Source organism: Onychomys torridus, chromosome 19 (assembly GCF_903995425.1).
Source record: "Onychomys torridus chromosome 19, mOncTor1.1, whole genome shotgun sequence".
Classification (NCBI taxonomy): domain Eukaryota; kingdom Metazoa; phylum Chordata; class Mammalia; order Rodentia; family Cricetidae; genus Onychomys; species Onychomys torridus.
The window spans coordinates 11,093,959-11,154,124 of record NC_050461.1 but is presented as its reverse complement, the minus strand read 5'-3'; the positions used below and the strand labels follow the sequence as shown (position 1 = coordinate 11,154,124).

Sequence of the window (60,166 nt, the reverse complement as noted above, 5' to 3'; positions counted from 1 at the left end):
TCCAGTCCTGAGGGATACTTCTATTACAAGTTGACCACAAGTTTAACATCTCCTTCACAAATGGGAAATGCATGCCATATGACACTATAGCTTCCTTGATTCTCCTCAAATCTAACGTTTGCACAAGAGCCCAGGCAGCTCTTACACAGCCTTGAGCATTTGGCAGTTCCTGTAAGGTTACTGGATAGATTAAGATTGGCTGTTTGAAAGCCTTAGGCTGTTCCTCTGTAACCTTATAATACAATGTTGAGATTGGTTCTCCTTTAAATTCTTCTTTCTGGGTCTTAATATCTCTATGATCTGTTTTAACAAGCTTCTCTAAAACTTTTATCTTGGCACTCATATTAACCAACTTTTTTAATGATAAAACAAAAACAATCAAACAAATAATATTTATAATTGACATTACATCTATCCCATCAACATTAATTATCTTTTTGTTTAATTTTCAGACTGTCAATTGTATTATCAAACAAAATTCCCTCAACTGTAAAATTGTAAAAATGTTCCCCCCCCCTTTTTTTTTTTCAAGACAGGGTTTCTCTGTGTAGTTTTGGTGCCTGTCCTGGATCTCATTCTGTAGACCAGGCTGGCCTTGAACTCACAGAAATCCACCTGACTCTGCCTCCGGAGTGTGCCACCACTGCTTGGCTTTTTTTTGGGGGTGGGTGTTATGTTTCTCATTTTATAAAGTGGGAAAAAATTCTTTTTTAACTAATTTCTCCCTTTAAGAAATCCCAATTGTCTCACCAAATCTGCCGACAGTGACGATTCAGACGTGAGGCTGACTGCTGCTGTGTGGAGCAGTAGAAGCCTGAGCAGGTTTCAAGGCAGCTATTTAGTGTGGTAGTAGCCCAAGATGGGGATCCAGGGAGAGCCCACAACCCATCAGGAGAGAAAGCCAAAAGAGCCGGCCATCTGCACGAGGGAATGCAAGAAAGTGGCTAACTCCTATGGATTTTCGAGCCCAAAAAACTAATGGAGTTTGCTGCAGAGAGGCTACAACAAAAACTTAGCCAGCAGGTTAGGGACTCTGGCCCACATGGGGTGGAGACTCCAGCCATGTGCAGCTTGGGCCTGAGCTAGGGACTGCAAGGCCACAGGCAAGTGGCTTCTTCATGAATTTGTGCCCCACAAGTTGGATGCCAGATGTTGTTTGAATGTTAGATGTTTTGTTTGTTTGTTTGTTTGTTTGTTTGTTTTTTGAGACAGGGTTTCTCCATGTAGTTTTGGTGCCTGTCCTAGATCTTGCTTTGTAGACCAGACTGGCCTGGAACTCACAGAGATCTTCCTGGCTCTGCCTCCCAAGTGCTGGGATTAAAGGTATGTGCCACCACTGCCTGCCCTCGGTGTCTAATCTAGTGTCTGGCTCTGTCCTCTGATCCTCAGGCAAGTTTATTACACTATATCACCACACTCTCCCTCTCTAGTTTTTCCCCACAGAACCTTCATCTAGTAACTGATGGAAGCAGATGCAGAGGTCCACAATCAAGCACTGGGCCAAACTAATTACAGGAGAAGGCCAGTTCAGGCACCCTCTCCACTATTGCTAAGAGCCTTAGCTGGGGTCATCCTTGTGGATTCCTAGGAACTTCCCTAGCACCCTGTTTCTCCCTATTCCCATGATGTCTTCATTTATCAGGGTATCTCTCTCTTTGCTCTCCCACTCTGTCCCTGTTCCTGCTCAAACCTTCCATTCCCCTATGTTCTCACCCCCCATTCCTTGCCCTCCGTTACTCCCCCTTAACCCCATTATGCTCATGTAGATCTCATCTATCTCTCCTCCCCTGGGGGATCTACGCATCCTTCCTAGGGTCCTCCCTGCTAGCCTACCTGGAGCTGCAGGTTGCAGTCTGGTCATCTTTTATACTTGATAGAAATTAGAACAAGATACCTCTTTTCATTGCCCTTCTTCTCCATCCCTCCCCCATTTCTCTTGTTCCCATGCCCCATCCCCTACCCTAAATGCTCCCCTCTGCCCCTAATTTACCCAGAAGATCTATTCCCCCTTCCCAGGGTGGTCCATGTGTCCCTCTGAGGGTCCTCCTTGTTACCTAGCTTCTCTGGGGCTGTGGATTGTAGCCTAGTGATTGGCGATTTCCCTAGCACCAGGCTTCTCCCTAACCCCATAATGGCTAACTCTGTCAAGATATCTCTTTCTTTGCTTCCCCTCTCTGTCCCTGCTCCAAAGCAGTCATCTTTAACTCTCATTTCCCAACTCTCACCCCTTCCACTCTACTCCTGCTCCCAGTTTACCCAGGAGATCTTAACCATTTCCCCTTCCTGGGGCAATTCATGCATGGCCCTCTTAGGGTTCTCTTTTTACCTAGCTTCTCTGGGATTGTGGACTGTAGCCTGATTATCCTGTGCTTTGCATCTAATATTCACTTATGACCATGTTTGTCTTTCTGGGTCTGGGTTACCTCACTTACAATGTTTTTTTTTTTTTCTAGCCCCATGCATTTGCCTACAAATTTCTTGATGTCATTATTTTTCACTACTGAGTAATACTCCATGGTATAAATGTACCACATTTTGTTTATCCATTCTTTGGTTGAGGGGCATATAGGTTGTTTCCAAGCCTGTCTATTATGAATACTGATGATATGAGCATAGTTGAGCAAATGCCCTTGTGGCATGATTGAGCACCTTTTGGGTATATGCCCAAGAGTGGTATAGCTAGGTTTTGAGGTAGGTTGATTCCCAATTTTCTAAGATACCACCATTCTGATTTCTAGAGTGGCTGTACAAGATTGCACACCCACCTGCAGTGGAAGAGTGTCCCCCTTTCTCCACATCCTCTCCAACATAAGCTGTCATCTGTGTTTTGATCTTAGCCATTCTGACAGGTGTAAGATGGAATATCAGCGTCATTTTGATTTGCATTTCCCTGATGACTAAGGATGCTGAGCATTCCTTAAATGTCTTCCAGCCATTTGAGATTCTTCTGTTGAGAATTCTCTGTTTAGATCTGCACCCAGTTTTTAAATTAGATTTTTTTTGATGTCTAGTTTCTTGAGTTCTTTATATATTTTGGAGATCAGCCCTCTGTCAGATGTGGGGTTGGTAAAGATCTCTCCTCATTCTGTAGGCTGCTGTTTTGTCTTGTGGACCAGGCCCTTTGCCCTACAGAAGCTTCTCAGTTTCAGGAGGTCTCATTTATTAATTGTTGCTCTCAGTGTCTGTGCTACTAGTGTTATATTTAGGAAGTGATCTCTTATGCCAATGCATTCAAGACTACTTCCTACTTTCTCTTCTATCAGGTTCAGTGTAACTAGATTTATGTTGAGATCTCTGGACTTGAGTTTTGTGCATGGCAATAGATATGGATCTATTTGCAATCTTCTACATGTCAACATCCAGTTATGCCAGCACTGATTGTGAAGATGCTTTCTTTTTTTCCATTGTATAATTTTAATTTCTTTGTCAAAAATCAGCTGTTCATAGGTGTGTGGATTTATGTCAGGGTCTTCAATCAATTAAATCCCATTGATTTACATGTCTGTTTCTATACCAGCACCAAGTTGTTTTTAATTACTATAGCTCTATAGTAGAGCTTGAATACAGGGATGGTGATGCTTCTGGACGTTCTTTATTGTACAGAACTGTTTTAGTTATACGAGGTGTTTCATTTTTCCACAGGAAGTTGAGTATTGTTCTTCTGAGGTCTATGAAGAACTGTGTTGGAATTTTAATGAGGATTGCACTGAATCTGTAGATTTCTCTTGTTAAGATTGCCATTTTTACTCTGTTGATCATACCTATCCAAGAGCGTGGGATTTCAGATTTTCTGATATTATCTTCAATTTCTTTCTTCAAAGACTTAAAGTTCTTGTCATACAGGTCCTTCACTTGTTTGGTTAGAGTTACTCCAAGGTATTTTATATTATTTGTGGCTATTGTAAAGGGTAATGTTTCTCTAATTTCTTTCTTAGTCCAATTATCATTTGTATGTAGGAGGGCTACTGATTTTTTTGAGTTGATCTTGTATCCTGCTACATTACTGAAGGTGTTTATCAGCTGTAGATGTTCCCTGGTAGAATTTTTGGGGTCACTAATGTATACTATCATATCATCGGCAAATAGTGAAAGTTTGACTTCTTCCTTTCTAATTTGTATCCCCTTGATTTCCTTTTGTTGTCTTAATGCTCTAGCTAGAACTTTGAATATACTATATTGCATAGGTATGGAGAGAGTGGACAGCCTTGACTTGTTTCTGATTTTAGTGGAATTGCTTTGAGTTTCTCTCCATTTAGTTTGATGTTGGCCATTGGCTTGCTGTAAATTGCCTTTATTATGTTTAGGTATGTCTTTTGTATCCCTGATCTCTCCAAGACCTTTATTGTGAAAAGGCATTTTCAGCATCTAATAAGATGATCATGTGGTTTTTTTCTTTCAGTTTGTTTATATGGTGGGCTACATTGACATATTTTTTGGTATGTTGAACCATCCTTGCATCTCTGGGATGAAGACTACTTGATCATGATGGATGATTTTTTTTTTTTTTGATGTGTTCCTGAATTTGGTTTGCTAGTACTTTATTGAGAATTTTTGCATCAATGTTCACGAGGGAGATTGGTCTGTAATTCTCTTTCCTAGTTGTGTGGGGCTGGCGAGCTAAAGATAGTCCTACAAGAAAGCCTGTTACAATGGTTTTCCACCAAGTTCATGAAATGCAGCTTAAAAAATGTCTGTATTTTTTCCCTTCAATTATATTATTTATATGACAAGTAAACATTACTCACTTTGAAGGTAATGTTTTACTTCTGAACTGCTTCTTTCTCTAAGTAATGTTTCAACAAATTGAAAGCCCAAATGCTGGGGGATGTCTTTCTGTACTCTGTGAATATATGTTGTTCTATTAGTAAATTAGCTGCTTTGGCCAGGCGGTGGTGGTGCACGCCTGTAATCCCAGCACTTGGGAGGCAGAGGCAGGTGGATCTCTGTGAGTTCGAGGCCAGCCTGGGCTACAAAGTGAGTTCCAGGACAGCCTCTAAAGCTACAAAGAAGCCCTGTCTCAAAAAAACAAAACAAACAAAAAAATTAGCTGCTTTGGCCTATGGCGAGGCAGTGTAGAGGCAGGCGGGAAATCCAAGGAGAGAGACAGGAAAGAGAAAGGCGGAGTGGGGAAGACGCCAGACTGCCATCCCAGTAGCAACATGTAATGGGACACAGGTAAAGACACGGAACACGTGGTGATACATAGATTAAGAGTTATGGGTTGAGTTAAACTATAAGAGCTAGCTAGCAAGAAGCCTGTCATAGGCCATATAGTTTGTAAATAATATTAAGCCTCTGAATATTTATTTTATAAGCAGCTGTGGGGCCACAGGGCCTGTCGGGACCAGAGAAACCTTTGGGCTACACCCAAAGGATGTTTAGATTCAGGAGATCCTCAGGGCAGTGTTTTCTGCAAGTGATGAGACTGGGCTGAGAGCTGAGAACCTCCTCAGTTACCCCAGATGTGAAAGCCATAACCCTGGGTCTGTCTCAGTCCTCTTGGTCCTATGAACAAATCTCAGCTTTAGTATCATAATCTTTTTCTGGAACCCCACTCACAGGTTTTAGCTATATCAACCACATGAGCACTATGTTAAGTATTCTTAGAATATGTAAATCAAATGTGACCCTCAAACATATAACAATACATTTACAAACAGGCAGCAAGTGCTTTTGCCTATCAAGCCACCTCACATACCTGTAGTTAGAGTTTTGCTGCCTGGCCCACAGTCTCTCTTACCTGCCAGGCCCATAGATGCTCAGACTCAACCAAGTAAACACACAGAAACTTACATTGCTTACAAACTGTATGGCTGTGGCAGGCTACTTGTTATCTACTTCTTCTATCTTAAATTAACCCATTTCTATTAATCTATAAATTGCCACGTGGCTCGCAGCTTACCTGTGCCTTACATCTTCCTTGTCATGGCGGCTGGCGGCTGGCGGCCTCTCCACCCAGCCTTCCACTTTCCACAATTCTCCTCCTCCTTGTCCCGCCTACCCTATCCTTCCTGCCTGGCTACTGGCCAATCAGCACTTTGTTTATTTCAATCAATCAGAGCAACACATTTGACATACAGAACATCCCACAGCACAAACCCTATACTAACTCTTTTTTTTCCAATATGGAAATACATTTTCAACTGTTCACAATGCCTGTGATCTCATATGGTTATCACAGTTTTGATCTTTATGTCTTCCAGGGATCTTGATGTCAAAATCTTGGCTCCAGCAGTGGCACTCTAGAGAAGAACCTACCTACAAGTGATCCTACTAGGGACTTTGGCCATCAAGGATGTCCCCTAGAATGTGACTGTGACTGGACCCCCTCCCCACTCTCACTTTTTGGCCATGAGTTGGATGGTTTTACTAACCTCATGGGATACCACTGGAGTATGCTCTCTTTATACAGGCCAAGAACATAAGTGAACCTTTTGCAAAACAGCAAGAGAGAGACCTTGGTGAGTGGGAGCCAAGGTGCTCCATGGTGGGGAAGAGACAGAGATGCCATGCAGATAGCGCTCAGTAGAGAGTTTTATTGGCATTGAGGGAAGGGAGAGGGGAGAAGGAAAGAGAGGGAAAGGGGAGAAAGAGGGAGAAGAGAGAGAGAGAGAGAGAGAGAGAGAGAGAGAGAGAGAGAGAGGAGGTGCAGATTTGATCTCTGCCTCATGGGAAAAGAGGAAGAGAGAGGTGGGCAGGACTCCACCTTTTATGAGAGAATGAGCAAAGAGGTAATGCAGCAGTGGATGCATGCCACTCTCAGGACCTTAAGCAGGTGAAGGTATTGCCTGCATATCAGCCAGGTCCCCAAGAAGTGGGTGTGAATGCTGATGTTCCTCCCTTTTGGTCATTATAAAAAGGGTGAATTATGAATGGCAGGTGGGGCAGGAATGAGGAGTGCTGAATTCTCAAGACTGCTTCCTGTGATTTGGAACAAAGCGGGGGGGGGGAGTTGGGAGTTGGGGGTCATGTACATCAGGAGGTGTGAGTGAAGATGCATTCAGTTATCTTAGATCTCAGGCATCTGTTCCTTGTGGGAGCTGAAAAGTCAGGTTGCTAGGAGAAAAAACAGATTGTTATCATCAGCGCCATGAGTGTGGCTAACCATAGGAAGAGTGATAACTACCAGAAAGAACAGAATGGAGAAGAGCCCTGGTTGTACAGAAGAGGCAAGGGTGAATGAGCAAAACACAAGAGCAAATAGGCCTTTCACTGGGACATCTTGGAGAACCAGGTTCTGGTTGCTGGGTAGGTGTCTGCTTGAGCCTGGAGAGGTGGCACCAGCAGTGAAGCCCCAGGAGCTTAGTAAGATGGCATCCAAATTGAGGGATGATGTGTTCTTCAGGAGTACCTGAGCATCACACATTTTCTGTTTCTATGGAGATGGGAAATGCCTCTATCCGTCCTGTGAAAGCGTCAACAAATTGAGAGATAATGGAGTTTTTATGAGTGGGCATGTGGGTGAAATTAACCTGCCAGTATTCATTGGTTGGTGTCCTAGGTTGGTGCAGTGGCTGGTGGTACATCTTGAGGGTCCCTGAGGATTTGGCCTTGGCACAAGTCTGGCAGGAGGTGTGGACTGTGCAGGAACCCGAAAGTGTCCATGAAACAACTGGAACAGATTTTTATCTTGGTGTCATAGCAAAAGCCTGTGGCTTTGAGCTAAAGGCTGTGAGCATTTTTCCTAGGGCCTGGTTTTAACCTGATGAAACATACCTTTAAGTCTATAACCAGAGGAAATAAAAATCCTGCTGTAGCCTTGTGAAAGGATCTGGTTGTCTGATGCTGCCAAACTGACAAAGTTACAGCTAGCCTAGCTGTCAATTCTATCAGAGATCTGAGAAGAATAAATTATTAATAAAATAATAAATAATAAATAAATCTGTACCTGAGTACAGACCAAGCAGTTTCCAAATCTATTAAAAATTACAGGGACCAGTCCATACCCAGTTAGCCATACACAGGTCTCCATATCACTGGAGGCAAAAGTATCAGAACAGCATCAATTTTCAGCCACCAGGTCCATAAGGTAAGAGTTTTTCCTCTGAAAGAGGAACATGGGGAAGACTGATCTTATTTTGTCTAGGCAAAATGGATACAATTAATTCTCCAATGTCCTGCTACTTGTCCACAGTCTGGGTCATGTCCTGGTGATAGATGTCACATTGGGGCATCTTACCCAGTGGTCAGCATTGCTATAATCCAAGTGGAGACATCATGGTGCCCTGTAATCTTTGGAGACCTTGAATCACTGCTAGGATCTGGAAGTCTTTGTCTTATATAATAAGCTTTTTGATCAACATTTTAAATGCCATATTCTGCAGATCTCTGAAGTATTTCAGATTGCCTAGCTATATCTGGATAGACAACTTTGTTTCTAGTTACTTGTTTTAAGCTCAACCCTGAAAACATATTCAAGGGGACTAAGTAAAGCTTAGCCCTGTAATTAATTACATCAGCAGCACTTGTGTTCCCTAACAGTCTTTAATATGCTAGCAACTTTCACAAGACTAGGACGTTACAATTTATCCTTGTCAGGTCCATCCCCAAAAGTAATGATTTTGAATTCAAGCTCTTCTAGTATCAAAATAAAACTTTTATGTGACACAGTTTGTCCAAATAGCTTAAGGATAACAAAGTTAGCAAAGACAAGGAGGCTAGACATATACTCTTAAGCTTGAATAGACCTTGAGTAAGGAGAGACATTCTCTGAGTCATTGGTTCTAAACTTTCCCAATGCCTTGGCCTTTCAATGCAGTTCCCCATGTTGTGGTGGCCCCCAATCACAAAATTTTCCCATTGATATTTCACAACTGCAGTTTTGTCCTTGTTATGAATCTCAATGTAAACACCTGACATGTAGGTGGTCCTAGGCCACCCCTGTAAAGAGATTTTTTTTTTCAACCCACAAAGGGTCAAGACTCATGGGCTCAGAAGCTGCTCCAAGCCCTTTGTCAGACCACTTAGGTCATCATCTTGCTATATCACAAGAAATAAGCAAAAGAAGCAAGATCATTAAGGGGCTAGACTCCAGGGTGGTTTCCTTGTTGCTGATGCCTCTTTCTGTTGTGGATCTGTTTTTTGAGCAGGGCCATGGAGTTTCTAATGACCCCTGAGCAGTTAACAAAAAAACAGTATTGCTCTCCTAAGGCCTTGCACAGGCCCCTTTGTTGAAGGAATGTTAACCAGGGGAACCACTTGAACAAATTTTACATCAAGGCCCCTTCTAGCCTGGAAAACTATTTTAGCTAGAAAGGAGAGTGATTCCTCTAAATGTGTATCAGATTTTTCTAGAGCAGTGAAATCTACATCTACTGCCTTTTTAAGGCCCTGTAGTTCTGATCTTTGGGTACAGCCAGGTTATAATCCTGAATGATGTATATAGAAATAATAATTTCTCAAGACCATATAATATCTCTTTGGTTCTGCATAAAGAAGGTCAAGTGTCTTATCTTATTGAAGCCATTTTAGTTAATAAATCTATCAACTGACAACTCTAGGCCCAGCTTCCTAGTATGTCAAGGGCTTTGTATGTAGCCATTTTGTCCCTTGTGTCAGGGAGTTTTCTTCGTACTCAATATTTTAACCTATTATGGGCAGGGAGCACAAGACAATGCATTCTCTTCTGTAACTGCTTTTGGCTGACATTGGAGCATTGTTTTCAGGGCCCAAAAAGGCTGAAAGGCTAGTCAGAGGCTGGGCAATGGGGCATCTGTCAGAAGCATGTGGTTATCTGACCCAGCTGTAGAGACAGGGAATAATTATGTTGACTGGGCTGGTCTACATCAGCTTTCAGCAAATCCAGAGCTCATAGTCATTTGGAGCAGGCTGTAGTCAGCAACTGATGCTTGGATGTGTCTGCCAGCCATGTGGAAATCTGTTGAGACAAGTTCAAACTAGGAACAGAAGTTAGAATTTATGAACTTATTTGGAACTTTTGGTCCCATAGTCTTAGTAATTGGGCAGGGGAGGAGTTCCAAGACCAGGAGAGAGAAAAATACCATCTTCAGGAATAGACAGGTCAGGAAAACTCAAGCTGTACTGCTGTACTTATCTGGAGTCCTTTTGACCTCTGTGAAGTGGATCCGAGTTTTATGACTTCTTTTAATCTTCTGAAGCTTATATGGATTCTTCTTTTACAAAAGGACATAGAAGTCTTAGATATATTAGTATTACCAATCAGTATTGAATTCTACATCATAGAAAAGCAGGTAATGAGTATCTGTAAAGCAGAAGGAGTAGACTGATATCTTTGAGTTGTAGCAAAAACTACAGATCTGGGTTGAAAGCATGCATATTTTCCATCATCCAGAGATCCAGGTATAGATTGGACAGAGATGTCTTTGGCTTGATGAGAAGTACCTTTCAGTTTATATTTAAAAGACAACCAAAGAAAATCTAAAATCTTGAACCAAACAGTATCAGAATTCTATTAATGTTAAATTCTGAACTTTTGAAATCTTAATATAGCAATATCATAGAAGGGAAAGTAATATGGAACATTTAAATAATCTATTTATACCTTTGCAACTGGTATTTATATCTTAAATCATATTCCTAGACCCTCAAAGCTTGATTTTTTTACCTATAAAATGAGCTGACAGGTTGTTCATAACCTTATAAATTTATTCATGCATAGATTTTTAATTATCAATTCCCACAGTTACTAGTTTTAACTAATTTTAATTTTAATAGATTTTTAAATCATATGTAACAAAATAAACTTATAAACCTCAAGGTACAGAATGTTCACATAAACTAAATCTAATTTTTTGGCTGGTCTGCTTTGTTCCCTTCTCCCTGTCACTGTGTCAGGGGCTCAGACTGACAGAGCGACAAAGAGGAAACTTTTAAATAAGCATGCCTGGGTCTAGCGAAGGAAGAGCCATAATCCAACTCCAGAGTCAGCTTTCCAATAGAGAAGAACAGCATAAAATAATTTTAACATTATCTATATCAAACGTCATCTAAACTCCTGCTAATCCGAATCCAGTGACCAGAGCTCAGGGATAAATTCTGATCCCTGAACATAAATGCTGCCATGGCAGTGGTGGGTGGTGAATGGCTGCTGTTGGTGGTAGAGACAGCATAAATATCCACACCATTTCTGTTTCAGCTCCATGAATGCAACAAACTTACAAACGTTGCCAGAACATAAACAAAACTTTCCAACAAAACAAGCACACACAATTTTCTCGAGAAATAAACAAAACTTTCCAAAAAGACAAACCAAACTTTCTAACTGGAATCAGATGGGTGGGTGACATCTCGTAACCAGATTGTCACAACGGAGCTGCTGCAGCTCAGTGTGCTGCCCCACCACTCAGCATGCCAAGGGAAAACCCACCCACCACTGCCTGCACTCTGGGCCAGAGAGCAAGGGAGCAATGTGGGGAGGCGGCCCACATTTCCCATCCGTCCTGGTGGCACCGTGCCCTTCAATGAAATGCTCCGGGGTGGGAGGAAGGTAGGTAGGAGGTTAGTAGACAGAAACAGAAACAGCAATGACACGGGCAAGCAAGTACCACACCAACATCAGGACGACAGAGTTCCGCTTTGCAGCAGCAGTAGCGACTTGCTCTGTCCTAATTCAACCAGGGGGCACCCTCTGGGAATGAAAGGGGAAACGCAGCTTAAACCTTGTTTTTAGGACAAAACAGGAATTGTCATACAGAAATCTATCCAGTTCACGTGGTCGCCCTTACTAAAGATGGTGGTGGAGCCATATGACTCTTTTTAACCTTAGTCAAGATGGGGACTGCCCACACAGTCACCCTCATCAAATATGGTGGTGAAGTCACATGACCTGTCTTTCTTTGACCTTAGCCAAGATGGCGCCTGCCCACATGTTCACCCTCATCAAAGATGGTGATGAAGTCATGTGGTCTCTCTATCTTTGACCTTAGCCAAGATGACACCTGCCGATGTGGTCATGTAGTTTTTCTTCTCTTCCCAAGACACATGGAACACATCAAGCATTCAAAAATCAGTCAGAAACAGTCATGTGGCCACATCAGTCACACATTTCCATCTGCACTTGTTAAATAGACTTTTTTCAATAGAAAGACAAAACTTCTTAGGAAAATTGTCAGCTGACCAACTTAAAAATCTGGGAATAAGAATATACAGTATAAAGAACGAGCTGCAGGACTGCAGGCATAGACCAAGAGACAATGTGGGAGAAAGTCAGGAATGGGTCTCCCAGGCTGGAGAGGAGAGTGAAAAGGACAAAGGATTCTGGGTAAGGGGGCTTGGATCTAGTGGATGGCTGGCAGAAGTTGCAAAGGTCCCATGAAATACTGAGATACAGGGTGCCGGTATTTGGACTGATATCTAAGGATTATGGGACCGAGGTGAATACATTTAGGCACATTTTCCATGAGTAAGGTAGAGAAATAAGATCCAAGGGCCGAACTCTAATGTCCCAGAAATTTAGCAAGGATGGATGAGGCAGCACAGGCTGGCCAATGGGTTGTTACCCAAAAGTCCAGGGGCTGTGGGTGCTGAGTAGGCATAAGCTGTCTTCCACATCATCATGCAGAAAAAGGGGCTGTGGGCTCTGAGCCCGAGTGAGACACAGGACCTGGCACCAGGGCATTGAGAAAAGACAAAAGGAGGTGTGTGATGGGGTGGGGTTGCTTACCAATTATGCCGATGTAGGAAGTGATGCTGGTGGGCAGGAGAAACTGCCTGGAGGGCCTGCCGAGTTCTCAAAGCACCAATGTTGTGTTTTAAAAGTGGCGGGAGGGAGACCTTGGTGAGTTGGAGCCAAGGTGCCCTGCAGCAGGTAAGGCAGGTGAGAGACAGAGAGAGATGATACAGAAAGCACTCATGTGGAGAGTTTTCTGGGGTTGGGGAAAGGAAGAGAAGAGAGGGAGAGAGAGAGGGAGAGAGAGCTCACGAGCAAGGTGCAGACATGACTTCCACCTCCTGGGAAGAGAAGAGAAAGAGAGAGAGAAGTGGGCGGGGGGCTCCATATTTTATGAGGAGATGTACAGAGAGATCACCCAGCAATGGGCTTGACGCTGTCAGTACCCTGAGTGAGCCAAGGTATTGCCTGCATATTGGCCAGGTCCCCAAGGGGCGGGTCTTAGTGTTAACAGAACCATTTTGCATAACTTTAAAACCGTTTTTGTGTGACATGGATTATAGTAGTTCTTGCAAGATAGGAATCAACTGCAAGGCAGCCCAGACATGAGCCAAGCCCAAGGTGGCTTTATAGACTAGTGAACCAATCCTAAACTGTGAACCCTAATAGCATAAAACTAGGACCCACAAGAATAATTAAAAAATTGGAACTTTGGGTGGAACTTAGGATCACACTGCTGTGCTCTCAAGCACCTGGAGCATCAGTGTGGCTCCCCATCTGCAAAGGGACTTTGGGATTGGCCTTTGTGTGACTGGCTTTGGTGACCAAGAGTTTCCAGATCTGTTGTTGAGTTCACATGACTAACGCTCTCAAGGACAGACTGGAACTTCCATAATGCCATTCTCCAGGCCTGTCACTGCTGAAGGACTTCACCACCAGATGCCACTTGAGCTCAAAAGCTCCCAAAGCATTCTTATCAGAGAGGATTCCCCAGAGGAGCCTAGCAGCAGCCACAGACCATTCCTATTTACATCAAATTACTGTAACCTTTATAATAGTATGGTACCGTAAAGAATGTTTGTATGAATAAACCAAGCACATTCAAAAGGCAAATCTCATGTGGGAAACCTAATTGCTGAGTGCCTCATAGTCCACCAGACATGCTCTCCACAGTAGTCTTCCAATCATAGACTGAGACCTCCAAAACTGTGAGCCAAAATAAGCCTGTCTTTATAAATTCATTGTTGTTATAACCATTACACTAATGAACACTATTTAGGGCAAACTGTGTGCTGAGAAGTTTCTGCTGTCACTATGCATGATTATTCAGTGAGTCTTTAGAAGTTTTTACACCCTGCAAAACAAAACACCACATACCAAAATGCTGATAGAAATGTCAATGGTAAGGTAATATCTAATAAGATTTCAGATGAAAATGGACAATGCATTTGGAATTAAACTAGACCATTGATTACACTGTGGCAAAAAGAGGCAGCTGGACTAACCCAGACTTTGTAGGAAATTTACCTGATGGGAGAGATTTCAAGTCAGCAAAATGTTTAGAGTCTTACTGGGTGCTTTCTACTAAACTTATGGTGACAACCAGGAGCAAAAAGAAAAGAGTAGAAGGAATTCCAGGCAGATTAAGGATCAACTGTAAACATTCAGAAAGGAATATATTCACATTTGTAAAGAGAAGCTTTGAAAAGGTACAAGAAAGAGGCAATGAGGTTATATCTGCAACCCCCAAGGCCACCCTAATAGCAAAGCCTCTAAAATGTTTCCATTAGGAATTCTTGTAAGGACTATGTCCTTAATTACATCATCAGCCTGCAACAGTGTCCCAGCCTAAAAAGCAGGCGGGCCCTCTGTGTGTTCCTTTTCTCTTTCCACTCTCTTCCCTCCGCACACTCTCTCTGTTTCTCTGGTCCTCTCTCTTACTCTCTCTCTTTTTCTCTCTCCCCTCTCTCTTTCTCTCAGTCTCTGTCTCTCTCTGTCTCTGTCTCTCTGTCTGTCTGTCTGTCTGTCTCTCTCTCTCTCTCTCTCCCAATAAAGCTCTAAAAGGTAACACACAGACTCTTCTGTCCAGCACTCTCTGCCAGCACAGCCAGTCACAAGTGCCGCTGCCCTAACCAACATATGGCTCGTGACTCCAGCACTCTTGCTCCATTGGCATGGCCACCGTGGGAGGCAGCCAGCCACAAGCAGCGCAGATTTAACCAACATTTGCTGCTGTTCATACTCGGATACACCAACCCAGGACCTGCTGCCGCTTGCCGCCTCCTCCCCAGTCAAGTCCAGCAAGACCACAAGACCTCGAACGCATGTGCCCCTTACCTCTGCTGGACCCCTATACAGCTACCCGGCTACCGCCATGATTCTTCCCATTGAGTCTGATGTTCTCACGGCTGTAGTCTGAGCTATATCTTTGTGATGGACACCCTGGGGGTTGTCCTCGGGCTGTGCTGGCAACAGCAGGCACATTTTTGTTCCTGACGAGGAGAAAAATGTCATCTTGGGTCTACCAGGTAGACCAACTGCAGCACATCCACAGCCCTTCCCATCCCTAGATGAAGAGGATGGCGAACTTGAGCTGAATCTTAGATCTCTCTCCATTCTTGGGGATGCCCAAGATTGAAGTCTGATCCCAGTTTGTTAATTTAATTTTTTATTTTTCTCTTAGCTACAGCCATGAGACAAAGGGGCGGATACCACCCACTTACATTGGCAGATGGAGCGGGTACCAATAAATCTGGCCACTTAACAGTGTTGCAGGAACTTCTGCCAGCGAATGGGCAAATAAAAAATTACTTTATCTCCAAGCTTTCTGCTAAAGCTCTAAACCCTTCTCCCTCCCCACTTCTGTGTCTGCCACGTGCAACCTTTTCTGTCTGACTTCCATAGGCAGTGGGAGTGCTCAAATGGGTGGGCTTGGGCTGCTTCTAAGACTCTTGCCCTAAGTCACCTTAACTCCACCCACTCATTTTCAACTGCCTTAAGAAACACAGACAGGTCTGAAAGCGGCTAAGATCCATACAATTAAGTTTACAGTAGTCAGGATGGCTCCTAAGCCAAAAAATCAGCTTATAGCCTCAGACAAGTCTTCCAAAAGGATCGGTTTACAGTCTGCCTACTGGCAGACCTTCCAAAAGCTGTCCTTAAGCCACCAATCATCAGGAAGAGAAAAAAAAATCCAGGACATGGAGTAAAATCCGTCTCTTATTCCCCAGACCTCCCACACTAAAACTTAAGCATCTGGAGAGCAAGGCTCCTGACCCCTCAGGCAAAAGAGTCATCTGTGGCATTTAAGGTGTGCCAGGGAAGAGATAAAAGCCCGTAAACAAAATTGCCAAGTGCTGGCACTCACTGACTCCCAAAAACTGTTGGGTCCCTGTTTTAAGTGAGAAAAAGGCCATGGGATAGCGAATGCCCTGCCAGGCCATCAACAGCCTTGTTAAAAGTGCCACCTAGAAAGACAACCAGTCAGCTGACTGCCCCCAGGCACCAAGACACATGGGCACACCAAGCTAAGGCTGCCAACAAACCTAGGCTTGGCTACAGACATGGCAGGGAACCCAGAACGCAGCAGGGAAGCAATCCTTTTCTTTCTTTCTGGACACCAGAGCCGTTGACTCAGTCCTGGGAGTTTTAGGATGTCACTTCTCCTTTCTATTGTCAGGTACAGAGGACAGCCTTACTTACCTCACCAGATTTAATTGTACTTTCAGAGTTACTTAATGAGAAAGATTTCCAACTAAGATAAGAGCTCATTGTCTCACTTTAAAGTTACCGCCTGTGTTTCTCATGTGCATACAGACAGGGCCATGATCTTTGCCTTGTCCCTAATTCCAAAAAAATAAATTCTCATGTACCATAAGCTTCTCTCTTCCCAGTTCCCTGTTCTAACTCACTGTTCAGCTAATGGTACAGGACCACCACAGAACCGGAGTCCAAAGATCATCAAGAAACTGTAACAGCTAAAAGGTATTTACACCCCCAGACCCCAAAGCATCTGGGCGCTACAAAAAAAAAAAAGACTTTAATATAAACATCTATTACTATGAGATGCTTTAAATAATCTGTCTCTGATAAAGCTTAACATGTTTCAAAATCCATCTGGACAGGCCAGATCTACCAACATAAAATAATGATTGTTTTCTCTCTAAGCTTTTTTCTATGTCACCAGCATCTTGTCAGACAGAAGGTTCCCAGCCACAGCCAAGAGGGATACATGTCTCGAGAGCAAAGGGATGACAGACAGCATTCCACAACGCCTGTCTATCTCGGAAGACTCCCCTTTTTCCTTCCCCCAAGAGCCAACCAATGTCCAAAAGTCAGCTGGAAGCAGTTTTTGAGAGGAACAACACCTCTGTTTCCATCTACCTGCTTTTTTTATAATAAGTGAAAGTCTGGGATGTAAGGACTATGCCCTTAATCATGTCATCAGCCTGCGACGGTGTCCCAGCCTAAAAAGCGGGCGGGTCCTCTGTGTGTTCCTTTTCTTTTTCTGCTCTCTTCCCTCCGTGCGGTCTCTCTGTTTCTCTGTTTCTCTCTCTCTCTCTCTCTCTCTCTCTCTCTCTCTCTCTCTCCCTCCCTCCCTCCCTTCCTGTTTCCCTCTCTCCCAATAAAGCTCTAAAAAGTAACTATGGCTCGTGACTCTCCTCCAGCACTCTCTTCCATCAGCATGGCCACAGTGGGCAGTGGACAGCCACAAGCAGCATGGCATAACCAACAGATACCTACAGATTGCTTTCCCATGACCAGCCGATAGCACACTCAGAGCCATGGTCCACATGGATGTTGGTATAGCCTATGACAACAGACCTCAGTATCATTCATGTGATATTGTTTCACAAGCATGTGGAATTCATTTTATTTTACCAACATTTAATTTTCTTATTGTTTTGGTGTGTGTATATGTGTATGATTGCACAGTTGTTGGGTATTGACCCAGGGTGCTATCCTGTGTCTCTGTCTTTCTCCTCCTCCTCTAGGTCTATCTTTCTACCTAATATTTTCTCATTCCTCTCTCCTCCATCTAAGAACAGGAGTAAGTGGGAGCAGGTCAGAGCTGGACTCCTGGCAGATTCCCACATACGTGGAGATCAGAGGACAACATCCAGCATTGATACTTGCCTTCTACCTTGTTTGAGACAGTCTCTGTGTTGTGTTTCTGCTACATACACCAGACTAGCTGGCTGGAAAGCTCCTGAGGTTTCTCCTGTCTCTGCCCCCCATCTTTCTGCAGGAGCATTGCAATTACAGACTCTTGTGTTACATGTCTGGTTTTTGTGTACTTTAACTTGGGTTTTCACACTTGCACAGGAAGTGCTTTTACCCATTGGGGCATCTCTCTAGCCTTCTACAAACAAGTCAGGGGACAGTCTGGGAGTTCAGGAAGTGTGTGGCAGGATGGGAGTCCCTGTGAGCACTCATCACAGGACTGTGAGAAGGAAGGCAAAGCTGACATGGACTACAGGCAGACGCCAACTGTGGCAGTGAGTGGAGTCACTCACCGTGGGCAGTGAGTGTGGGCAGTGTGGGATGCCAGCACCCAAATGTGGCCACCAGTGTTACAACAAGCAAGGCTAGTGAGTGGCACGGCTGCCCAGGTCATGCAAGTCAGTTCCCAACTCTCCTTCACTATGTGCTGGACACGAAGCTGTTAGACATGTCCTTGTCTTTCTAGGTCTTACTTTGGTCCAATTTCTCCTTCCTCCCTACAGAAGGGAGTATTGACTCTTTTTTTTCTAGCATTGTATCAAATCCTTTTTTGATTTGATCCAGGCCCTCACACACGTTAGGCAAGTGCTTTATGTCTAAACGATGTCACCAGCCCTCTGTTTATCTCTACAGGAGTTCAAAGCTAAGAGTTTGCCTTGAGTCTCAGAGAGGGTTTGGGACTCGGACATTTGAGCAGTCCCAGGAACTGGGCTAGTGAATACCGTGCAGAGTCTTGGAGATAGACTGGCTGCATTTGAGTGTGTAAGTTCAAGAAAGTGAGATGGACATGATCTCTTGGAACTGAAGATTATGAGTTTGACCCCTGAATGTTCACAAAAGGTCTATGTATTAAGGGTTTGGTTACCACAGGGGAGCCTGTTGGACTTGAACTTTTGAACAATACTAGAATGTTGAAGGGAATGCTTTTTGGGAAACAGGGCAGAATACCATAGTCTGAATCTCAAATGTCCCCTACATCCCAAGATGTTGGTTGTTAGATGTTGTTAGATACATGGTCCTCAGAGTGGGCTTTTCAGAAGTGTTGGAACTTTAAGAAGCAGTATCCTGTGGGAGATCTTTATGTTGCTGGGCATTGATCTCTTACAGCAATTAGGGACTCTGGCCCCTTTTCATCCTCTTCTGTATCCTGGGCATGAGATGATTTTTGATCATTTGGACATTGCATTTTATTCTGTTTTGTACTCTTGTCATAGGCTCAAAAGCAGCAGAGTCAAGCAAATCATGGACCAGATTCATGAGAACCATGAGCCTAAAAACCCTTTTTCTGTTCATAAGCTGATCACCCCAAGTATTTGTTATAGTAAGAGGAAACTGTTCACACTTTGGTTTGTGGAATTCAAGTGAATTTTTCATTGTGGATTTCTAATTTATTCCATGTTCTTATCATCATATTTCTCTCTCTGAGCTCCATCTTTGAAACTTTTTTTCTCCTTTTTTTATTTTATTATATTTGTGTTTTAATTTTACACATCAGCCATGGGTTCCCCTGTCCTCCCCCCTCCCGCCCCTTCCCCCACCTTCCCCCAAGACCCTCCCCTCCATTCCCATCTCCTCCAGGGCAAAGACTCTCCTGGGGATTCAATTCAACCTGGTGGATTCAGTACAGGCAGGTCCAGTCCCCTTCTTCCAGGCTGAGCAAAGTGTCCCTGTGTAAGCCCAAGGTTCCAAACAGCCAGCTCATGCACTAAGGATAGGTCTGGGTCCCACTGCCTGGGTGCCTCCCAAACTGTTCAAGCTATTCAATGATACATCCACTGTAGACTACTGGCAATGGTTGAGAGAAAGCCTGGTCTGACCTAGTCTGGTGATCAGATGGCCAAATACCCTAACGGTTGTGCTGGAACTCTCATCCAATAACTGATGGAAGTGGATGCAAAGATCCTCGGCCAGGCCCCAGGTGGAGCTCCAGGAGTCCAGTTGTGGAGAAAGAGGAGGGACTGTAAGAGTATGAATTGTTGAGACCAAGATTGGAAAAGCACAGGGACAAATAGCCAAACTAATGGAAACACATGAATTATGAACCAAAAGCTGTGGAGCCCCCATCTGGATCAGGCCCTCTGGATAAGTGAGACAATTGAAACTCTTAAAGTAGATGCTGAAGGCAGAATCCACATTTAACAGGCTTCACAGTGGCTAAAACTCCTGCTACTATCTAGGACAGTGGTAATTTGAAGGAGAATGCCCCCCCAGGCTCATATATTTGAATGCTTGTTCTCCAGGTGGTGGGACTCTTTCAGAATCATTAGGAAGTAAGGTGGTTTGAATGAAGATAGCCCCCATAAGCCCACAGGGAGTGGCATTATTAGAAGGTGTGGCCTTGTTGGAGGATATGTGCCACTGTGGGTGGGCTTCAAGGTTTCAAAATCTCAAGCTAATCCCAATGTTGCTCTCTCTTCCTGCTGCCTGCTGATCCAAACGTAGAACTCTCAGCCACTTCTCCAGCACCATGTCTGCTTGTGGGCTGCCATGCTTCCTGCTATGTGGATAATGGACTAAGCCTCTGAACTGTAAGCCAGCCCCAATTAAATGCTTATTTTTACTTTTTAAAATAGGAGTTGCTGTGGTCTTAACCTCTAGTTAAGACTTGTTGGAGGAGGTATGTCACTGGGGGTAGGCTTAGATGTTTTAAAAGCTCATGCCAATCCCAGTTAGTTCTATCTCTCTGTCTCTGTCTCTGTCTGTCTGTCTGTCTCTCTGTCTCTGTCTCTGTCTCTCTCTCTCTCTGCCTTCTGATTGCTGTTACATATGTACTCTCAGGTAGTGGTCCAGCTCCATGCTGCCTGCCTGTCACTATGCTTCCCACCATTATGGTCATGGATTCTAATCCTCCAGAACCATGAGCTCCAAATTAAATGCCTTCTTTTGTACATTTTCTTGGTCATGGTGCTTTGTCAGGGCAGTAGAAAAGTAACTGAGACAACTTCCCTCAACTGGACAGCTGGAGAAGCAGCGAGTGATGCCAGAGCCCTTTCCCTGCTCTGACTGAGGGTACAATGGAACACTACTGGCTTGAACTGACAGTTTATCCACCTGTCCTCTCTGGAGCTCTAAAGTGAGTACCATGAGCCAGTGGCTAGCATGTTTCTGAGATGACAGCAGTTGTTGAGAAAGGAGCGTCCTGGGGCTTGGATGCAGAGAGAGAGCAGAGCACTTGCCATGTGTCCAAGGCTCTGGGTTTGATCCAGGCCACTGAAAAGAGCTGCATCTCACTTACAGTCAGCAAATCCACTTTCCATCAAAACTTCAGACCTGCAGATGTGAGATGCACGTAGACAAGCATATTGCAGTGTAGAAAGACAATATTGGTCAACAGGAATCTTGGGGACATTTGTCAATGTTTACTGTGCTTATGATGCGATTACTGCTCCAAACTACTGAAAATCAACTTTAGATTTGGCCAGACCCCATCACTCATCAATTCCAGGCATTAAATCCAAGGATGGCCCACACCAATTTTGCCACACGCATGTAAAATAGACTTTCTCATCCTTGACTCCTAGGCCATCAGCCACCTTCTCAATATTTCTTTGGTTTCCTAGGTATTTAAACTCGGACGAGGAGCTTCAGATGACTATGACTGTAGTTGACACTCTATGGCTAGGGGGATGGCACAGTGGTTAAAAAACTCATTGCTCAAGTGTGAAGACCAAAGTTTGCATTCAACCCACATAAATGCCAGATAGGTGCAGTGGTCCACCTGCAACGCCAACACTCTCAGAGAGCAGAGACAAGGATCCCTCGGACACGGTGGCTAGCCACGTAGGAGTCCCTGAGAGTTTTGGGTCAATTAAATACTTTGCCTCAGTGAAAAAGGCAAAGCAAATTAACTCTATATGTCAACTTCCGGCCTCCTCAGATACCTGCACACATGAGAACATGCAGACACATATTCATGCACCACACATACAAACACATGAGAAAAATAGAGGTTAATTTGTCAAGTGTTTACAGTGCTTATGATGTAACTACTACTCAGAACTAATGAAAACCAAATCCAGAAATAGTAAAACATAGACCCAACCCCTGAAGTAGGACAAGGGCCAGAGAAGACCTTGTCTAGTTTCCAGCTCTTATGAAACCCAGTGCTATGTACAATGAATATATGCCGAATAAAAAAAACGTAATGCTGAACTAGATGTCTTCATAATCCTTAATACAATGGATTGTGATGTCTTGTTGAATCTAATCATGAGATGCAATGACATTATATATATATATATATATATATATATATATATATATATATATATGGAGAGAATTGATTAATCTTGCCACAATGTTGGACAATCATTTATTATAAGAAGTATCATAATTTTAAAGTAGTTAGAATTAATGAAATGCAGCTTTAAAAAAATCATGCTTTCCAGGACTAAAATTAGAACTATAGTGTAGCACTAGATGTATTAGATAGGTGGCACATTTCAAAAGCTAGTTATGGTTTGTGTTTCACTTCATTGAAATGAAGAGTGGGCTGGCAATCACACTAAGTTCCCAGAGATGTCTTACAGGAACTGTAGAAATCATGGATTTTAATTTGGAAATTCTTGTATTTTCTTTTCTAGAATAATGGGTTGGGGAGATTACTTCAATGAGGCAGCGTTAAGGGCCTCAGGAGACCTGGGAGGCGGGTCTCCTGAACTATGCATTCTCTTTGAGGAACAATCAGTCAAGTGAATCATTACATCCTTTGCTCCAACCAACAGATAAAGTAAGCAATGAATAAAATCTCCTCCCCATTGTTTACGGCACTGTGTCCTGAAATTATACCCCTTCTCAGGTGGAATGAGAAAACTTGTTATCCATCTAGCAAATACAACCCACTCTGTCTTCTCCACATTAGAGAGCTCCCTAAATTTTCAAGTGCCTCTGCAGTCAGGAAACTGAAGCAGGAAGGTTGCAAATTTGAGGCTAGCCTGGGCTACACAGCAATACCCTGTCTCAAACCAAAAAAACACCAACAGATGTCATCTACGAACTCTTTGAAAAGTGGGGATCATAAAATATGACTTAATCAGCTTCCTACCACACATGAGGCCCTGAACAAGAACACCTGGTAGTTATTGGAGACCCCGAGGATCAAACATTCCCCAGCTTTACCACTGACTATGAGTGGACCTGTGTTGGGTTCCCCAAAACATGCTGAATGTCTAGCACTCGGCTCTGACAGGCTCCGTAGGAGTCACTCAGTGAGGCCACTCAGTCCTACCAGCCCATTTTCTGTCTTAGTCCCTTGTCCAGGATATTCTCAACTGAATCCTCACTGTTAACTGGAGAAGTTGCAGGCTGCAGAGCATTTCAGGATAGTTGCATGCAGATTTCAGCTATGGGTTATAGCAGAACATTTCTATTGTATTTCTATTAGAAAATGTCTCGTTCTTCATTTTAACCACTTCAAAATCCATTGCACACCGACCACCTTCCCGTCTTCATTAGCCTCCTTGTTTAGCTAGAGCTGGGAAGCAAAGCCTTCTGGTCCCTGCTCTTGCTTCTCCCATTTCGGTGCATCTGTCTTCATCTTTTCATTTCCTCCCTTGCAGCCCAGAGTTGGAAGGTAAAAACATCTGGCTCTCACTCTTGATGCTTTTTTTCTGCTTGCCATCCAGAGGTAAGATGGCTAATTTATACATCACTGGAAACAAAGCAGTCGTGAATACCGCTGACCCCAGACAAGTGTACAGAATTATGGGCAGATCTGGGTAGTGTCCCTGAAGAATTCCAGATAGTGCAGGAGTAGCCATGAGTCCCAAGGCAGCACCGATCAGAATAAATGCTGCAGACTTTCCACTTAGACTGGTGTACTGCTCAATCCAGGAAATGCCACTGGGAAATGTGGCTGCCAGGGAGGCTCCATACACAGATGTTGCGATCCAGAGACAAAGGGGGCTCTTATCAAACAGCACCAGAAAGAAAGTTGAGACAAGGCTGCCAACACTGCTCAACACAATCATGGTTCCAGGCTGTAAGAGTGTTGCAAAGAAGATGGCCAGGCCCCTGCAGGCTGCAAAGGTCCCCCAGAAGATGGAGTTCAAGCCAGCTGCTTCACTTTCTTCCATGCCAACATGAGTGGTAGCAAAGGAGAATATGAAAGAGCCGTAGGTCACCTCAGCTCCAACGTAAAAGAAGAAGAAGAGGAAGAGGAGACAGAGCAGGGCCCAGTGATATTTAGCTCTTCGGGCTCCCTGACCAGATGCCATGGGTTTTTTCTGCTTTGAGCTTTGCTTAAAGAATGGAGCAAACAGGAAGACAGAGACAACTAAGACATAGGTGCCGATGGAAGCATAGGTCCACAGCAGGTTCATGTCCTTGGGCGCTGCAAACAGAGAGTCTGAGGTGGCTCCAGAGGATAGGTTCAAGGCTGACCGTTCAAAGCCAGCCTCTGTGAGGTTCTGAGTGGATGCTGCTGTCCCCCAGGCCAATTTAGCCAGCAGGGGAGCCAGGAAGGCACCCAAGGCGAAACTGAAGTGCAAGGCCTGCATGTGTGGGGCTCCTTTGTCTCCCCAAAGATTCAAGATAAGGACATTCCCACCTACCAACAAGAGAAATGATTTAAGTTAAACACAGTAACTCAGCTAACATGTGTGTCAGTTAACAAACTCCACCAAAGGTACATGTCTGTATTACACAGCACAAGCATGACAATGTTCTAAATTATTGAAGATTACAGCTCAATAGTCCTGTGATGTAGGCTCCCTGCACACATCGTTTCATACCTACACATGGAATTGAACTGTCTGATCAACTACCACCTCTTAGAGCCATGCACATTACAAAGGTTTTTTTTTTTTTTTTTTCTCCCCCAAGACAGGGTTTCTCTGTGTAGCTTTGCACTTTTCCTGGATCTCGCTTGGTAGACCAGGGTGGCCTCGAATTCACAGAGATCTGCCTGCCTCTTCCTCCCGAGTGCTGGGATTACAGGCGTGTACCACCACTGCCCAGCTACAAAGGTTTTTTACAAAATATGCTGACACTTCACTGGGGGATTTTATTTGATACACCTGTTTATTTATATATACTATATAATCTACATATGCATATATGTTTACATATACTTCAGACACATGACCAACTCTTTTTGTACTTGCAATAGTAAATAAATTATTTATATAAGTTTAAACAGGTGCAAATTACCCATTCAGAAACCTGAATACCCCAAAAGTCCTGGTATGTCTATTACAGGAAATAATACATATTTCAGAATGCTATCGGAGGACCTACAAAATGAGAAGTTTAAAGCCTCAAGTCCATGGCTCTGTTTTTAAAAATGATTGAAGTATTCCATTACATTCTGAATTTACAACCAAACACAGCCAAATGGATAAAATAGAAGATATTCCACATCTATGAGATAACATTAGACAGAGAAGGGAGGGGCAGAAGGCTGGAATTTAGAAGAAAAAATATCACACATGTCATTTAGTAGGTTTTCCTGTGTGTGTGTGTGTGTGTGTGTGTGTGTGTGTGTGTGTGTGTGTGTTGCATAGGAGTGTGTGGGCATGCACACGCTTGTGTGCACACACAGAGGCTGGAGGAAGATGCCTAGTGTCTTTCATCACGCCCTGTCTTATTTTCATGAGACAATGTCTCTCACTGATCTGGGGAGCTCACCATTTTGACTAGGCTAGATGGCCAGTGAGGTCTTGGATCTGCCTACTCAGTTACCTCCTGTTCCGCTGTAGGGTTTCAAAGACACTGTAACATATGCAGAAGCTTTGTGGTAAAGGGAAGTTTGAGGAAGCAAAGAGCAAAAACAAAGCGCAAAGGAAGTCGACACAGCAGGGCTCTTGGCTCTCCCTCTGTGGATACTGGCTGCAACAACCCATAATCTCTCACAGGACAGGATCTCTAAGATCATTCAGAGTCAGATATTTAGAACATCGATGCCATACTTTACAAGAAGAAGTTGCTGGCAGGGTGGATCTGAGTAGATGATTCCAGCTCAAGAGCTCCTTGTCATTTCAGGTCCATCACAGGGAACAATGGAATACCTCCTGTTCCTCTTCTCCTAGCAGGAGTGTCCCAGTCCTGGATCTGACATCAAGTGGTTCACTAACCTGTATCCAGAACGCCAAACGAGACGCCAGTGACCGACATCATGGCAATCAGCAAGCCTGCTGTCTTACAGAAAGGAGTCAGGTAAAGACCGGCCGAGGTGAGCAGGTTTGACAGCCCTAAGAAGACAAGGTTGAGAGAAAAGTAGCCGTGAAAAACAGCATTTGTGTGTCAGGAGTCAAGTCAGCATAACTCCCCCAAAGGCAAGTGGGATCAAATTTAAAGAGGTTACCTTGTGTGTGTGTGTGGGGGGGGTGAGCATTGTACCTTCTACAAGTAGCCATGCCCTTTAAATCTTGTATAATCTTTATGGATTGTAAAATATAAAAGTTATAAAATGAATGTAATCCTGTCACTGCTAGAATCAAACTATAAGTCACACAATTAAACCAAGTTTCATAGCAAAAGAGGTAAAAGCAATTTACTTAAATGTTTTACACTGAGGAACCAAAAGAGAGGGCTGCAAGGTGGCTCTGTGCTGTCAAGCCTGATGACCTGAGTTAGAGCCTAAAACCCACATCCGGAAGGAGAAACTGAGTCCTGAAAGTTGCCCCCGACCTTCGGGGGAGTTCTCTGGAACATGCACAATAATTAATTCAATGTATTTTAATGATTAAAAAATAACCAAAATAGAGGGAGTCGTTAGAGAGCTGGCTCAGAGAATGAGCATACACCACGCATGTGTGAGGACTAGAGTTCTGATGCCCAGCTGGGTGGAAGCTGGGCGGCGGTGGTGGTGGTGCACACCTTTAATCTCAGTACTCAGGAGGCAGAGGCAGGCAAATCTCTGAGTTTGAGGCCAGCCTGGTCTATAGAGTGAGTTCCAGGATAACCAGGGCTACACAAAGAAACCCTGTTGGGGCATGAGGGGGGCTGGGGAATATGGTGACATTTGTAATCCTAGAGTTTAGGAGGCTCCCCAGAGCAAGCTGGCTAGCTAGACTAGCCAAATCAGTGAGCTATGGGCTCAGTGAGAGATCCTGTTTCCATCAAAAAAGTGGAAAGTCATCAAGGAACACAACTGACCACCAAACACACTCATACATACCTGAGCATACATGAGCCTACACCCATGTGAACATGAATACACCACACATGCACGCACGCATACACACATACACACACACACACACACGTGCGTGCAAAACAAAAATCCAAGAACCAGAAGGAGTGTTTACATATGGAATAATAAAAAGGAGGATGAGTAGTAAACTTTCAGTAAGTTAGTTTGTAGCCCTGGGAGGAAAATACAAGGCACATAGTTCAGGACTGGGATTTAGATCAGTGCTTAAAACCTGTGCAACAGGATTCTCCATAAACAAAAACTTATATCTATATAATTCGTTATATGTATTCTTCAGTCCACTTTGGAATAGGAGGAATCTCTTATTTATTCACCACGAATAATAGACTGTTCCCTTGACAAAAGTGTTTTGTCTTTTTTTTTTTTTTTTTTTTAGAGGTCAATTTATTCAAAGTACATATGGTAAAGACTTTTGCATCTGCTTCCAGATGTGGTGGAGTAGCCTGGGCTTGTCTCTAACATAGGATAACAGAGGCAAAAGTGCAGCCTGTGTTAGTTCATCAACCTTCCCTGCCCCTTGGTGTCCAATCCAGGTTCCAAGAGCAGTTTCTTATCTCTGAGGCTCTGGGAACCCTGCTGCACCTCTGATAAGCACAACGTGAGGGGCAACGCAATGTGTCTGGAATGGAGCCTGAGTTTGGGCCAAGGCTGGCAAGACTTGGAGTACCAACACTCCCACTGCAGGGTTAGTCAAGTTTCCAGAGGGCTCCGTAATGATTCCCCATCACTGCCACGGGGATATTAGACTCTGGCAGCCCAGTTGTGGGGACAGCGAAGCACAGCGTACTTCCACTATCAACGACTCGAGGATAGTGCCTTCATATTTAAAGACAAACTGCACGCTTAGTGACAGAAACAAGTAAACGAAAACCACTGTTAGCTTACCCAAGAGTAAAAAAGGATTCGTACAGTCGAAAAGCGCCCCGCCAACCACAGAGCCGCACAAGTAGCCGAGGGCGCGGCCCACGAAGACTTCCGAAAGGCTGCTGATGTTCTGGTTCACATTCTTTGCCAGGTCTGGGAATGTGGGTCCCAGCACAGCAGCGCTCACGCCCTGCAAGTTACGAAGACAAAGGTTTTATAAACAAAGTAATATTTATCTAATTATATCCACTGTAAAAAAAAAAATAGTGGGGAGCAGTAGCAAGGCGGAGATTGATTTGAAGGTCCACAGCAAGGAAGGAATATTCAATAATACTAAAGTTACCAAAGCCATGGACCCCGTTACTTTTCTCTGCCTCAAATCTCCCAACTTTTCAAAAGTCCTTTAATTCTGTGGCTTTTTTCCCCCTATTATTTCCTCTTTGACAATACCTTAAAAGGCTACACTGTCGGGCGGTGATGACACACACCTTTAATCCCAGCACTCGGGAGACAGAGGCAGGTGGATCTCTGTGAGTTCGAGGCCAGCCTGGTATACAGAGAGAGATCCAGGACAGGCTCCAAAGCTACAGAGAAACCCTTGAAAAACAAAACAAAACAAACAAAATAAAACAGCAGCAACAACAACAGCAACAAAAGGCTACACTGTATTAACAGCTCCTCTGGAGCTGGGGATGTGACTCAGGAGGAGACTGCTTGCCAAGCAGGCACAAGTCCAAGTTTAATGTCCAGCACTACAAACGAATGAATAATTTTCATTTTTCTCATTTATTTAGTATGTGTGCATGCACACATGTGTAGGCCATGATGTGCATATCTAGTTTAGGGGACAACTTGTGCAAGTCAGTTCTTTTTCTCCAGCACGTGGCTTCTGGGGATCAAACTCAGGCCATCAGACTTGTGGCCTACATCTTAACCTTAATTTTTATAGATAAAAATTATGTATATTAATTTATAAGGTGGACCACTAATCTTATTTTTGAAAGAAGTTTTTAGTAGAGTATTTGCAAATATGTTAGAAGCACTAATGTGAGAATTTACATATCAAAATTTTCATTACCCGAAGGATCTAATTTTTATATTATTAAAACAACTATTTCTAGTGCATAGAGGGGTCAACACATATGCAATACATAGGAGATAAGTCATCTGAGCTTGCTCAAATCTATGCTTTTATTGAGGACATCCTCAGATTAAGGCCATCAGAACTGCAGAATGTCAATCTTCCTTACAAAATGTTACACTCACAGGTCCAGCAGGGCTTTACCAAACGTTAAGGAATGGCCATCCGTTACTCAAAGTAACTTGGTCTATGGCTACCTCAGTGGGTAAGGAACTCTAGCACAACTGTTGGCATGCTGTAGCCTTCTGAGTGCATCTCCCATGACAAATGGCCGGCCTCATGGGCCGCAGTGTGTAGATACGTCCAAATAAGACAAAGCATTGGCTGAACCAAAGCTACTTCCGCACCTCACTTCCATTTTTTGCCTCTAAATCTTCCTTTCCTACACTGCTGGGTAGAGTTGTCTTCTTCCATTGGCTCCAGGAGCTGCCCAACTTATGAATCCTCCTCTACTCAAATAAGAAGTTTTAAAATATTTACTTATTCTATGTGTATGTGTGGGCGCCTGAGTATGTGTATGTGCACTACGTGTATGCAGGTGCCAGAAGAGGGTGTGGGATATTTTGGAACTGGAGTTAGGGGTGGTTGTGAGTCAGCTACATACTGACTTTTTTTTTTTTTCTTATTTCTGGTAGTTTTAGCTTCCTGCATTACTTATAATTTAACATTAATTTATCTTAATCTCTAGTGCACAGTAGGAAGGAAGTTAGTTAGTAGGAATGTCAGGGAACAAAATGCAGACTGGGAAATCTGCAAATTGTCACCTCTAGATGCCCAGGCCTTTCAAAAATTAAACTAGCAGCACCCTATGAACCAAATCCTACCAAGACACTGAAGTCTGAAAAGAACATGGGTTACTTCTTCTTCATTTTTTAAAAGAATACTTCATTCACATAAGCATGCATCCTCTCTGCCTACCAGAGTCTCGGGAGTGCTAGGACCACAGTCACCACTCCTGCCTCAGCATTTACAGACAGAAAAGGTCTCTTACAAGTTAGCAAGATCAGCTGCTGTGCAAGATCGTTGGCACTAGAAACTCTGGCTGGTACATTGGTGTGGTCATTTGATGCTGATGCCATCATTGGAGGTCTTTTCCCCACCACGCATCTAACGCCAAACCCTTTAATTTAGCAACATTTTATTTGAGGGGCTGGAGAGATGGCTCAGCAGCTGTGAGCACCTGCTGCTCTTGCAAAGGACTGGGTTTGCTTCCCAGCACCCGCATCAGCTGACTCACAACCACCCCCAACTCCAGTTCCAGAATATCCCACACCTTCTTCTGGCACCTGCACACATGTAGTGCACATACACAGACTCAGGTGTCTGTTCCCAGCATCCACATCTGGTGCTCACAACCACCTGTAACTATAACTCTGGAAGATCTGATACTGCCCTTCTGACACCTGCACACACATGACATGCACTCACAGTGACACACACGTGCACACACAAATAAAAATTAAAATACATCTAAAACAAAATGAAATAAAACACAAGGTTTTGGACTGGCGAGATGGCTCGGGGGTAAAGGTGCTTGCCGCCAAGACTGTCCTGGTAGAAGGAGAGAATTGATTCCTGCAAGTTGTCCCTCTGCACAGGCGCAGTACACACAACAGCCCTACACACACACACACACACACACACACACACACACACACACACACACACACAATTTCCTTTTATATTGTACAGGATATCGAAAAGGCATTTTCTTTGCTATTGGGGTAATTATTAAGGGAAATGAAATTCCTGGGGTTTATTGTGATATTTTCCTGTGCTCTGGGATATCATCATTAGGGTTTTGTTGACTTTAGATCAGGCCTTTATCCCCAGCCCTCCGGAGGCTGGGTCAGGAGGATCAGAGTGTCCAGGCCTGGGACTACATAGGGAGACCTTGTCTCAAAACGAAACTGTCATTCTGTGTATTAACCTTTGAATTGCTCACGTCACTCTGGTAAACTAAAGATTATGGTTTGCCCAAATCAATCTTGTTTTGATCAGATGTTGAAAATCGTCACTGTTTATTTTTTACAAATTTCTTCAAATCAATGAAATAAATATTTTTCTAGATATTGGATTAATTTAGCAACTTTCTAGATGGGTCCTTGGAACATCTCCAAAGGATGTATCTTTTTTATAAAAATAGATTCATTAAACTCATATCTGTTAGTTTATTAGACACATTAAAGTGTGTGAGAAGTATGATGAAATAATAAATGTGAAATGTATACAAATGACATATTAAAGTATATAAGAACTATGATGACATAATAAGAAATGCAAAATTAATGCGTTATATTAAGGTGGGTGTGTTACTAACATGTGTTTCTGAAATTGTGTGAAATTCTTAGAAATGTAGTGGTCCTAAGTATAGCACTAGCAGTCACAACTCTAACTGTTGCTCTGTGATTTGAAGCAGGGGCTCATGTATCCCAGGGCAGCTTTGAACTCCATAGGCAGCTGAAGATAACCTTGAAGTTCTGCCTTGTACCTCCTGAGTGCAGATATGCTTACAGGCATCTGTGCTAGAGACAACCTCAGGCCCTCCTGGGTGCCAGCAAGAACTCCACCAACCCAGCTGCCACCCAGACCTCTACCTGTCACTGTTAAGTGTTATATGCAAGAGTCAGGCTTAGTGGTCCTCCCTGTAGTCCTGGCTAATCACGAGGCTGGGCAAGAAAATCAATGGAGCCCAGGAATTCTAGTCAGCATGGACACCATAGCAAGAGCCAGCTCATAAAATTTGTATGCCACAGACACAAGCAACTTTTCTTGCCCAATGCATTACTATTGTACTGAACTCTCAAGTGGTCTTTAACCATGGCCATCTTGTCTTGTCATTTACAGTTAATTGTTTAGTATGAAAGGACAATCATGGAAAGGACTGTCGAGTTCTGCTGGCCTGGGTAAGAATTCTCAACTTCTAATGAAGAAACCAGTGGCTCCTAACCATCAAGCTGAAATTTAACCCAGGGCCAAGCACAATGAGAATTAATTAAGTACTCAGGAAATGACTGGACAGATTTTCATGCTAAGTTAGTCAGTGGTGAAATGAAAGCTTTGCAATCTGAAGGAATGCCGTGGATTGGCCCAAGTCCAGTTACCTATCAGAATCTATTTAGTATGCAGCACCAAGCACCTGAACTTGAGAGGATGCAAATCCATCCTAAGTGTGGACCCATGGAGAGCTTGGATGGCTGCCTGGTGCTTGCTGAGTCCTCAAAGCTTCTAGTATTGAAAGCTCTGCACTCTAAGATACACCATGGTAGGAAAAATGATCCAAACTGTAACAAAACATTGGTGTATCTGTATTTTCCCTGTGAAGGGCTTCTAACCAGCGTTCACTTGGCATCCCACCATTTAGTTAAGACAATAAAGCTCCAAGTCCATTCAGTAGCTGCATAAGTCAGACATTCACAGACAGATTTATTTCTCTTGCCACTGGAAGGCTCATTTTCTAGGTGATCAGAGCTGTCCCATGCAGAAACTCTGACACTGTAACAGTAGCTGCAGCTACATTAGAAGTTGTGTTTTTCTGGAGCGATCCCTGGCCACAGTGGCACTTGTTTCATCACACAAGTTCTTTAACTGCTAAGTAAGGAACCACAGACACAAGGCAATCGAAAGCCCAATTCCTGGACCACCTGGACGGCCTCAGTCACAAGCACCTCCAAGTGATGGCCACCGCATGTGCTCCCACTGGAGAGCATAGACTGAGCCCTTGTGAATAGTCACTGCAAAGCCTCATCATCCCTAATGAAGCACCCGAGCATCTCCTACTCACTTAAAAGGTGACATGGTCCAGAAGGCTAAACTCTCATGCATTAATCCAAAGTGTATTTTCACTAGGACCATCCTGCAAGCAGACAAAGACCTTAGCTTTCTACACACACACACACACACACACACACACACACACACACACACACTCACACACACACACACACACACCCCTACTGCTGACGTTGCAGGAAAGCACAGGGAAATGCTGTCGTCTTTGAATAAGCTGTAACTAGTGCTATCGCCAAAGCCCCTCCAGGTTCTTAGCGAGTTGACCAGAACCGCAGAGTGGAAAGCACTCCTTGATATTCTGGACTTCACTGCTGCTTGTGGTACGTGCACTGGAAATGAGCTGGCCAATTACTAATATTATCAAATACATGCCAGTGAATGTGTAATATGCATCCAGGCATTGTATGCACAAGACCTAGGGACCACTGTAGGTAAAAATAAATACTTGAGTGATGCCAAGTCAAAATTAATACCTTTAAGTGAGATGCTATACCCTTGTAGAATGCTTCATAGGAAACTTCACACCAGACCTTGCTAGGGAGCTAGCTGTATGCTCTCTTAGAGGTGAATGAACTTCATTGATGTCTGCTCAGTCGCCATTAGGGGGCAATCTTTTCCAACTCAAGAGCCTTTATTGACATTGTAGACTGCTCAGTCTCCTGGGTAGTGTAAATCTTACTGTTTGGCATGACAAATTTCTGCCTTCCACAATCAAAGCAGTCAATACTCAAAAGGAGTGCCCACCTTTGACGTAGATAAAAATGTTAATCTCGATTGAAGAAAGCTTCTAACAGGGTTTCTGTGAATTGATTTTGTAGCAGTGAGATGCTGGTTTCTAGGAATGAAAGCTACCTGTAACTTGGTGACAATTTGGATCTTGTAACCAGTCAAACCTCCCATGGGTCCTGAAATGTGGATCCACTCTCTGAAAGGTGAGAACCTTCACATACTACAAATACTTACTGGAACAAAATTTCACATTAGATCTTTTTCAGGGCTGGAGAGATTGCTCCAGGATTGAGAACATATGCTGATCTTCCATAGGACCCCTGTTCGATTCCCAGAACCCTGGTCAGTCATCTCACAACTGCCTGTAACCGTCTGGCTTCCAGGGCACTCAAGTTCACTGCAAGTTCCTGTACATGTGGTTGCTGGTGATCCTGTGATTTCCCATGACACTGACACTGGAAAAGAAACTTCTCAGGGTAGGGGACACACTGTGTGTTCATGGGAACAGTAAACAGTCTGCAGGGTAGGGGACACACTGTATGTTCATGGGAACAGTAAACAGTCTGCAGGGGAGAGGACACACTGTGTGATCATGGGAACAGTAAACAGTCAGTCTGCAGGGGAGAGGACACACTGTGTGATCATGGGAACAATAAACAGTTAGTCTGCAGGGGAGGGGACACACTGTGTGATCATGGGAACAGTAAACAGTCAGTCTGCAGGGGAGGGGACACACTGTGTGTTCATGGGAACTGTAAACAGTTAGCCTGCAGGGGAGGGGACACACTGTGTGTTCATGGGAACAGTAAACAGTTAGTCTGCAGGGGAGGGGACACACTGTGTGTTCATGGGAACAGTAAACGGTTAGTCTGCAGGGGAGGGGACACACTGTGTGTTCATGGGAACTGTAAACAGTTAGCCTGCAGGGGAGGGGACACACTGTGTGTTCATGGGAACAGTAAACAGTTAGTCTGCAGGGGAGGGGACACACTGTGTGTTCATGGGAACAGTAAACGGTTAGTCTGCAGGGGAGGGGACACACTGTGTGTTCATGGGAACTGTAAACAGTCTGCAGGGGAGGGGTCACACTGTGTGTTCATGGCAACTGTAAACAGTTAGTCTGCAGGGTAGGGGACACACTGTGTGTTCATGGGAACAGTAAACGGTTAGTCTGCAGGCATCAGGGATGGTGGGCCACAGCCTGGCTATGACAAAGCTTCCTAATACATGTCATCAGTGGCTACACAGGTTCCTTTGGCTTATGTTGCCGGGCTAACCACAAAAGTAGGTAACGCTTTACATCAGCCAATTGTACCATCAACTTGGGGGCTCAACTGCCACTGTGCCCTAGAGTCTAGACAAAGGCTAGGAGAGTCATGCTCTAACACTGCTGCTCTTATTATGTGAGTTTGGATTGTTTGGTTTTGATCTGGTTGGTCCCGGCAGAAACCTGTCAAGGACTGGGCTCTAGTTTCTTAGTCCTGTCCACCCGTTAACTCTCATAACAGCCTCCCTTACCTGTCGGAGTCATAGGTGTTTGTATGTGCTCAACCTTTGAGCTCCAGTTAAAAACATGAAGAAGGCATAGAAAACTACCTGACTAATCTGTTATTGTCCATTATGAATTCTATAACTGGACCAAACTGACCATGACAATGGTCACAGAAAGTGCTGCTGGTGTCTACAGTCTCAGCCCATTTCAAACTGAGCAGCTGACCCAAAAGGAAGGTGGGTTTGTTAAAGCAGGGTCTGGCTGCCTGTGTGGGTGGGATTCTGTAACCTTAGTACTCCAACAACTGAAGCCTAACTGAAAGAATATTCTCAGACAAGTAGCTGAGCAGCCAAGTGTTGTCCATTACAGGTGCATACTGCCCAAAATGTCCAAAGAAGGTGAGTGAGTTGGATGCAATATGCAATCATGTTATTTCCGTATACTTTCTCAATCTATAGACACTTCCTGCCCATATTTCAGAGTAGAATTTTCTCATCCTTCACTGGCTCAGGCCCTGGCCAGTTCCTGAATCATTTCTTTGTGCAAAGAAACTGTTAAAATCAACAAGGGTAACCTTTGCTTTTCAGTAGGTGCAGTAAGACCCAAAGGTCAACAGCTGGCTTTCAGAGGAAATTCCTTGGGCCCTTTAAGAAAAGGTTTCTTATTCATCTATGTTCAAGAATTACTGATTCTGATTGTACCACCCTCTGACCCTCACTATTTGCAAGTGGGCCTGCCCCTCCCCCAGGCAGAAGCCATCCAGGACTCAGGGCCAAGGTGAGCACAAGTGCACACAGCCCTGAGTGCCAGGGTCAGAGCAGAGATGTTACCAAAGCACTCCACGTTTCCAGAAGGACTTACAGCAAGACCTGGTCTATGGAGAATCATCTGCAGTGATTTCTTCTCCAGTCTTCCACCTCCCCTCATCAAAACCCAATTCTGATTCCATCTCTGAAATGCTTAGTTACCAGAATTACCCCACAGGCCACTCCCTTTCAACTCTCCAAGGTCACAGTTACCCAGGGGCAGAGGGAGGTCATCACGGCAAAAGGCACTTCTTGCTTTGTACTTTGATCCAAGAAAAACTTTAAGGATCTGAAAGCTCAGTGTAAATAGGATTATTGTAGGGAGTGAGACATCTTCCAGGCTTTATCACCTAACTAACTCTGCCAGCTGGCAAAAGTCACTTCCCCTACAGGGCCTATTTTTCAGCTTGAAAATAAAGGTCAGGGCACAGGGAAGAACTCTCAGGATGGATGTTTCTGTGTAACAGTCTGGGCTGGTGAGGGACATTGGTACACACCAGCACTAACCACCACCCCCCTTTACCTTGTACAGAACCAAGTAAAGCTTGCTGCAGTTGGAAACATTAGGACAATCAATTTTACATTTGATTAGAATTGTACCCATTTTCCTGTTGATGAAACTGCAGCCCGGACAGTTTAAATAATGCAGCACAAAGGTCACACAATGTGCAGGTGGTCAAAAGCAGATCTCCCTGGAAGGGCGGGTCCCCTGCAGGAGGCTTGCACCCCAGTCTGGGAAGGGTGCAGCCTCAGCTCTCACCATCCCCAGGAAGGCGGCATTCAGGACCACAGTGGTGAACCAGCGCAGCGCTCTTCCCACTTGGCCACTGGACACAGCCTGGAGCCCGTTCTTCCCTGCGGTCTCAGCCTGGAGGAGGTGCTGCCCAACTGCCTTGGCCTGGGACCCACGGGACTCCATTTCCAACTCCAGTTTGGCGGTTCCAGACAAGGGGTCTTGCTGTGGCCCAGCTCTTTTGCAGGGTCCTTGGAGCTCTGAGCTCCTGTTTTCTTACCAGGAGATCCCTCCCAGAGCCTCCTCCCACCAAGGATAGTCCTGAGTCAGGGCCCTGGGAAGTTACACTTTGGACTGTGCACATAGTGAGAGCGGGGGCATTTGCGTCCATCTCACACAGCTTTTACAAAGAACATTTGCCAGACACAGGCCTTTCTCAGCCATCAGGAACCCAGCTTCTTGGGGGAAAGGAAACGTGGTTGTCTGGAAGACCACATGTTCTCCTGGCCTCATTCTGCTTCACTTCCACGTGCACACAGATGGACACACTGACACTTGAGACTGAGAAAGCCGGAAGCTCAGCCTCAGAAGAGCTCAGTCAAGAGGCGTTGGGGCCTAGAGAGACGGCTCAGAGACATCAAGAGAGCTTGTTGAATTTTTCGGAGGACTTGTGTTTGGTTCCCAGCACCCGAATTGGCAGTTCACAACCTACCTCTAACTCTAGCTCCAGGGGACCCAACACTGTCTTCTGGACTCTGTAGACACAAATTTAAAAAAATGGATCCATTCTTAGTTCTTTGAGTAACTTCTCTCCACACAGCAGAGGGCAGTCTCTAATGGTGCTTGGTCTGGGCACCTAGGTGTCCTCCACCAGAGGACTTTAACAAGACCCCTGAGGCACCTTAGGAGTGAATGGCAGCCTTCCTCTCTGGGGACTCTGCAGCAAGCCCAGGGGGATGAAAGCGCCTCTAAGTCCAGCAGGTCACATGGAACGTATTAAAGAGTTGATGAGGAATGCAGAAATGGTACCAAATAGGTCCTAGACAATTTGAGGGAGTTGGTTCTCTCCTTCCAGTGTGTGAGTCCCGGGATAAAACTTATGTTATCTGGCTCTGAGGCAAACACCTTTATTTAGCACTGAGCCATTTTGCTGGTCCCAAGTAGCTGTTTTGTGGGCTAGTAAGACCCTGCAGAAATGGAAGAATTTAGTATGAAATGGGATGCATCAATGCATTACTGAACGAGGGTACCAGAGAAATTTAAAACACCATTGCAAGTGCCTTGTCAGGGATGATGTTCTCAGTCCCCGTGGGTACTGGGGACTGAAATGTGGTCCCAGGATGATGTTTTCAATCCCTGTGGGCACTGGAGACTGAACCGAGGTCCTAGCACTTGCTAGGCAAGTCTCTACCTAGGGCCAGGAATGAAGAGACACCCACTTTATTCCTCCCTTTTCCTTCCAGACTATTAAACCATGGTCTCTAAGGAACTGAAATTTCCTGTATGCTGGGAGAAGTGTTAATCCCAAAATTCTCAAGAGAGGAAGGACCTAGTCCCAAAATTCTCAAGAGAGGAACAACCAAGTCCATGATTGTCTGAATTAAAGCAAGCTGTATTTTGGGGTACCTGAGGCTAGCCAGCCTCTGTCTCCACTTGGGGTTTATTGAGAGGTCCAATAAAACATGGCAAGATTCCATCACTTGTATCAATTGTTTCCTCAAAGAGTTAATGTTGAGATGTAATAATATTAATTATAAAAGAAGAAGTCATGAATTTAGGGAGCTGTCATTGGCTACATGGCTGCTGAGAGGACCCTGGATGCGCAATTCTACCCAGCATACTTTCTTGCAGGGAAGAAATGTAGCCAGTTATTCTGGAGCAGAAACTTTCCACCTCTGTGATGAGCTCAGTGCTTTCACTATACAGCACTACCATTTTTATCTCCATTAAGCATTTGCACAGACTTTAAAGATGTCCCAAGTTTCACAGGAGCTGATTTTGGCTGTGGATTTTTTTTCTTTACAGACCTCAGGTCATGACAAATCTTGCCTCATTTTTGCTTTTCAATGACTAGACCCTTCATCTGCTTTTCCTTTTCCCATTTTTCTTTTACTTCTTTACCATTTTATGAATCCCATTTACATGCCAATCTAAATCATTCGAATCTGCAAGACCCTCTTCTACCTCAGAAAGACCAGATCCTACCATGGGACTCAGCTACCAAATCCCAATATCAATGCTAATCCCACCAGTCAGGAATAAGACCACCACCAATTTGTTTTCATTTTTCTTTATTAAGAAATTTTCTACTCACTCTACATACCACCCACAGATCCCCCTTCTCCCTCCTCCTACCCCCAATCCTCCCTCCCAAGCCACCCCACATTCCCACATCCCCCAAATCAAGGTCTCCCATGGGGAGTCAGCAGAGCCCTACACACTGAGCTTAGGCAGGTCCAAGCCCCTTCCCACTGCACCAAGTCTACACAAGGTGTCACACCACAGGCACCAGGCTCCTCAAAGCCTGCCCATGCACCAGGGATGGCTCCAGATCCCCCTGCCTGGGTGCCCCCCAAACAGTTCGAGCCAAACAATCATCTCCCATATCCAGAGGGCCTAGTCCAGTCCCATGGGGGTCCACAGCCACCAGTCTACAGTTCATGAGCTTCCACTAGTGTGACTGGTCATCTCTGCACATCTTCCCATCATGATCTTGATGTTCTTCACCTGCAGTATCTCTCCTCTCTCTCATCGATTGGATTCCCAGAGCTCAGCCTGGTGCCTGGAAGTGGATTTCTGTATCTGTCTCCATCAGTCACTGGACAAAGGCTCTGTGATGACAGTTAGGTTATTCACTAGACTGGTCACCAGAGTAGACCAGTTCAGGTACCCCCTGGACCACTGCCAGCAGACCAAGGTGGGGTCATCCTGTGGGTTCCTGAAAGCCTCCCCAGCATGCTGCCTCTTCCTATTTCCATGATGTCCTCATCTATCATGGTATCTCCCTCCCTGCCCCCCCCACTCTGTCCCTGCTCCAGCTCAAATCTCCCATTTCCCTATGTTTGCATCTCCCACTCCTTGCCCTCCGACACCCTCCCCCATTCCCAGTCCGCTCATGTAGATCTCATCCACTTCTCCTTTGCTGGGCCATCCATGTGTCCCTCTTAGAGTCTTTCCCTGTTAGCTAGCTTCTCTGGAACTGTGGGTTGTAGTCTGGCCATCCCTTCCCTGACATCTAATGTCCACTTATGAGTGAGTATATACTATGTTTGTCCTTCTGAGTCTGGGTTACCTCACTCAGGATGATATTTTCTAGTTCCATCCATTTGCCTGCAAATTTCATGATAACATTGTTTTTTACTGCTGAGTAGTACTCCATTGTGTACATGTACCACATTTTCTTTATCCATTCTTCAATTGAGGGGCACTTAGATTGTCTCCAGGTTCTTACTATTACAAATAATGCTGATATGAACATAGTTAAGGATGTGTCCTTGTGGTAAGACTGAGCATTCCTTGGGTATATGCCCAAGAGTAGTATAGCTGAGTCTTGAGGAAGACTTATTCTCAATTTTCTGATAAACTGCCATACTGATTTCCAGGGTGGCTGTACAAGTTTGCATTCCCACCAACAGTGGAGGAGTGTTCCCCTTGCTCCACATCCTCTCCAACATAAGCTGTCTTCACTGTTTTTGATCTTAACCATTCTGACAGGTGTAAGATGGTATCTCAGAGTTGTTTTGATTTGCATTTCCCTGATGACTAAGGATGTTGAGCAATTCCTTAATTGTCTTTCAGCCATTTGAGATTCTTCTGTGGAGAATTCTCTGTTAAGCTCTGTAGCCCATTTTTTAAATTAGATTGTTCAGTATTTTGAAGTCTAGCTTTTTTAGTTCTTTATATATTTTGGAGATCATCCCTTTGTCAGATGTGGGGTTGGTGAAGATCTTTTCCATTGTTTACATTGTTATTTTGTCCTTTGCTCTACAAAAGCTTCTCGGTTTCAGGAGGCCCCATTTATTAATTGTTGCTCTTAGTGTCTGTGCTACTGGTGTTATATTTAGGAAGTAGTCTCCTGTGCCAATGTGTTCAAGACTACTTCTACTTTCTCTTCAATCAAGTTCAGTGTAACTGGATTTATGTTGAGGTATTTGATCCACTTGGACTTGAGTTTTCTACAGGGTGACCGATATAATTCTATTTGCAATCTTCTGCATGTTGACATCCAGTTATGCCAGCACCATTTGCTTAAGATTCTTTTTTCCATGGTAGTGTTTTGGCTTCTTTATTGAAAATCACATGTTCATAGGTGTGTGGATTAATGTCAGGGATTTCAATTTGATTCCATCGGTCTATGTGTTGGTTTTTATGTCAGTACCAAGCTGCTTTTATTATTACAGCTTTATAGTAGGGCTTGAGGTCAGGGATCGTGATGCCTCCAGATGTTGCTTTATTATACAGGATTCTTTTAGCTATCCTAGGTTTTTTGTTTTTTCATATAAAGTTAAGTATTGTTCTTTCCAAGTGTGTGAAAAATTGTGTTGGGATTTTGATGGGGATTGCATTGAATCTTAGATTGCTTTTGATAAGATTGCCATTTTTACTATGTTAATTCTACCTACCATGAGCACGGGAGATCTTTCCATTTTCTGATATCTTCTTCATTTTCTTTCTTCAGAGACTTAAAGTTTTTATCATACAGGTCTTTCACTTGCTTAGTTAGAGTTACCCCAAGGTATTTTATATTATTTGTGGCTATTGTAAAGGGTGATGTTTCTTTGATTTCTGCCCTGGCCAGTGGGGTTTCAACAGGGGTGACCCACCTGTGGGAGTGAATGAAAGGAACAGGGGACACAAGGGACAACAGCAAGACAGGATTCTGATCAAGCTGCAAATTTTATTTTCCTCAGCAAGGCTTATATAGCACAGGAGGGGAGGGGGCAGGAAGGAGGGAAAGTAAGTGACGTGGAAGGGGTGCAGAATGTGGGAGACATGCAGATCATGCAACTGCAAGATGTCGGCTAAGGTCACTAGTCAGGGGCCATTTATTCTGTTGCTAGGCTACCTGACCATGGGATATTCTTTATGTTTGGTTTTCATGTCATCTGACTGTGGAATGTCTTATCTTTGGGAGCCTCCAGTTAGTAAACAGGTGTTACTGCTCTGGGGAAGGGCAGTGGTCTTATGACTTGTTCCCTGGCTTAGCTAGTACTTTTCCATGGTTCATGGTTGGTTCCTGACATCTTTGTCCCTGACAGATTTCCTTCTCAGCCCATTTCTCATTTGTATATAAGAGGGCTACTGATTTTTTTTTTTTTTTAGTTAATCTTATATCCTGCCACCTTACTGAAGAAGTTTATCAGATGTAGTTGTTCCATGGTAGAATTTTTGGGGTCACTTATGTATACTATCATATCATCTACAAATAGTGAAAGTTTGATTTCTTCCTTTCCAATTTGTATCCCCTTGATCTCCTTTTGTTCTCTTATTACTCTGGCTAGAACTTCAAGTACTATGTTGAATAAGTATGGGGAGAGGGGACAGTCTTGTCTTGTTCCTGATTTTAGTGGAATTGCTTTGAGTTTCTCTCCATTTAATTTGATGTTGGCTGTTGGTTTGCTGTAAATTGCCTTTATTATGTTTAGGAATGTTCCTTGTATTTCTAATCTCTCTAAGACCTTTATCATGAAAGGGTGTTGGATTTCGTCAAAGGCTTTTTCAGCATCCAATGAGATGATCATGTGGTTTTTTTTTTTTCTTTCAGTTTGTTTATGGTGTATTACTGACAGATTTTTGCATGTTCAACCATCCTTGCATCTCTGGGATGAAGCCTACTTGGTCATGGTGGATAATTTTTTTATGTGTTCCTAGATTCGGTTAGCCAGTATTTTATTGAGTATTTTTGCATCAATGTTCATGAAGGAGATTGGTCTGTAATTCTCTTTGTTACATCTTTGTGTGGTTTGGGTATCAGGGTAACTGTAGCCTCATAAAAAGAGTTTGGTAATGCTCCTTCTGTTTCTTTTGTGTGGGAAAATTTGAAGAGTATTGGTATTAGCCCTTTTTTGAAAAATCTGGTAGAATTCTGTGCTGAAACCATCTAGTCCTGGGCTTTTTTTGGTTGGGAGACTTTTAATGACCATATCTATTTCCTTAGGGGTTATTGGTCTATTTAAATAGGTTATCTGGTCTTGATTTAACTTCAGTATGTGGTATCTATCCAGAAAATTGTCCATTTTTCCCCCAGGTTTTCCAATTTTGTGGAGTACAGGTTTTTGAAGTATGACCTGATGATTTTCTGGATTTCCTCGTTGTCTATTGTTATGTCCCCCTTTTTATTTCTGATTTTGTTGATTTGGATTCTCTCTCTCTCTCTCTCTCTCTCTCTCTCTCTCTGCTTTTTGGTTAATTTGGATAAGGGCTTGTATATCTTGTTGATTTTCTCAAAGAACCAACTCTTCGTTTCATCGATTCTTTGTATTGTTTTCTTTGTTTCTATTTTATTGATTTCAGCCCTCAATTTGATTATTTCCTGGCATCTGTTTCTCCTGGGTGAGTTTGCTTCTTCTTGTTCTAGAGCTTTTAGTTGTGCTGTTAAGTCACTAGTAGTTACCATGAAATTATAGGCTTTCTGTAATTTTTGTTGTTTTTGAAATCTAACTTTAAGCCATGGTGGTCCAATAAGATACAGGAGGTTATTTCAATTTTTTTTTGTATCTGCTGAGATTTGCTTTGTGACCAAGTATGTGGTCAGTTTTAGAGAAGGTTCCATGGGGTGCTGAGAAGAAGGTATATTCTTTTGTGTTAGGAATATTCTGTAGATATCTATTAAGTCCATTTGAGTCATGATATCTGTTAGTTACCTTATTTCTCTGTTAAGTTTATGTCTGGTAGGCCTGTCCATTGGTGAGAGTGGGGTATTGAAGTCTCCCATTATTAGTGTATTGGGTTTGATGTGTGATTTAACCTTTAGTAATGTTTCTTTTACAAAGGTATGTGCCCTTGAATTTGAGGCATAAATATTCAGAATTGAGACTTCATCTTCTCAGATTTTCCCTGTAATAAATATGTAATGTCCTTCTCGATCTCTTTCAATTGATTTTAATTTGAAGTCTATTTTATTAGATATTAGGATAGCTACACCAGCTTACTTCTTAAATCCATTTGATTGGAAAGTCTTTTTCTAGCCTTTTATTCTGAGGTAGTGTCTGTCTTGAAGTTGAGGTATGTTTCTTGTATGCAGCAGAAGGATGGATCTTGTTTTTGTATCAATTCTGTTAGCCCCCCCCCCCTCTGGTTTTTCAAGTCAGGGTTTCTCTGTGTAGCTTTGTGCCTTTCCTAGATCTCACTTTGTAGACCAGGCTGGCCTTAAACTTATAGAGATCCACCTGGCTTTGCCTCCTGAGTGCTGGGATTAAAGGCATGTGCCAGCACCTCCCGGCTAGCCTGTGTCTTTTTATAGGTGAATCGAGACCATTGATATTAATGGATATTAATGACCAGTGATTGTTAATTCCTGTTATTTTTTGGTGGTAGTGTTGTATGTTTCCCTTCTTTGGTATTTGTTGGTGTGGAACTATCTATTGCCTTTGTTTTCATGGGTGTATCTAACTTCTTTAGGTTTGATTTTTCCTTCTAGTGCTTTCTATAAGGCTGGATTTGTGGAAAGGTATTTTTTAAATCTGGTTTTATCATGGAATATTTTGTTTACTCTGTCTATGTTGCTTGAGAGTTTTGCTGTGTGCAATAGTCTGGGTTGGCATCCATGGTCTCTTAGTGTCTGCATAATGTCTGTCAAAGACTTTCTGGCTTTTAAAGTCTCCATTGAGAAGTCAGATGTTGTTCTTGTAGGTCTGCCTTTTTATGTTACTTAGCCTTTTTCCTTTGCAGCTCTTAATATTTTTTCTTTATTCTATATGTTTAGTGGTTTGATTATTATGTGGCGATGGGACCTTTTTTGGATCCAGGCTATTTGGTGTTATGTAACCTTCTTGTATCTTTTTAGGCATTTCCTTCTTTAGGTCGGGAAAGTTTTCTTCTATGATTTTGTTGAATATATTTTCTGTACCTTTGAGTTGGCATTCTTCTCCTTATATCCCTATTATTCTTAGGTTTGGTCTTTTCATGGTGTCCCAAATTTCCTGGACATTTTGGGTCATGACTTTGTTGGCTTTAGTGTTTTCTTTGACTGATGATTCTATTTCCTCTATCGTACCTTTAGCACTAGAGATTCCCTCTTCCATCTCTTGCATTCTGTTGGTTATGCTTGCATCTATAGTTCCTGTTGCTTTACTCAGACTTTCCATTTCCAGCATTACCTCAGTTTGTGTCTTCTTTATTGTCTCAATTTCAGTTTTCAAATCTTGAACTGTTTCCCTCACTTGCTTTCTCTTGGCTTTCTTTAAGGGATTTACTTATTTCTATCCATTTTTTTTCTTTTACTTTTCCTCGAATTCTTTAAGGGAATTTTTCATTTCCTCTTTAAAGATCTCTATTATCTTCTTAAGGTCATTTTTAAGGTCAATTTCTTTTGTTTCTTCTGTGTTTGGATGTAGATCTTGCTGATATAGGTTCTGATTGAGCCATATTGGTTTTTTATGTTGTTGATTGTATTTTTGCACTGGCATCTACCCATTTCTTTCTCCATTTGGTGCAAGCTGTGTCTGTGTCTGAGGGAGCCTTTCTTGGTCTGATCGGTGCTGATGGAGCTCTTTGTCTCAGGGAGCAGCTCTTAGTCCAATCTGGTGCTGACAGGCTCTGTCTCAGGGAGAGTAGGTGGGATATGGGGGGCGGGGTAGAGCTTGTGGGGATGGTGGTAGTCTGACCTGTCTGCAGGAGGTCTGCCTGTCGACTGGCCTGTAACTGGGACTGCAATGGGTGTCACCATCACAATTTTTGAGCCAAACTTGAAGCAAGCTTTAATTAAATACTGACCAGAATGATAGACTCTGGCTAGGTCCATTCTGGGGTTCCCAGAAAATGGTGAAGAGCCACATTTTGCAGAGGCTTATAAAGACAAACCCATAAGGCTACTGTAATTCCCATCAGCTCCAGTCAGGGACAAGCATACACCCTGACGTACATTCTGCCTGTGTGCCTTGTACCTACATGTGATCAAGCACTTCAGTGCAGATGGGTCAAACAAACTTGTTTAGGGGAGTGAAAACATGGCTTTTTATCTTCCATAAACAATAGCCACCAGCATTTCAGAAACTATTTATCCTTGTGTAAGAGGTTTATAGGTTAGAGGCATTTTGCTTTATGGATCTCTTAGGCACAGTAGTTAAAACTTAAAACATAACTTTGGCTCTTACATTCCCCACTTGAATTGCAACCTGAGTCAAATCCTTGACTCTGTTATGGATACCCATTTATATTGGGATCGAATAGCCATCAGCTTAATGTCACCCAGACAGGAATTATTGTCTAGTTAAGGCATTAATGGTGCAAGAGCCAACAGTAATTAGCAGAAACAGAACAGTCAAGGCCCTGTGTTGGCTGACATCAGAATCACTATTTAGGAGCTGCCTAGAAATGAAAATGGGGACCAGTTATTTATTTCATCTCAGGTCTCCTTCTTGGAATGTTTCTTTGATTACAGACAAATTATCCCTAGTTTTCTCTAAAAGTCATGGAATGCCTTCTTGTTCTAGGTAGAGCAGATTGAATGCCCTATCATATTGTAGAACTACTTCAGCTAATGAATCTACCTGTTGATAGATCTGGGTTTATTTGTTCTAACATGTACCTTTCCTGGTATGCTAATAAGCACTATAGGTAGCCATTTTGTCCCCTATACCAGGGGGTTTCCTTTGACTTAGTTTTTCAGCCAGTTGGAGACAAGGGGTTAAAGTACTTTCTCCTGTAACATTTCCTGCTGAAATCAGGACATTGTTATCAGGATCCAGGAAGGAATATTAGTCAAAGGCTTGGAGGAGAATCAGGCAATGAAGCACTCATCAGAAGCATCTGCTTAGCTGAACCAGCTGAAGAAACAGGGAGCAGTCCCATTGGCTGGAATGGTTCACATCAGCTTTCAGCAAATCCAGGGCTCAGCAGTTTGCAGTGTGCAGGTGATTCCTGGATGGCGTCTGTCTGCCAAGTGGAAAACTACTGGGACAGTTATAGACTAGGGACAGAAGTTAAAGTTTAGGAACTAAAAGGAAAATCTTACATTTGGAATTTCAGTCCCATAGCCTTGGTAGTTGGAGGAGGGAAGGAGTCTCAAGACTGGCAAGAGGAAGATCCTAAACTCAGGGATAGACAGGTGGAGAAATGTAGGCTGTACTCATTTGGAGTCCATTTGACCTGTGAGAGGTGGACCTTACTTTGTCTAGGCAAAGTTGGGTAATCTACTCTCCAGTGTCCTGCTTATCCACAGTTTGGGCTGGGGCCTGGCAGTGAGTGAGGCATTGGGGCAGTTTTTTCCAGTGGTTAGCATTACCACAATCCAGGTGGAGCCCCATCATCTTCTTTGGAGACCTTGGGGTCACTGTTAGGAGCTGGAATCTCTGTCATAGTAAGCTTTTTTCATTAAATATTTTAAATACCATATTCAGCAGGTCTCTGACAAGTTTGAGGGTCATTATCTATTATGTATATTTGAGCTAAATAAACTTAGCTTGCTTTTAGTTACTCACTTTAGGCTTAACCTTGAAAACTAACACACAGGCTAATTAAAGCTTTTCCCTGTAATTAATTATATTAGTACTTAGCATGACTACAAGTGTAGGTCTAAACATATTAAAGAATTTGGTCTTTTATGAAGTAACAGACCACTAACTTGCATGTCTTAATTATCTTTAACAGTTTATAATGTTAATAGCTTTTATAAGATTAGGATTTTACAGCTTTATCTCTGTTATATTTGAGCCTTAAAAAAACCTAACAATTTCTGAGTTGAAGCTCTTTTAGTATTAAAATAAAACTTTAAATCATGACCATAGTCCATAGGGAGACTGGCAACTTTATGTTCCTGATCCTTTCATAGTGTATTACAGAATATCAGTTTATTGTATGACTCAGTTTATCAAAATGGCTAAAGCTTAAAAAGTAATGACAATGAAGTTAGACATTCAGTCTTCAGTCAGTCTCTGTTGGCTGGAATAGACCTTATGTAAGTAGAGACTCTTTGCCAGACCACTTAGGCCATTGTCTTGCTGCATCATAAGATAGGAGTATCCCAGTTTCTGGCGTTAAGTGTTTGATGCTCATAGCTGTGGCCCTAATTTTAGTCTTTTATTTATGTATTTGTCAAGATTAACTATTAGTAAAGACATCACAATAAAATATATTATAATATTAAAATGTCCCATAGCCTTATAAATTTAAAAAAGCTGTTCCTTAAAAGTATCCAGTTTTTTATTTAATTTTTTTAAAACTCCAAATTTTACTTTTAAAGAAATTTAAAACTCTCTCAACTGTGTGCTCCTACAATACCAAAATAAAGTACCTTTTTTATTTCAAGAGAGAAGATACAGGGCACAACCACAACCTGCACAAGGCGAAACCAAGTTCCAACACTGCATACAATTCAACATTCAACATCTGGGATTCATTCACAATTCTTTTGGGTTTTCCCAGGGGGGGTAGGGCACCTCTCTGACCCCACCCTTAACAGCATACTCAGCCTGCCTTCTAGGTCCAAGCTGGCTCCATTTCATTGTGGCTGGTGTTTCTGGTGACTGTCACATGGCACTGGCATTGCCAAAACTGCTAGAGTTCCCCACTGCAACTGGGCTCTCTTAAGAACTCTAGCCCTGCCATACAGTGCCAAATCTTAGCTTCTCTCCATGACCCTATCATGACTTTAAATCAATACCAACCAGGGTGACTCTTATATTATAAAATTTGACTTCCAGCAAAGTATATTCTTGTGTATGAATGCTTGGAGGTACAGCTTTAATGCATTATTAAATGTTACTGTGCCTAAGAGTAAAACATAAAACAAAATGCCTCTAACCTGTAAACTCCTTGCTCAAGGACAGAAACCTCCTAAAATGCTGGAGGCTATTGTTTATGGTACATAACAAGCCACATGTTTTCACTCCCCTAAACAAGTTTGTTTGACCCAACTGCACCAGATGTGCTTGAACACGTGTAGGTGGGAGATACATGGGCAAGACAGACATCAAGATACATACTTGCCCCTGATTGGACCTGGTGGGAAATGCAGCCTTTTGGGTTTGCCTTTATAAATCTCTGCAAAATGTGATTCATTGCCATTTGCTGGGAACCCAGAAATGGACCAGATTCTATCATCCTGGCCAGTATTTAATTAAAGTTTGCTTCAAATTTGGCTCAAAAATTGTGGTAGTGGTCTTATTCTTGACCAGTAGGAGTAACACCAGCTCCAAAGTCTCTGCTAAACCAACTTCTTTCTTATCTGCCCTGTCTCATCTGGTAGTAAACTGAGAATCCAAGACTGCTTCTGTCATTCCCACTTCTCTGAGGATTTCCTGTTATTAGAAAAGAATATTGTCAGCATTGCACAAAGAAACTAAGCAAAACAATGGCAAGGCAATTGCTTCTTGTAAAAGGGGCAACATGGCCCAAAGAAAGCAAGCAAGCAGTAAACTGAATCATTTATCTAATTATTCTTTATTAATAAAAATTTGGCAGTCAGATATTAGGGTAAGAACCTGAATGATTAGAAAAGTAATGAGGAAGTGGCCAGTGGTCTCTCTCTCTCTCTCTCTCTCTATCTCTCTCTCTCTCTATCCTCTCTCCCTTATCATTCTTTGATTCCAAATGGTCAAGGTTCTCTCTAAGCCCTGCCCTGCTACTTCTTGTGACTGTCTATCTGTCCTTGGTCCTCCAAAATATCTATGGCTAATTTTGGTCAGCTAGTAGCTAGCTCCACCCTCTGATTCAAAGCAAATTTATTGACAGTGTTGGAAGTGTCAGGATGTGATAAAAAAAAATCCCACAACATTTCTCCCCTTTTGTCTTGATAAAAAGGGAAGGGTCTAACTCTTAACACAGTAAAACTGTATACAATGAGAACAATTATCAGGTAAGAATTACATTCACAATATACAGTTCATTTTCATTTGGGCAATGCTCCATTATCTACCCTATCTTGTTGAGTCAAAAATTTTGTATCTAATTCACTTTTTATCCTAACCTGTATTACCAACCCACAACTATGTTTTCTTTTTAGACCTCAAAACCTTTTCCCTAGATAAACAATTTAAGATTTTGTGTCTCTCAACCTTAAACAATTTAAACCTCTTTTGTGAGTTTCTTTTCAAATTTGTTAACAAAGAAAACTGTAACTTTAACTATCTAGCCTTCAACTCCATCATAGACCTGAGAAGGATATAATATTACCTGAGTAAACAGGAAGTGTATAGCAAACATCTTCCAAAATTATAGAAATGACAGAAACAGCTGCCTGCATGGATAGCCACCCAAGGTTCCTCTGAAATGTTGGGGCATCTATCTTCTGCCTACAGGCCTAGAATATCTGACAGACTTTTCTGTCAAGCAAGAATTTTGAAGGACTGTACTGCCTTGTCTTGGCAAATTTTGGCAGTCATTTTATATTGTGTCCCATTTGTCCAATTTGGACAGCATACTGTCAGTAGTCAAGGCAAGGGCAGTTTCCCTAGTGGCTAACTTTGCCACAAAGAAAGCATGCTCCATATGGAGGTTCTTTGATGCCCATCATCTTCTCTGAAGTAGATTGGTGCTGCCAGGAGCAGAAATGTCCCATACCAGGTAGCTTTTCTGACATGAGATTTTTAAATTTTCCTTTAACAAGCATGCTTGGGTTTAGAGAAGGAGAGAGCTACACTCCAACTCCAAAGCCAACTTTAAATTTAAATTGAACTGGGACTACAAAAAGATCATTTGCCTTATCTGTCTGTAGAGAACAGCAGAAACAAACATTTGGGAAGGTTTGTGAAATTTTATCCTGTTGGAAATGTGATATACCAATAGGCCAATTTACTCTTTTTCTTGGGACATTTTTTTCTAGATGATTTGTCCTTTTTCTTCAGATTTCTCATTTGTCCAGTGGCCTTCAGATTCCTTAGTTGGATGCCTCATTCTCCTGGAAAGACAAAACAAAACCCTGCCCCAACCCTAACTTTGGGGAGTTTCTCTTTTTAGCAGGTTATAGCTGATTAACTGAAAAGCATTTGTTAGTCTTATAATTTGGTTTAAATTGAATGATCACACTGCTTGATAACTATGAACTCTTCTAATCAAGAGGTCTCTCCTGCTCATATCTAAACTTTACCAGTTTTGATGGTATTCATAGCTTTTCTTCTATGGAAACAAAAGCAAAACCTCTTCCCCAATGTAACACAAATCCTCATCTCCATTTTGAGATCAAGACATATTAAAGTATACAGGCAGATTTGATGCAGCTGTTTTTTTCTACTATCTCTCCACAGCTGTCATTCTTTTCTCATTAACATTTTTAAAATTCAAAGTCAATAATGCATTATGCAATCTATCTCTAGGGGTATTTACTACCCCTGTGGAGGCCCACAAAGGTTTCCTAGTGAGATCTGAGCTTGCTTTACCCAGCAGAGTTGCATTGGAAGATTGCTTGACCACGAGTGTGGTTACCAGGTGATTGGAAGGGTCTGCATTTGGCTGTGCTAGGGGGAGTCTTTTGTCCCACCCCTTGGCATTCCTATATAGAGCCCTTTAGAAGAGACAGAAGGGGACAGTGGATATCACAAGGGCATCCTGTGTTTCTATCTGTCTCTCTCCCCTTTATCCTTCTATCTAAATATTTCTCACATCACCCCCTCAAGAGCACCCTGGAGAGAAGGTGAAAGGGGGGCCTCCCACAGACAAATGAGTAGACCCCCCAGAGATGGCTCCAGTAATGGGGTCCAGGGACTTGGTGAAAGGAGGGTTGAGGGCTCCACAGGAAGCACTTAGGCATGTCTGGTTATGTAGTAAAGTTAAGGCAGGGGTATTCTATTTCAGGAGTATAGATAATGTAACACGGCTGAAAGATGAAGTGGAAAGTCAGGCTGCAGCAAATCTCTAAGTTTCTTTCTTTTTCTCTCTTAATTCCTATCTATGAAAATTAAGGGAAAATGTAGGGTTAGGTATAGGGATACTGGGTAAGAAGAAACTTAGGATAAGGTAGAATATAGGAATATGATGTAGGAAAAAATTTAGGGTAAGGTAAAATATAGGAATATAATGTAAAAAAAAACTCAGGGTAAGATAGATAAGCAACAAGACAGAGGAGCTGTGTTCTTGATTTTCCAACTATAGGATTATGAATGCAAACTTTTGGGGAAGAATCAAAGTCATGAAAAAAATACTATGAGAAAAATGGGCAGAAAAAGATACCTGTGAAAGCTTTTGGCCTGTGGACAGCTAAGATCTGGGTCCTGAGTTGCAGAGAATGAATTTTCTCTGAGGTAGATGTAGGTGAAATAAACTCTTCACTCTGTTGATATTGTCACTGTATGAAAACATTGTACAATCATCATTAGTTTCCTCTTGGCCATGAAGTCAAGAATAGGGAACAGAATTCTTGGGAAAACTTAGTAATCTTTCTCTAAAAAACTGGAAGATTTTCAGGTCTTTCCTTCTCAGATTTTTTTCTCCCTGTAAGGGCAAAATTAGATTCACCTGGAAATAACATCTATCAGAATGGGAAAATCATCTGCAATTGCTCTAGAAACAAAACAACCCTTGAAACATGGCAAATCCTCTCTGCTAGCTCAATCTCCCCTTCAAGCAAGTATTAGAAAAACAGCAGCTAGAATCTCCTGTGGCCAGAGCCTATGCCTGAGAAAGTGCAGGTGGAAAGCTGAGCAGGGGCAGCTTTCCCACAGGGTGGAGCCACAGCAGAGATAGTGCAGGGCATGGGGAGGGGCTGCTGGTGTGGAAGAAGCAGTGGAAACTTTGGGATCCTCCCTACAAAGGAAAAAGCAGGGTCTGAGTTTCTAGCAGTAGCTGCAATACAGGAAACCTGAGGCAAAATTTGGCCATACAGAACCAGGGATGTAAGTTCTTAGCCCTAGAACAGAAAGCAGTTTGCAGAGGAACTGAGCCACAGCATCATCATCAGGGACTCTGCATCTTGGAGGAGGGGACAAGCAGGAACAAGTAGAAGATCTATTGGGGGGTTCTCTGAAAAAGATCTCATTCCTTTTCACTGACCCAGTGAGGCAGGGGACTGAAGCACCTAGAAGTTTTTGCTTCTGGCAACAAGCACCTGTCTGAGTGCATACAGACAGAAACAACCCACACTGGAGATGGTGCCAGGTGAGAAGCTTAATTTTAACTTAAAAACTTCCCATGATAAAAGAGCAGAAACTTAATTTTGACTGTGTGAAAGAAACCTAGAGAGTAACGGCCTCAATTGGGTGCTGCTTAAGTTTTCTCCTGGACCCAGAAAGGCAACCTGGGAAATGCAGTTTTTAAGGCAGCTTGGGAAACATAGTTTGTAATAATGCGACAATATAGAGAAAGACAGCTTGGGAAATGTAGTCCATAACCGAGTAGCAAGATGCCTAAGGGAAATATCGAGCAAATGCATATTTTAAATTCATGTTAAACAGCTTAAGGAGTTAAAAACACTTTTTTCCACAAGCCTTGTTAGCCTCATCTCCTGAAAATGAGAAACAGCTAAAAGATTGCCAGTCAGGAGGCAATTAAAATGCTAATACTGTTTGTCAATAAGCCACTTTAAAACACTCATGATAATCTTAAAAGGCAGCTTTTAAAAAAAATTAAAAAGAGGGAATTTTTACCCTCTGTCAAACTTAGAGTCACTAATGAATTAGGCTCTCACTTCAAACTCTGAAGAAAAATTTCAGAATGATATCAAAGCTGACTATAAACTCTGAACATTAGAATTGATTTGCAAACTTTCTGTCTTGTTGAAAGAAAATATAATAGTTCTATTAAGAAATCTTTTCTAGATGTTTGCTAAAGTTTGTAAAACAGTCCTATAGAGTTTCCTTTTGAATGTAAGTTTGTAAAAAGTATAAGTAATTATAGGTATATTCATGTTATTTGTAAATATGTATAATGATGTTAAGAGATCCTTTCTATATGTGTGCTAAAGTTTGTAAAATAGTTCTATAGAGTTTCCTTTTGAATTAAGCAAGCAAAAAGTGTAAATACTGAATGTAAAAAGTGTAAATGTTGAATGTAACTTTGTAAAAAATACATAGTGATGTTCATACTAGAATTGTTTTCATTACTCTTTTATCTACAGAAATTATTGTTACATCTGCCCCTATGTCTACCAAATTTTCAATGCCATGAATTAGTATTTTTAACTTTGGTCTTTGATAATTTGGAGAAGTTTGCCAAAATGTTTGTTTTATGATTTTTCCTCCAATTTTTGTTTTATTCAATAAGTTGTTCTGTCATGAAGAGCAGTACTGTTTTTCACAACAGGCATTAGGTCTTTTAATTGCTCTGTGGTGGAGATTTCTCAATCCTGACAGGGAATGATTGAACCAAATTTGACACAGGGCCCTGTGAGAGGCCCTTAAGGTGTTTCCCAATGGCAAATGGTTACCTTGCCTGTCCCATGTTGATCTGAATTCATTAGTCCAATGCCAGCCTTTGTCACACCTTCTGTATATTCCAGAAGGCTGGGGCCTTCTGTTTGGATTGTTCCTAGAAATGCCTTGAAATTTCCTTTCAAATGACCTTGTTTGCTGCAGTTAAAATAACTGACATTTTGATATTTCTTATATTTTCTAGAAATTACTCTTTGTATCCAAATATCATCATAAGAGTGAGATCCAATCAACTGTATTTCTAAGCCATTCATCTATTGGTGCTGATCTTGCCTTTAGAGGCCTAATCACCCTCTTGCATCTGAATTATCATTTTCAAAATCTAGAGAATCAATATTTATCTAACTTCTGGCTATGATATCATTCTATTTACAGCTGAAGTCAATCTTTGTAAAAAAAAAAAAAAGTGAAGCCTTCTTTTGGGCCTTGTATAATTTTCATAAATGACTCAGTCCTCTTTCCTGCTTCTTCAACCCTGTCCCATGCATTCAAGATTATTGTACGGCATAGAGCCAAGGTGTGATCATCCAATATAATTTATCTTTGCAAAACAGCAAACTCTACCTCACCTCATTGAGGAGCTATTCTTGGGAAATTTCCATACTTCTGGCCCTACTTTGTCGGTTTATGACACTAACTTCCTCTCTCCACCATGTTTTCCATTGTATGAGGACCAGATTCCAATACTGCTATAACTAAGTATTTCAGTCTTGTGGAATAATTCTGTTCTGAGTGGCCCACGGACTTAACATATGCTTCACAAAAGATGAATACATACCATATGAAACTATTGCTTCCTTAAATCTCTTCAAATCTAACATTTCTCTAGGATCCCAGTTAACTTCTGATAGCTTTGGGGATGCCTATCATCCAGTAGTTATTCTTTAATGGTAACTGGATAAATTAAGGTTAGTTTTCTAATCACCTTGGACCACTCCTCTTCAGTTTCATAACAAATGGCATTGTAGGTTCTACTTTAAACTCCTCTGTCTGTATGTGAATATTTTCTTAGTTTCATTAGCAGGTCTTTCTAACAATTGTATCTTATCAGTCAATTTTACATATTTGGCACCAGCACCAATATCAAACAACCTTTTGTTTTGTTTTGTTTTGTTTTGTTTCATTTTGTTTTTTGAGACAGGTTTTCTCTGTAGCTTTGGAAGCTGTCCTGGAACTCGCTTTGTAGACGAGCCTGGCCTCGAACTCACAGAGATCCTCCTGTCTCTGCCTCCCGAGTGCTGGGATTACAGGCATGTGCCACCACCACTCAGCTATTAAACAACCTTTTAAAGGACAAAACAAGAATTACCAACTGATAATGATTATAATTATGAAGTGGATTATCCCTTCATTATTTTTTTTCATTTTCAAACCATCCATGTACTAGAGACCTAATTCCTTGCATCACAATCTAAAAAGTTAAAAATTAAAAAATTTAGAAATTTTTGCCAATTTAAAAAAAATAACTGGCCCAAGTAAAACAAACAGTACAATATGCCTATATAGATCAAATAAATCTCACAACTAAATACATATCACCTTCTACCCATTCCTCTACTGGACTTATTATACAAAATATAGTATTTTAAAATATATACTTTTAGCCTATAAACTATAAAATAAAAATTAAAAACCTTTATAATAAAGGTTTCTAAATTAATTATAAAAGACTTTGTCAGTGGTCAAAAATAGATCCAACTGAGTTTGTAGCACCTTATACTAAGGTTAAATTTTACAATTATGGGTAATTAATAATAACAGACAAAAAGTTTGTAACTATTATTTTTAAAATATTTAACAATAAATACCCCCCAAATAAAATACTTCAGTTTATAAAAAACAAAACAAAGCAAACCAAAAAACAAAAAACTAAATGGATTCTTCCAAACAAAATAAGAAAAACACCTATTTCTGGGATTCTTATATGCTATACTAACAAAAATAAATTAAAAATGGTCAGTTACAAAACAAAAGACCTAAATAAAATAATTCAATTTTTTTATATTTCAATTATATACTTCAATTCAAAAATCAGAGTTATATGTTATTCTAATGGTTTTATTAAAATTTAAGAAAGCTCTTAATATAATTGCTGATTCTCAATATACAAAAGGGCCTGTATTACATATCAACACTATTATAATTATTCTCAATAATTCAAAATTAACTTTATTATTTATACAACTACAACAGACAATCCAAAAAAAAGTTGCCTACATTATATTACCAATATTCAGTCTCTTACTGGATTACCTAGGCCATTAACATAATATAAATAAATAAATTGGTCAACTATTAATAAAATTATTTTTAAAGTTTCAAAATTTTGTAAAACCCATCATGTTAACAATAAAAACTTAAAATTTTTTATAACCTAACAAACTAAAAAAATTATTAAAAATCTGTTCTTTATATAATCAGAAAATAATCCCAAAGACATTAAAAAAAAGTTTAACAAATAAATATATTTTATTTAACAAAAATTTTAAAATTAAAATATATTCATCATATTGATACATATTCTAGATTTCAGTGGACATCTGTCCCTTAAGTTCTAAAAAGACTGATTCTATAATTATACATTCACTAGAAACAATGGCCATAATGGACATACCAATACAAATTAAAACTGAGCTCCTGCTTATGTTTCCAATAATATAAAGCATTTTTCACATCTTATAGCATAAAACACATTACAAAAATATCATATAATCCTACAAAACAATCATAATCTAAAATATGCTTATTAGCAAAATGGGGATATTAGGACTCCCAGAGATAGATTACATCATGCTTTACTAACTTTAAATTTTTAGAATACTAATGAAACAGGGACAACAGCTGCTGAAAGACATTGGACATTAACAATTAACATTAAACAGAGTGCTAAATTGAGTCAGCCTGTGTACTGCAAGGATGCTTTGACATCAAAATAAAAAATAGAAAAGATGTTATGATGGGACCTAAGTTGTGCATATGTTTCTAAAAGAAACAAAAGTTGTGGATACCTTCAAAATTAATAAAACTTAGACAGGAGCAAGAGAAGTCTCTTGGATGCCTTGACTGCTGATATGGATAATGCAGCTCTGGGGAGAAAAATATACAAAAAGCCCTTGAAGCACACAGCTGATTCTTCTACATGGGGACAGCTCAAGAAATTAACTGGAAAAAAAAAAGCAATAGCTCAGCTGGCCAAGAAACCTTTAAATGCTACAACACTGTTCCTTGCTATGCTGTCTGTGGTGACTGTACAGGTAATGGGGACCAGTCATACTTACTGGGCTTAGATTTCCAATCCTTTCATTAATAAAGGGTAAATAGGATAGATACAGATATTCCTGTAGTGGTCAATGAATCCTCTTGGCTACCTGGTCATTATGACAACAAAGGACCTGCTCGGACTGAGGAAGAGGATAAGATTTATAAATTATACTGTGGGAATACAAGAAATTACTATTTGTGTTGTGGGATATTTGTACACAGTGTGGAGGTGTATTGCTGTGATTGGTGTAATAGAAAGGTGAGTAGCCAATAGTGGGGCAGAAGGTATAGGCGGGACTTCCGGGCAGAGAGAGAGGAAGCTAGGTGCACCAGAGAGGAATGGAGACACAGAGAAAGTAGAATGGGCCTTAGGTGACAGAACACAGACAAATAAAAACAGGTCAACTTAAGTTATACGAGCCAGTGGGACAAGCCTAAGCTGAGGCTGGGCTTTCATAATTAATAAGTCTCTGTGGTTTTAAAAAAAACCCACATCAAATGATTGGACTGATTATTGATGTAATTATGGAAATTATTACATTGACTGCTACTACTAAACAGCCAGATTAACACTTCAAAAAAAATTCAAACTGCTAAATTTGTTAGAGACTGACATCAGCATTCTACAAAACTTTGGGCTCAACAAAATAAAACAGATAATAAAATAATTAATAAAATAACTGACTTGTGACACACTATGTTACTTTTGTGAAATCAGAGACTTTAAAGAAACAAATTAAACTAAAATATGATTAAAGTGTTACAACTTATTATATTACACCTTTAAAGTTTAATGAAAACAAATATGATTTTTAAAAGGTTAAAATACATTTGTTGAGTCACCCTAATTCTCCTCAAATTATTAATGATTTACAACAAAAAAATTAAGACGTCTTTTAAAATAATTTACCTGATGTATCTAAAATGGATGATACAAAAAGCCTTACAGATACCATAGCTTCATTTAATCCTATAAATCATTAATAGGTTTCTTATCCTAGACTTGTTTGGCTGTAATTTCAGTGACTTTCAAATGTATTCTAACTTACATACCTAAAGCTATAAAACAACATAAAAGAAAAAAAAGTCTGTCTTCACTGTGTGGCTACATAATCTTCAAAGTAATTAATATAGATTAAACAACAGGGAAATGTCGCAGGAACTTAGCAGTCGCTGTGTCTGGGGTGGACATTAGAATGAATAGTTTTCACTTTATCTAGGGTAGACATTTAAGAGAATAGTTTTCTATGTATCCAGGGTAAACGTTAGAGTGAATAGTTGTTTTCTAGAAATAATTTGATCTCGAAAAATAATTATGGAAAACAGTAAAAAAAAAAAAAAAAAAAGGAAAGGAAAAAGAAAAAGATAAAGAAAAATCTTTGTGAAAAACAGTGATTGTTTTCCATGATTTATGGATTTGTTTTTCTGAAGGAGTATCACAGCCTTTGCATGACTTTGGTCACAAGGTGTCTCTAGCATACCTGAGGCCCTTAAATTATTATGCACTGCAAACGATACACAATAAAGGACTAATGTCATGAGGACATGTGATGCTTTCCTTTAGAGAGACATAAAAATTAAATAGGATCTTGGTATGAGAAAATATTTTACCCCCCCCCAAAAAAAAACCTTTATGTAACAGTCAATAAATATGCCTTTGTATGGCTGTTCAGGTTTAAGTTCATCCGAGGCTAGACCTTCCTGCTGTCTGCCACACAGGCCTTAAAATTTCATCTTGGAATGACTTCTTTACCAACCCACACAACACAATACGTCCAACAGACATTACGTGTGGAAAGGGACCTGTGGGGAGGATGATAAAGACAGAAGAAGAAGGGGGGGGAGGGGTCATGTTGAGAGGAAACACAACGCACTATCAGATAACAAATTTAATCATTTTTTTTAAACAGAAGGTTAAGTAAACTAGAGTTATTTGTGGGTAGAACCACTATTCGCCTGGAATCTCCAGCTCACTCCTGCTTGATCTGGCCATTCCTCTTCTCCAAACCTGCCCTTTCAGAAAAACTGCCAAGCGGTAGCTCCCCAATTGCCCAATCCCTGCCTAAAGTGTTATAACTGGGCACAAACCCAGCTGTGGAGGACACGTCATCGCCCAGTACCCGCAGGGTATTTAAGCTCCTTTAGAACTGCCCTGTGATTTTGCCGCTGACCCCCTTCCCCCTTCCCCTCTCTGGAGACCGGAGGACTCACCAGGAGTTGTTTGGATCAAATATAGCTGGTCTTTTACTTTTTAACTTGGCTTGGTCTGGCTTACTGCGTCAGCAAAGAAACAGACTATCAGGGCACAGGAAACCTATCAACCACCACCACGTAGAAGAGTAAGCTTACCACTGAGACAGTTCTTGGAGATGACCTAGAGTCCACATTAACTTTAGTGAGGGAGGGAACACAGAAAGACAGAGAGAACTGAAAGACTGGGAGAGGTGGGGGGGGGGGGTGGAGCCGCCAAAGGATGATCCAATATCAAAATATAATGGAAATGATGAAGAAGGAGTTAAAGGGATGGGAAATCTCAGCAAGAAATGAGAATGCTGGATTTTAAGATCTCAAAGTAAAGCCATTGCCAAAGATGATGTTTTGAGCGTTGGTGTTAAGCCTGTGGAAACAAAGTTGTGTGGCATGAACATTGAATCTTAGACCAAAGCCACTGGCTGGAGTGCCTAATGGATGTCAGGAATGATCTTCGAGGTCCATGGACAGTTGTGACATGCATAAACAAAAGATGGTAGAAATTCCCAGCTGTGGAGTGGATGGAGAGGCATTGGAGTGTGAGGGTGAGCTCCTGTCTTTGGATTTAAAAAGACAGCTGACTCTGCATTAGAGATGTTTGAAAACCTGAATT

At 41.9% G+C, this 60,166-nt stretch overlaps 1 protein-coding gene across 1 annotated transcript; it reads right to left on the bottom strand.

The window, feature by feature from the left end:
* Positions 1 to 23,262: 23,262 nt before the first annotated feature.
* LOC118570667 (sodium-dependent glucose transporter 1-like) lies at positions 23,263 to 36,709 on the bottom strand. Its single transcript, XM_036169336.1, is given in 4 exon segments — positions 23,263 to 24,359; positions 25,885 to 26,001; positions 27,852 to 28,020; positions 36,551 to 36,709. Coding segments are annotated over 4 exon segments (1,542 nt in total).
* Between the last annotated feature and the right edge of the window lie 23,457 nt (positions 36,710 to 60,166).